This window comes from Homarus americanus, unplaced genomic scaffold (assembly GCF_018991925.1).
Source record: "Homarus americanus isolate GMGI-L3 unplaced genomic scaffold, GMGI_Hamer_2.0 scaffold39675, whole genome shotgun sequence".
Classification (NCBI taxonomy): domain Eukaryota; kingdom Metazoa; phylum Arthropoda; class Malacostraca; order Decapoda; family Nephropidae; genus Homarus; species Homarus americanus.
In genome coordinates, this window is record NW_024736071.1 from 1,892,753 (window position 1) to 1,964,841 (window position 72,089).

The 72,089-nt window shown below is 39.7% G+C and overlaps 1 protein-coding gene across 1 annotated transcript; it reads right to left on the minus strand.

Annotated features, from left to right (window-relative positions):
- Positions 1-10,317: 10,317 nt before the first annotated feature.
- On the minus strand, positions 10,318-58,356 carry LOC121871737 (tRNA (adenine(37)-N6)-methyltransferase-like; the record flags this gene model as incomplete). Its single annotated transcript, XM_042374151.1, is given in 4 exon segments — positions 10,318-10,676; positions 20,520-21,288; positions 58,229-58,281; positions 58,283-58,356. Coding segments are annotated over 4 exon segments (1,119 nt in total), but the record flags the coding sequence as incomplete, so codon positions are not given.
- Positions 58,357-72,089: the final 13,733 nt, after the last annotated feature.

The following is a 72,089-nucleotide window of genomic DNA, read 5'->3' on the forward strand; positions in this document are numbered from 1 at the left end:
TACCAAATTACGGTGAGGTCCTTTGCAATTCAGACATTTGGGGTTTTCTTTGCTGTTACACTTCCTGAATGTGTGCCCTTCAGCTCTACATTCCGAGCAGAATTTTGTGTCTTTATTAGGGCAATTGGCTGTTACGTGGTTATATTTGTAACATATCCAGCATGGTGTTATGGGGTAGATATCTTATTTTCAATTCGGTGTTTTCTATTGCCTTCTGAGCCATGGTGATTTCTGTGAATCTTACTTTCATTAACGTTGCAGCCCTAGGGAGCAGTACCACCTCTTCCAGTTTAGCCCATGTGTTTTTCTCTTCTATTTCTTGCGCTATTTCAGTTGGTGATTTGTTAATAATGGTCTTATCCAATCGTTTGATAACTATCGACTTCTTAGCTCTTAGCTGTAGTGGGATGGCTATTTCAAAGTTATCTCTTTTTAGTGTTTCTAAAGGACTGAGTGGTATACTGCCCCGATCAGGTCTTGACACTGAGAGTGGTTACACTTCCTGAACGCTGGCCGTACTGGTCGGACGTGCAGGTCGCTCTCCTACACCTCCCTGGCTGGACATGTACCGATCAGTGGACGCTTACCACCAACCCCCACTCTTGGACGTGGTCAGTTTCGGAGTGGCGCGCCCCCCGAACTGGGGTCCGCACTTGCTGGGAGAGGATACTTTCTAAGCTATCTGGGTGGTGGGTATCGTGTGATGACCCGGAGTACGTGGTGAATGTGGTCTGTGTGGGCCTTTCGGGTTAGAGTGGCCGCTGGTGTTGTGTGTGCTTCTTGGGAGATTTGAGTTCTGTTTCGGAGGCTTTGTGTGACTTCGCAGTCGAGGAGATAGTGTTCAAGTGGGTTGGCTGCTGGCTCCTAGCAGTAGGTGCATTCCATGACGTCATTTCCGATCATCTGCCAGGAGCACTTGTACCCTAGTCGTAGTCGATGAAGGCTGTCAATTTGCACTGAAAACTGTTGTTCTCCACTTCCTTCTGTTGAATCATGCATTGCGATAAAGGTGTTTTAAGGCGCTTGGTCTGGTCGTCAATCCACGTGCTCAACATCCGCTCCATACTCTCCATCTCAGCATCACGGAACCTCGTCACCTTCGTAACCGTCAGTGGTGTTGCAGACCTGGCCATCTCCTTGATCTTGTCGGCGATTTTAACTATAGAATGCACCGTAGAGGGAGCCAAGCCGTGCACGCGCCCAATCACTGACGTTCCTTCTCCTTGTTCATGTCTTTTTACGATATCCAATTCACGTCCAACGTAACTGCCACACATGATCTCTTAGCAACATTGCTGGGAGTTTTAGTAGCTGGTAGCTTAGGCATTGCGAGATCACACAATACACAACTGCGAGATCACACAAAACACATGCCAGCACGTGTGAGACCAAGGCAAACGGGAGCGTATGGCAGAGGAATACGCACCCACGTACACATGCTGTCCTACACTACGATTGAGGCGCGCGGTTCAAAATTTATGCTCGTAAAAATTTGCGAATAAACGGGTTAACCATTGCGAATAGTGGAAATGGGTAGGTAACAATACCAAGGCTATGAATAACAGGGTTTGCCTGTACTAACCCAGTAACACCCAACAACCTTCCTCATTCATGTCAGGCCAGCCACTGTATGCAGAACGTCTCCATTATTATGGTAAATTCAATGTCATAGATTTATTTAATTTACAGTGTAATTCATTTAATGTGAATTCCAACTATCTGAATCTTCCAGGTATCCCAACTTTGTCCCCTTTGGTAAAAATTAAAATTTAGTCTAGCAATCCGAAAGCAACTGAAGTAATTATTCGCGTGTCTGACACCTGTAGCACTATAACCGCTTTTTAAGCAAAAATTACTGTGATAAACAATAAAATTGATACATAGTTTATCATAAAATACAACAGCACATGTTTTATGTACAAAAATAACTTCTTCCACACACAAACCATCATCTAAGTGATCCCACTGAACTGCCCACGGTCGTATATGTTACTTGACATAAAATCAGACGATTCACGATACACTCAATAGCCCATTAAACATGTAGCTATAACTTCATTATTGACTACCCCACCTCAGACGTCTGTTTTCTCACTGCTTCATTACGCTGGAGACCTCCGTTTTTACTCGTGTACCTCAGAGACTCTAATATCTCTTAATATTTCATATGAGGTTTGGAGATTTGAAATTGAAAGTGAATGCATATGTTTTACATTAAGTTAGATATGTCTACCTTCAGATAAAACATTCAAGATCCCTTATGAATGATGTTCAAAGTTTCAACTGTACTGTATTTAATTTTAGTAAAGTTGTCAAATAAGTCCTTGTGTTAGAGTTTGCAATAGAGACATGATTTGTATCCCTGCCCTAGAGTACGTATTGAGTTTCCAACTGCTACTGAAGTTAGATCATCTTGATTCCCAATCATCAGAGAATCTGATGATTATGCTGAAATTATTGTCAGTTTTACATTTTAGTAAGTAATTAATCTCTTGAAAGAATATGTCATCTCTTGTCAACCTAAGATCTAACGACATAATCTCAGTTTCCTTTGTCCAAATTTTGATGAGGTTGTAGGAAAGACATTAACAGCTTGTGCGTTTGATGTCAATTTCACTATTGCCTGGCAAGCTCAAGCTCTGATTAGGTTGTAAACAATAGACTTAAGAAATTGATCTGACCCATGATGCTGATTTTCATAGCCAATTGTACAGCAACTGATTTAAATGAAATTTATGTAAATGCGTGAATTGCCTGCCTTCGACGTGCCTGAGTTGCCATTTACCTCATATATAATGGCATGCACAGGAGAGAGTCTCTTTTCTGACGTTCTCTTATCGTATCTCTGGCACGGTGTGTGTTTGGGCGGATACCCGCAGCTACCAGCAAGATGTCCAAAGCAGGGTGTTTTTAATTCAGCGATATTAAATTCAGGAGGAATGACGCGCTGGGAGCCAGTCATAGGAGGATGAGCTCTCTAGCCCCATGCCCCTGAGTTCACCTGATGTTAATAGCACACTTCACTTGTTGTTGTAGTAAACACCAGCGAATGAGCCTGGTGTACTAATCTCAATTATATGTGCAAAGTAGTGTTCTTGTATATGATTCTGGATAATTAGCAGAAAAATATAATTGTCCCAGTTGAGTATTGAAAGCATAAAATATTGCTATTATCAGTATTAGAGTTTGTTACTGTAGAACGTTGATATAAAGCGAGATATGTTCCAGGAGACGTCGCTTTAAATCGATTCCTCACTAAATCGAAGAGTTGTTTCAATGGAATAAATTAGTCTGAACTTAAGAGAAACACAAAATACTTAAAAGTCTTTAATTAACTACTAAATATGAGAAAAATATATGGTTTTATGTTATGTATATAGTATACAGCAAGCATTCCCTGTACAGTAGTGAAGTTGAGAGCTGGACGGTACTCTTACTGCGTGGTACTGCACTGTTTACTAGCGATCAACTGATGTGAGAGGGTGGTCGCACTGGAGCCGCACACCGCCCGTCTCTCGTCTGACTCACCATACACACCACTCAACACTCACCAAACACTTTCACTTTCCTCTCAACTTAGTTTTTCATTATTTTATGCTATCAAAAATAGATTTTCACCCACCTTTAGTTAGGAAATTCATCCTCTGAAGATGCAAAGCCCAACTTGGCCAGCACATCATCTACATCAGTGTCTGGTGGTGTGTCTGTGGCACCACTGCATGTCTTCTACCCATAACTTCAGTGCATCTTCCATCTTACCATACATAGCAGACTTCAGGTGGAATTTACCCTTGGCAACATCTGGTGAAGCATAGGCTGCATTAATTTTCTTCTCGTTGAGCTTGATAGTGTGGACAGAGCTCTCCGACAGTCCAAATTGGCACCCCACACTTGAAGCACCAATTCCTCGCTGCAGTTTTTCTAGCACCTTGTTTTTCTGCTCCAGTGTAATTGCTTGCCTTGATTTCTTGGTCTTTGGGGTAGTTAATGATGTAATGGCTGGCCTCTTGGACATAGTGGCGATAGTTGAAGCACGTGGTAAAAGGAGATAGTGTCACACAATATGTCCGTTCACTAAAGCGTCAGTGTGAGAACTGAGGATGCGGGAAGGTGGCTGACACCTGTGTAGCGTGCCCAGAGAGGCGTCTGGCGGGAAACTTAAGGCACGAAACTTAAAATATTGTTTATTTCCAAATGACACGCCAGATTTGACTCGCGTAAAATAGGAAAGATTTGCTTTAAATTGATATGGTGTCCTTAATTGTGGGTGTCGCTGTAAATTGATTATTTTAAATTGATTCGCTTTAAATCGACATTCTACTGTATATGCATTGTGAGTTAACCATCAATGTGTACTCCCAACTGAGATACAGGTACATGTTTCCATGTTGTTCATTCAGTAATAACATGATGTTATAAGTAATGTGTTAATATCACTGTTATTAGCAAGTGTGTAATGTGACCATCTTTATTGTCAAAGATATAATATAATACCCTTAAGGAGGTATAAATAATGAGTGTTAATTGAATACAGTACTGTATCTATTTTTGTTAATTATTGTTATGACCCTCCTCTTTTCACCGCTTACTCAGCTTCCACCACTGGTTACCAGCGGCTAGGGCCGTATGTACAGAGCAGTAGATATTTCACAAGAGTTGTCGAATTACCTCTGGCTGTCCCACCAGTCTCCGGTAATTTCCCGACGATTGGTATCAGTGTCCATACAAACAATAGGAAAGTATATTTCCACCAAGTCACAGAAACACACTTGTAGACTGTAGTCTTCTTCAATAAACAGTAATTCTTCACAACACTGTAACAGGGCAATGGCTTCACAGCTTGACTCCACACTTCGAATATACAGTTATCACACTGCCAGTGTACAATTCCTTAGTCTTCTCACTTTATATTAATCACAACAATTTCACAATACTTGCACAACAATTGTGTTCGGTTGTTCTGCTAGGCTTAGTCTTTACACTAGGAACTGAGATGAGTACCTATCTCCTAGACAGCCTGCGCCCGGTTATATATGCCTCGCCAGACACTTTTTGAACATCCTAGAATAACCCAGAGGCGCCTGGGAGATTCTAGAACGTTCTACTCTGATCAAGGCTTACCATAATAAGTAAATCATAACAGAAATGATGCAATACATTCTAGTATATTCTTACATAATTCATACAACAATATCATCAACATATACACAAAAATTTCATTAAATTTACCCAAAATAACTGCTGCATGGGACAGAAAACAATCAAAATACCTAGTTTACAAGATTATAATACAAAATTATGCCTCGGCATAACATTATGAAGTAAGACCTCATGGTCCGTTCTTGTTTAAGTGTTGCAGTATCTGTTCTTGTTTGAGTATTGCAGTAAGTAATAAGTGATTGAACCTAGTTTTGTTGTTGTGGATAAAGGTTCAAACGGTCATACCATTTACATTTGATTTTAATAAATACTGATTTAGTATATTGTGATTATCACCATTCCTTTCCCTCTAACAATTGGTTCTCAGAAAATAAACTATGTAGCCCACGTGCCTCAGCTCGTCTACCACGCTACCTAAAACTTTTAATGATTGAATGAAGCTATATTTTGAATAAAGGCCTGGGTGGTGGTAGACTACCATGTAGGTATAATGATTATAATAAGGTGTTGTTAAAGAATGATATGGTTTTCCCAGGTTAATCCATCGAACAGAATATAATTGAGCACAGATGAGAATAGACGTACAGTAAGAGGAACTATACCAACAATATAAATACAGTGATCCCTCAGTTAACGAAAGCCTCGGTTAATGAAATTTTGGTTAACGAATTACCTTCCATAAGAATCTTCATTTCGGTTAACGAAATTCTTACGAAATCATGTCAACATGTTTTCTCTTGCTCACCAGCTGGAATATTAGTCCGCCAATACTGTACAGTAATCGGTTCTAGGGCTTAAATTCGTTCCCATTTGAGTAAATATCAAGAAGGTTGTACTATTCAATAATTTTCCAAGTTTTATATTAAAATTGTTAGTTATTTTAACACCTATTTAACATAATTGGAGTACAGGAAACTAGTTTTTGGTGCGCCAATCAGCCACTTGACTCACCCACCAAAGCATCAGTTTGTATCTCTGGTCAGTGGAGGTAACATCTTGCTTGTGGCTCTCTTGAACATAAGCTATTTTTACGTTTTTACAGTACAATTAATTATTGGTCATTCCGAAATTTCTTTAACATATTGATAATATATAGCGCAGTGCACTGTTGATTTAAATAAAATAATCTTTATTTACAGCAATTAAACTTAAAATTTTAGTGTTGAAATTGTTATTGAATCCGGCATGGGTCCAAAGAAATCTAGAAAGGCAATTTCAATCCAGGTAAAACAGGAAATAATAAAGAAACATGAACAAGGCATTAGAACAAATATGCTTAGTAAAGACTATAGCATGTCGGCATTACCGGTAACTGTGTCGACAATTCTTGCACAGAAAGACAAGTTCACAGAAGTGAAAGAGAGAGACAAATCTACCAGTGTTTAAAGGTAGATCCTTAATTGCAGAAACAGAGAGGTTACTTCTCATTTGGATAAAGGAAAAACAAATGAGAGGAAATTCAATTTCGACAGAATTTATTTGTGAAAGAGCCAGGGAAATTTACGAACATTTGAAGGAAGAGCAACCTGGTTCTTCTGGCACAGAGTTTGAAGAGTTTAGGGCCAGCAAGGGCTGGTTCGAAAATTTAAGAAAAGAAGTGACATTTTCAGTGTTATTAGACATGGTGAGGCTGCCAGTGCAGATAAAGAAGGAGCAGCAAAATTTGTAGTGGACTTTAAGGAACTGGTGGAGGAAGAAAATTATCTTCCACAGCAAGTGTTCAATGTGGACGAAACTGGGCTGTTCTGGAAGAAAATGCCCAAAAGGACATTCATCACCAGAGATGAAGCCTCTTTACCTGGGCATAAACCCATGAAAGACCGTCTCACCCTATTGCTTGGTGCCAATGTTTCAGGGGATTTACGACTGAAGCCTATGCTTGTCTACCACTCTGAGACCCCCAGGGTGTTCAAGCAACAAAAGGTGGTAAGAGGACAGCTTGGAGTTTATTGGAAGTCCAACCGTAAGGCATGGGTGACAAGACAGCTCTTTAATAAATGGGCTGTTGAGGTGTTTTGCCCTTCTGTGAAGAGCTACCTAACCACCAATAAACCCCCTTTAAAGGCTCTTCTCCTAATGGATAATGCTCCTGGTCATGACCCTGAACTTGCCAGTACTTTGGAGTCTCGATTTGACTTTGTCAAAGTGTTGTTTTTGCCTCCCAACACTACATCAATTATACAGCCAATGGACCAGAATGTGATCAGCAACTTCAAGAAGCTGTACATGAAGAAAATGTTCAGGAGTTGTTATCAGGCAGCTTCCACTGATCCTGAACTAACACTGGCACAGTTTTGGAAGACATAATTCAACATCCTGGAGGCTGTAAAATTGATTGTGCCATCATGGCAAGAAGTCTCCATTAGATCCCTCAATTCTGCATGGAAAGCACTGTGGCCATCAGCAGTCCATGATTTTGAGGGATTTGAGGAAGAAGCGTAGTTGGACAAAAAGATTGTGTCCATTGGTCAGTCAATGGGCCTCGAAGAGGAGGAGGATGATGTGGAAGAGCTTGTGATGTCTCATGAGCAGGAACTTACTCCTGAAGACTTGCAACAACCGGATGAGATGTTAGAAGCTGACAGTGGTGAGGAGGAAAGGGAAAGTGATGACCATATGTCTTCTTCAGATTTGAAAGATGTTGTTCACTACTGGGAGAAGTTCAGGAAACTGGCTTCAAGGCACCCTGATGTGGAAACAACAGAACCTATTTTGTGTAATGTTGAGGACAGAGTGGTCTCCTTCAAAAATCAGTTAATGATGAGGAGGAGAAATGCCCCACAAACTAAAATTGACAGTTTCTTCTCTAAAAGGCAGCGGGAGAAAGATGCTACCCCTCAGCCTTCCACTTCAAAAAGGAGAGAGGATTTTCCTGCTGGAGAATCTGTCAGTCCAGAGGTTCCTGACATTTTTATGGAAGGTGACTTGCCTTCCAAGAAGCAGTAAAATGCTTCTCCTCCACCCCCACTTCCTTCTCATCCTCCACCTCCCACTTCAAATTCACATCAGCATCATCAACCAGGAGCCTTCTACATACACACCTCAAAGTAAATGTACTTTACTGCATTTTTTTTTTACTTCATGTAATTTTCGGTGAGCTGGAACCAATTACCCAAAATCCCATTGAAACAATGGTTTCGGTTAACGAAATTTTCGGTTAACGAACAACCTTCTGGAACGAATTGTGTTCGTTAACCGAGGGACCACTGTACTGAAATAATTAAGTGTAAAATATAATAAATAAATAAATAAAATTGAAAGATCAACTGCTTGGGTAATGCTGGATTTTTCTACTCTGGGTCTATTTATAATTACTGTGGAAACATAAACATTTCTTTAAATGCACATAAAATACTAAAAAGGTGAGGCATTCATCTTGCTGTACAGCATGTGGCCAAAAAGAACTCTTGAACATATTTAATAATCTGAAAAAAAGAGAAAAGTTAAGTACATTGACCCTTGGGTTTCAGGTGTCAACACCGCGTTTGTTTCAAGACACGAAGGAAAATTTCTTGTAGTTTCTTAATTCTGCAATGTCAGTCAATATCAGGTCATCCAGAAGACTGTGAGACATTGTTCTTGCCTTGTCTGAAAAAAACAAAAAACAATAACATTGCCCCTCCCCTCCCCCCCAAAAACAGAGTGACATCACCTAATTCACAAGCAACAGCCGTGATGCCTAACGCCCAGAGAAACTTGCTCTATTTTCATAAGTATACAGTGTAAGACAATATCCAGTTGTCCAGAGTACGCTCAGACATTCACCTTGCCAAGTCTGACAAAAGAAAATCTTTGCATTGTTAATAAACTAAAAAATCATTGCTTTGTCCATCTCATTCGAAACCACGAATAACAAGGGTGTACAGTTTAATGCAATATATACATCTCCAAAGCATTTGACAGGGTATGCTATCTAAACTTCCCTCTTTTGGTTTCTCTCCCCCACTTTGTTCTCTCATCTCTAGCTTCCTTGAGAACCGATCCATGGCAGTTGTTGTCGAGGGATCGATTTCTCGCTCTTTCTCTACCAATAGTGGCGTCCCACAGGGTTCTGTTCTTTCACCAACTCTCTTTCTTCTTTTTATCAATGATTTACTTCACACTACAACTAATTCTATCCATTCTTATGCCGATGATTCTACTCTTCACTCTTCCTCACATTTTCCCCTTCCTCCTAACTCTCAAACTAGATCTGTTTCTAGAACTGATATCATTACTTCTATCAATGCGGATCTGTGCAGCATCTCTGAATGGGGAGATACAAACTTGGTTAAGTTCAATAGTAACAAAACTCAATATTTACCAATTACACTTTGTAAAGTAGACGATCTCCCACCAATTACATTTCAGGACGCTATCATCCCCCCAAATTCTGAAATAAATATGTTAGGCCTCACCATTTCCTCCAATATGTCCTGGAAATCACACATCCTTAGTATAACTAAAGCTGCCTCCCGAAAGTTGGGAATGCTGTACAGATGCCGCAGCTACTTCACTCCTGAGCAGTTGCTCCAAGTATATAAGGGATTCATTCGTCCTAACTTGGAGTACTGCTCTCATATCTGGGGTGGCTCTTCTTCTGTCCAACTATTAGATAGGGTGGAATCAAAGGCATTTCGTCTTATTAACTCTCCTCCTTTAGTCGACAATCTCTCTCCCCTTTCTCTTCGCCGCAATGTTGCTTCACTCTCTCTCTTTTACAGGTACTTTAACGGGCAATGTTCAGGGGATTTGGCATCCTGTGTACCGCCGGTAAGGCCGTGGGTTCGTAACACACGTCTTGCCCGCGGTGCCCACCATTTCTCTGTGGATATCGGTTACACGAGAATAACCCGTTATAGTACCTCCTTCTTTCCTCACACAGCCAAACTGTGGAATGCTTTGCCTTCTTCTGTGTTTCCATGCTCTTACAATCTGTCTCACCTTAAAAAGCTGGTTTTCCGGCATCTTCGTGGTGTACAGTAGATTAATACAGTATAACCTTTTTTCTATATTTTCAATTTCTTTCCGTTCTTTTTTTTCGCCCCCCAGGCTCCGTTGTGGGCCGTTTGACCTGTGCCCGGGTTGGCTAATTCCCGTAAAAAAAAAAAACATTACACCCTGATTGAGAATCAAGCCAATGGGACTCATTTTCATATTCAATTATTAATACAGTAATAAGGTAAGTAAATATATTTGTAACCTTGTTGCATTAGATGACTCGCAAAGACATTAATACATGGATAAACAAGAGGTTGACTGTATATCTAAGCCGTGTTTGCACAGCATTCACTTTCTGCTTTATCTTCATACACTAAGTCTCCATAGAGGATGTATTCTTGTATGTCTGTAATGGATGTACTCGTAGAACTTCAGCTGTATCCCCCTCAAACCAAGCAGTAATATGGGCAGTATCCACAGTGAAGTAATAGAGAAGAGAGGAGCACTTTTGTCTGCGATATGCTGAACGTGGATCCTCACCAAGTACAGCACTTATTGTAGCTCTCAGTTCAGCACCATCTCCAAGGAATTCAAGTCTACAAAGGAAACAGTGAAAAATTATATAACGGAGAAGAATAAATGTTGATCTGCAAATGCAAAACTACATAGAAGGTGAACAATGGTCTAAAAATTAATAGCAATATTTACTGAATAATAATAAATGGATCACAAACACTGCCAAGTTATTTTACACTTGCTTTGCACCATAGGAGTCATGTTGCAAATTGTAAGGCAATACTGGTCATATCACCGACTGCCAGAGAATGTAATCTGGTTTTACTACTGGAGGCATTCTCTTGCTATGCTGCAGGCTGTTCAGGCTCATGAACAAACAAAATCTCTACAGTCATTTGTTGGAATTCATTCCTTAACTAATGTAATAAGAGGTGCAATCTACTTAAGTGTCTTCCAACTACAACAAGGCTCCCCCTAAGGAAGTCATATCAGGTTCAATATGAAAAAATATACTTTCACTGGGTATATAAACCCAGGGGGGACCACCTGTCCGAAAAAGCCGATTGTCCACACCTTCCGGCAAATGTTCTAAATGAAATATAATGACATTAAAAACATAAAAAATACAGTACCATATTTTATGGCATATAAAACACACACACCTCCATTATAGCAGGGAGTATTTAGAAGAAAAAAATCTGTGTATTTTGCTCCTGTAGCCATAGTTTTCTTAAAATACTATATACAGTACCAGGAAATGTGAGGAATAAATAAAAATACTACCAATAAATAAGTTACAACTAAAAATACTGTACAGTATTTGAAAATTAAAAATCTTTATGATATGGGCATGAATGAAGTTGTGTGTTACAACAAAGACTGGTATTTTCCACTCCCATGGAGCTGGGGGGGGGATTAGTGGGTCTCGTGCAGAGTTGCCGAATTGTAGTCTTCTAGTGACCTTTGGCAAGTAACGTGAATTTTTAGTTGCCAGTTAGTCACCATAAGGCCGCGTTCTAGACACATTCTACACCCAATCTTCATAAATTCTACAAATCAAAATAAGCTTTATTCTACATTGAAATTGTAATAACGATTATTGTAATACAGGTAGTTCTGCTATAACGCGATAATTGTGTTCTTGTAAAATATCGTGTTATAGAAAATCGCGTAATAGAAATAACAGGGCTTATGGAGAAAATAGGGTTAGGTGCAGATTACTCGAAATCGAAAAAATTTAGTAGTTAGCCTAACACAAAGGATAGCACAGTCTAAATAAATGTTACATTCATATCTAATAATGAAATCATACAGTAAATTTAACACTTTACCTTGAAAAAATATGAATGTAACTTGATGGGGGAGAAGGGTGATTTTGAGGTTGATAACATCGAGCTTCTCTTCAAGTGTTATATCCTTTCTTTTACGATAATCACCGGGAATTCTATCATCAGAACGCTTTTTGGAGATATTCTTCTTTACCATATTCACAGTTAATACCACAAAATTGGAGAAATAGTAAGCAAAAATCGCGTTATAGCAAACAAGCGTTCGTGTTATACAAATATTGTTCCGAATTCATAAATCGCGTTAGAGCAAATTCGCGTTATCAAAACACGCGTTATAGCAGAACTCACTGTATATTAATATGGCTGTTTTATTTAATACCTTCTATTATGTTACATATTCATACATATGCCACATCATCGAAGAACAAAATTTTATATATTAAAATAAATGTATATTTGTTATAGCATTCATTTATGTGCATCAGAATCAGTAAAATATCTACCACGACATTGTGAAGACATAATCAGAAATATTTATACACACTTCTCCCACAGTGACAAAAGGAAATATGAACTTAAACTTGCCCAAACTTTTCTGGACCTTAAGCGACACAAAATCTCCCATGCTTGTGCCACTCGATGGCTGTCGTTGCAGCAGTTGAGCGCATGCTTGAACAGTGGGAGGCTTTAAAATTATAAAGTAGTCCTACCGTCTCCTATGGGTGTTATTAAAAAGAAAGAAAGAAAACGTATCCCACTTCCTGTGCTCCCCACTTTCTGTGTATCATTCTCCGTGTTTGTTCCCGAAACGCTCATTCCACAGTCAGTGTGGTTTTGGCGGCATTGCTGGTCTCATGTATCTGACCTGACGAAATGTCAGGTCGAGGTAGGGTGGGGGATTAGTGGTCGCATATTACTGACCTTCTGATGGAATGTCAGGTCACCCTTTCTTGGCCGGGGATTAGTGGGTCTCATGCCTGAAGATATCTTGAATAAACACAAAACCAAAAGTATTTTTAGAGAGATTGTGATATAAGTATAAATGAGCAAAGTTGTATCCCTTCAACATTCCATTCCATAACATTTTAAAATATGGAATGAGAAAGCAGAAAGGTGTGGGTGATTAGAGAAATGAAGTGGAAATGAGTTTTGCCAAGCACTCCTCAACAGCGGATATTTAACTCGCAGTAACAAACATGCCAATTTGTCACACAATAAGGCCGTCACTCCTTATGTCTGCTGTCTTAATTCCCTTGTTAGGGGCATGAGTGGGAGTGTGGTGTGTGTGTGTGGGGAGATATATATATATGCTTGCGGCGCGGCGCGTCGTGTGTGTGTGTGTGTGTGTGTGTGTGTGTGTGTGTGTGTGTGTGTGTGGCTGGTTGTTGGAGGTGGTTGTTGGAGTGTGGGTGGTTGTTGGAGTGTGTGTGTGTGTGTGTGTGTGTGTGTGTGTGTGTGTGTGTGTGTGTGTGTGATGTATAGGTGTAATGTTGGTGTGTAATGCTGGCTGAAGAGTGTGGGAGTCAACTTTTTAGTGGGGGAGGGCTGCACGGTCAGCTTCCACCCTTCCCTTCTTCACTCAAGGGTGGCTAATTGTAATAGGGAGATGAATTTGATACCATAATGATCCTTCATAAATTATCTACAAAACTTTTCCAATAAGATATCCTTAAACGAAATATTTCTGTATGATATTGTGAGGGGAATTCCATTCTCTTATAAAAAAAACGTAAGAAATGTTGATACCAGAGTCAGTAAAATCAGTTCTAATTTCGTTACACTCCATTTTTTTATCAAATTAATCCTGTATACTTCATCTAAAAGAATTGGTTAAACAAATATATTTAAAACAAAAAAAGCTCGATATGATACATGTGTGAATACATGGTAGAGCAGTTACTTTTATCCTCTTCACCACTGATCGGCTCGTTAGTCGCTTGGGCGATCGTCAAGTCTCTGTTACACACTTCACTCAATTGACTGTAATACATAAATAATCATGTCTAACACTTGCGGTGAAGGTTGGGTGGGAGATTATTGGGTCAAGTACTAACCAGACCTAATGCAACGTCAAGTCACCCAGTGTTGGGTGGGGGGATTAATGGGTCTTATAATCTGAATATGTCTTGAATGACATTATTTTGTACCTATGAGGTATATACATACCTGTATTGTATATGAAGGGTGCATGTATTAATAAGCACAGATTATTACAGTAACATATCCGTACTATTTAATGAAAAACAAATAAAAATTATTGTACTGTACGTATCATGAATGAGTCAGTACTTTAGACCAGTGATTCTCAAACTGGGGTCCGCGGACCCCCAGGGGTCAGCGAAAAGTTTTTGAGAAATAGTGCGTTTAACGTTTGTAAGAGATTTGGCGATTCCAATTCGCAGAATATTTTGGATTTGGGTTGAAATGAACAAATGCTTTGGACTATAATTTATTCTTTGATTATTAACAATATTTGTATGTGTCATGGTATATAGGGGGTCCTTGGTTGAAAAAAGTTTGAGAACCTCTGCTTTAGACAAACAGTGAAGGTTGGGGATAGTGCGGTCACTTTTACCCCCCCAACGGATCCTTCAACCACTTACTAGTTATAAAATGTCATTGACTTGACTTACAAAAATATAATTTGTATTGCTGGAATTCTTGTAAGATAGCGATTAATTTGAGTATAAACATCCCTTATTTTGCACCACGCTTAATAATTTTAGTAATTAACTTAGTACATTTGCATACTTTTACTTACTTTTACTTTTATCCTCTTCACTACTGATCAGCTCGCTAGCCGCTTGGGCGATCGGTTACGTCTCTGTTACGCACTGTTGGCAAGTACTGGTTGTGATAACTTATGTGGTTGCAGTTTCAAAGCTTTGTGACATCATTAATGTAAATTGAGTCTCAATATGCCATGGTTTACTCATTGATCAGTTGTCTAAGTGCAAAAGTAGTTCCGTCGAGCTATCATGTATCAATTAATTTTAAATTAGAAATTATAATGTAAAATGTTATAAGACAATGGTTTAGTAGTGCTGTTAATGTGTGTGCTGTGTACCCAGTAAGTGTCTTGGCATGTCACCTCACCACCTGACTCCTGAACAAACTCTTCATCAACTTTTTCAAATCCTACAAGGTGCTTGGCAAGCTCAAAACACACACACACACACACACTGGAATTAAGACAACAAGCAACAAGTGAGGGTCTTGTTGTGGGACTGCATGGAGGTGAATTAAAAGATCAGCTGTTGAGAAACTTATCGCTTGGCAACACTGGTGAATGTTACCACTCCATCTCTCTAATTACCCACACCTTTCTGCTTTCTCACTTCATATTTTTAAATGTTATGTAATGTAATGTTGAAGGGATACAACTTTGATCATTTATACTGATACTTATCACAATCTCCCTAAAAATACTTAGGTTTTGTATTTATTCAAGGCATCTTCAGGTTATGAGACCCACTAATCCTCACCCAAGAAAGGGTGACCTGACATTCCGTCAGAAGGTCAGTAATATGAGACCACTAATCCCCCATCCTACCTCCACCTGACATTGAGTCAGGTCAGGTCCCCCCCCCCAAAAAAAATTTAACTTTCATCTTTATTCAAGACATTTTCAGAAAATTCTCTTGATTTTCAACCTCGGAAAATTTGTTCCTAAAGCCGGAAATTTTTGGAAAATTCCGGCTTTGGAAATGATTTTCCAAGCAAATTTCAATTCCAGCTATCGGAGATTTCCAGGTTTGAGGGATTCTGGCTAACTGAGATATTGCTGTACAGTATTCACAAAGGAGAGAAAAAAGACACAGGCAAGGTTGACTTTAGTATTGCAGAACCAATTGAAAAACCAGATGTAGAAATTGATGACACTGCAAATATGCAGTCGATTGATAAATCTGACATGATGATTGGTTCTATAGACTGTCTCAGAATATGCCTGAAGTGGGACAAGAAATTGTTTTAACAGCTAGCTGACATGAGTCTTTACAATAACTACTACATGTTCAGTGTAAACATGGGCAAGAAAGTATGATTCTGTGTGTTTTGCCGTGGTGTTATTGAACAATTATTAGAAAGATATGGTACACTGCAGTCACAACAACCAGGTCGACAAATACAAGCTACTCGTGGTCAAGGTCGGCTCGGCACATCAGCATGGATCACACATTACTACTTCACTCTTCTACCATCTATACAAACAAGGAGGGTAGGGCCTGCCAGGCAAAAGTTTGTATCAATCTGGTGCCAAGAATGCCAACTAGCATTGTGTGTTGGTGAATGCTACCATGATTATCACAGTTTGAAGAAATATTGAAGTGATGAGAACTACAAAAATATTATGTCTTTAGTTTATTTCTTTGGGAGAAGAGCTACCTTTATCTCTCATGTGTGTGTGTTTGGTGTGAGTGTGTTGTATATGTCACTATGTCTCCATGTCTGATGTGTGTTGTGTAGTGTGTGTATGTATTTGCATGTGTCTGTGTTTTGTGTGAATGTTTAATCAGTGCATGTGAGTAAGTCTGTGCTTAATGAACACAAGTTTCAACTCATTACCTGGAATGTTTAGTTGCAAAATGTGCTTGTGAATGTTACAGAGAAGAACATAGTATAAATAATGAAGAAAATAAAACAAAAATATTACTGAGAGGACATTCATTTCTTCTTTTCATAGGAAGTGCAACTCTCATGTTATAACATTTATTCTGTTTAGTTTGACCTGAAAATATATATATTATTTCAAAGTAAGTGTGGATTAGGCTTACTGAGGATACTACAATAAAAAAAATGTAATTGGTGTTCTACCTTCTGGGTGTTTGTGGAAAAGATTACAAAATGGGTGACATGTAGCAAGGCAGCCATTACTGTTAGATCTCGCAACATTGTTACATTTGATGACGTCATGGCCATTATTTTACTGTACAGTTAACCCTCACTTTACGCGGTTAATGTAACCCGCAGGGTCTCGCGTAAAGTGAGAAACGCGTAAAGTGAATAACATAACATATGGGATTAACTGAAATAGAGTCCGGGCCGACCCCCAAACTCCACTTTTTGACGACACACAACTATGTTGTAGTAAAAATTTTATCTTAACTTTATGATGGTATGAAAAAACAAGTAATATAGAAGAGGTTAGGTTAGGAAAAATAAAGGTTGACATAGGAAAAATAAAGGTTAGGTTAGAAAAACTAAAAGTTATGTGGAACACTTACGTTAGTAGAAGAGATGGGTCGGCATACGGGGATGGAGGCTGGTTCCGAGGCAGAGGGCAGATTACTGGCCCTCAGGTGAATCACCATCACTGTCACTTACAGTTGTCAGGGCTTCCCTGACAAATCCCTCAAAGTCATCTTCACTGTCACTATCACTGGCTTGGGCTGGCTGTGGTGGGTTGCGGGCGAAGAACTCGGTTATGCTTTTTTGACGGCTGGTGTTTATGTTGTCTTGATACACCGTGATGTACGGCTCCATAGCCTGCACCAGCCGGGTATGGAAGACTTCATAGCGGTCATCGTCATTGTCGCGGGAAAGGAAGGACTTCATTTTCTCTGCACACTCCATGGCACCCTTAATATCACTATGAGTTAAACTGTGTTCTTCGGAGAATGACGCACCTTCTTCCTCCTCTTCACTGACGTGATCTTCTTCCAACATCTCGTCGGCAGTCACTTCAGGATCTCTGATCACCTCCAGGATGTCGTCGTTGGTGGTCTCGGAGAAGCCTGGAACTGTAACAGTCTGCGCAGCTTCTCTGGCAAGGTCCACTGCTACTGCAACATTCTGAACCTCACCAGTCACAGATTGACTCCTCCTCTCACCTGGTATTCCATGCAACACATGTCTCCATGCGTGACGAATTGTAGCAATAGACAGCTGATCCCATGACTCCACCAAGAAGTCCACAGCTTTCTTGATGTTAAATACTCTCCAGAATTGTTTGAACAGTATTTTTTGCTGTGCCAACTGTTGATCCTCATCTTCTTCGCTCTTGCTATCGGTGGTGGTGTCACTCAGGTTACGCAACTCTTCCCTGGTGTTGGTGTAGTCGTTCAGGAGTTTGAATTTTTTTGTTGAGAATGCAGCTTTTACATTACAGATTAACTCTTGGTCCATGGGCTGTAATATAGACGTAGTGTTGGGAGGAAGGAAGACCACTTTTACGTTGGGGTGACGATCTAACAGTAGGGGCGAGTGTCCTGGTGCGTTGTCCAGCAGCAACAAAATATTGAATGGCACATTCTGTCGCTCACAGAATTTCTTTACATCGGGAACAAAACAGTCATCAAACCAGGAGAGGGACAGTGTAGAGAACATCCATGCCTTACGTGCGGTCAGCCAGTGGACATTTAGCTTGGTCATGTCCATGGTTTTGTAGGCGTGCGGCTTGCGTGCTGTGTGGATCACCGATAACTTGAGCTTACAGGTACCGGAGGCATTGGTGGTAAACAGGACGGTGATGCGTTCCTTCTGCATCTTCCGGCCCCGAATCCTGCTGGCATTCTTTACAACGAAGGACTTGGAAGGTAGCTTTTTCCAGAAAAGACCAGATTCGTCCATGTTAAACACCTGGTCGTCACTGTACTGTCCTTCCTCCATAATCTCACGTAAAAACGGAGGAAATTCCCTAGCCGCAGCACGGTCAGCACTCGCTTCTTCACCACCAATGTTTATATTGGTGATCTTGTTCCGGATCTTAAACCTCTGTAACCACCCAGAGGAAGCATTAAAGGGTTTGGGCTCTGTAATTCCCATCTTTCGTGCCACTGCCATGTACAGTTCACGTGCGTAGTCCTTAACAGAGCGCGTGTCGACCGCCATGTTCCGTCGCGCCTGACGCACCAAGTACCTCACAAGTAATTTTTCTGTCTTGAGAAGCACCTGGTTGTGAAAATACTTGATCATAGAAGCACCTGTAGACTTTGTGATCTTCATGTGCTCCTTTATCTTGGCTGCATCCATCTTTATTGTTCGAATCGTAGATTCATTCACACCATGCTGGCGCGCCAAATCAACCTGCCTCGTTCCTTTCTCCAACTCTTGGATGATGGTATACTTCACCTCGTAGCTTAAGGAACGTCGTGTCTTCTTTGGCTTAGTGCCGCTGGGTCCAGGTAAGGAAAGGTTTCTCTCTGGGGGTGGTGGTCCGGCGGAAGCCATTTTACTGAACAATGGATGCACGATTACACGGTGTGGCCTTGAGGGATGAAACTGCCGCGGCTAGGTCAAGCGTCGTCTTTCCTCCCTCCCTCCCTCCCCCGGGTGGACACGTCATAATACTTTAAGCCAATTACAGCTAGCAGCAGAGGGGGGTAGGGATGCATGGCCAATCACAGTCCGATACGTCATATGACGTCAGTGATAACGCAACAAAGACACACACTGCGCAACCTTACCGCGCGGCTTGCCCAAGCGGAGGGAGGAGGAGGGAGAGGCGAGGAGCACAGGCAGGCAGGCGGGCGGGTGGCGCGAATCTAAAAATAGCGTCGCGCCGGACACTCTCCGCGTAATGGGGTTCACGTACCGCGTAATGTGAGCACGTTAGGTTCTGGCAAGGCACCGCGTAAACGTGGAAACGCGGAATGTGGGACCGCGTAAAGTGAGGGTTAACTGTATTTTTATCCTCAAAGGAGAGTGAGAAGATTTTTATTACAATTTTGCAATCTAAATAACAAATCCAATTGAATGATATACAGTATATATCAATTTCATTAGAATCTTTTTAAAATTTCTAAATTAGCCCATCTGTGACGGGTAGTGAAAATTCTCCTAGCCCTACGTTTGAAGGTTAATACAGAATGTGGTAAAAATTTATAAAAATAATTAACATAAGGTCAAAAACATAAAAGAATTAATCATTATGTATGTACAGAGGCAAACAATGAATGAGGGAGGGGGAGAGCTGCGGCTGGGGTTCCCTCCATCACTGCTCCGCTGTTTCCTGCCAAATGGCAATGCAGTATTTTTATTTATTTATTATTATTTATTGTTATTTACTAGTACTGTTACATAACGGCCCACACCACTGTCTATGATTAGGTGATGCCCGAGAATGACCAATGTCATTGAGGGTGGTTCACGGCCTGTATGCTTATACTTTACTGTATAAGTTTTCTAATGTTTTGATTTATGATGTTTCTTTATATCAGTGTTATCTAGTTTTGGTTGTTAAAACATTATGTAAGAGCCATATTCTGTTTTATAGGGTATAAGGTGTAAAACTTTTGATGTATTGTATTAGGATTAGTTGGCAACCGAGTAATATTTGTGTGGTGGTGGTGGTGAAGGTCACGGCAGAGCAGCGTGAGCCACCGACTGAACCAGACACCACGGAGAACCAGGAACTCCAGGCCTGGTATACACACGCCGACATGGGGTACAAGATAGCCACTGAGTTGTGCGTGAAGTAATTGGAGATGTTTGGACACGAAAACTTGCTCTGTGAATGTAAATAGTGCAATATATGTCATTGATACACGACAAGTTTCCCTAAGCCCTAAGCCCTGTACCTTGATATAGAAATACTGTACACACACAAAAAAGTACAAAATAAAGACATGTTAATGATCATGTCATCTAATATGAAAACAAAATCTTATCTCACATCAGTTTTGCCATATTTACCTGTAAGAATCCTGTTCTTCTCTTTGGGAAAAAAGTTTGATCTGCATCTCGGCTACTGGGTTGAACAGTACTTGGAGAGGAGTGGCTGGAGGAGCTCTCAGCCAGGATGCTGTTGTCACTCCTGCCTCTTCTTCACTTTTTTCAAAGTCACTGACAGTATCTTGCTGCTCAGAGGATGTAGGAAGATCTTGAATTTCTGTATGTTTATTGCCTAGGCTGAGATGTGGCTTTATTTCTTTGCTCAACTGAGACAAAAGACATTTGTTCTTTCCACAGTTACTATTGGACATATCAACACTACCTGAATTACCATCTATATTAATGGTCCTTGATGATTCACCCAATTCCTTAGTTAGTTTTAAGACCTTTGTATCCTTTAGCTTTGGTGACTGATGGTTGACTATTCCTGAACCAGACACTATGGTATTAGTTTTATCATAACATGAAAATGGTTCACTTATAAACTCGTTATCACTACATCTTATCTTTTGTTCAGTTTGCACCACTTTAGATTTACTACTGTGTTGAGAACTATTTGCAACGGTTATATTAGAGAAGGAGTTTTCTTCCACATTAATTTCTGTCACACTTTTTGTTTTATTATATTCAAGTTTATCCCATTTTCTAAGATCTATTCTCTCCTGAGCAGGAGTGATGTCCAATGTAGATGAAATAATGTTAGGAGCATCATATTGAGGAATGTAGGGTTTAATATCTAGTACTGGTGTCCCATCCAAGATGTCCAGCCCTGACAAGTGCACACAATCATCTGCAATGATGATAGACATTATTTCTTATGCTTATTCTAATTTCTTGTTACTACTATTAGCCTAGAAAATGCAGCACACACCAATGAAGCAATTTTAAATTAGGTTTTACAGCTGGATGCCATTTCAGAGATAAAACTGTACTAGGCATTATATGTAGGGTATCCAAGAGCCCCATAGCAGGCAAGGCAGGTTCACGGTTCCCAGAGGTAGTCAAAGATTACCCACTTACCCTGTCAAGAGTCATTAAAACAATCAATTACCAAAATTAAATTAGATAGACCCCAGATAATAAGTATGTTAAGGGTACCTTTACACATTAATACCATATTTAGTGCTCAGGATATGTTCCTAGATTATAGTGCGCTATCCAAAACAGCATTTTAAAAGGTCATTATAACATTGCATGGAGAGGCGTTCCTGATGACGTTATTTTTTTTACCTATGAGATATACAGTACTGTTCTAATAAACACAGATTATTACAGTAACATATATTTATTAATTAATGAATAACAAATAAACAATAGTATATCATGAATGACAGTCATTCAATCCGCTCGAATTGGCAATGCAGATAGGATGCTGTCGAAGCAGACAAGCTCCTTGACATCCACCCTGCATTGAGTGCCTGGGGATATCAAGGACTGTCGCACCGCCGGGAGACTACTTAGGCCTGCCTCCGCATTGGCCACACACAGCTGACACATGGTTTTTAATGGAGAGAGGGGGCCCCCTCCCCATTGTGATGGCTACCTGGTCTCATTGACAATTCGACACCTCCTGGTGGAGTGCCCCAGTCTCAGAAATCTTCGTCGTAAGCACGTCTCCCAGCACCGGGGGAAGACAAGTCTTACCATCTCTTTTTGGTGCTGCTCAGGGGGTAATATGGGAGACAACATCCTCTCCTTCGCGGAGGAAGCTGGCCTTCTACACAAGCTTTCAGTTTTATCAATCAACATTTAAATATTTTTACAAAAGTTCTATATTATTTATTGCTCATGTTTTTCACCTAGCATTATTTGATTTTAGTCTTTTGAACCTTTATTTTAATTCGGTGATATATGATCTAAGCTGTTGTGTCACCAGGGATGTAATTACCACACTCAATCAATCAATCAATTGTTTGATGAACGAGCGTGAGATGCAGTGGGTGGGAGGGAGGGAGGCAGGCGGGAGGTAGTGAATAGCTCGCTCTGAAACCTCTGTCCTGCGTGGCAGTGAGAAGTGATACCATCCTCAGTGTCAAGACCTGACTGAATTACTCAGAATAGGCAAACTGTACTCCAAGCTTTGTAAATAAATTTGTTAAACTAAAAAAGCTCTGGTTGAGGCTAATCCATCTCTGCATCACTGAAAGTATGATTTAGGTGGTGCTAATACAGTAATTTCTCCATTAACCGGAATCCCTCTTAACCGGAGCTCTCCGATAGCAGGAATTGAAATTTTCTTGGAAAATCGTTACCATAGCATTAATTTTCCGGAGAATTCTGGTTTTGGGGATGATTTTCCAAGGGACACATTTTCTGGAAAATTCTGAGAAAATTTTCCCAGGACCCGGAAAATTTTGGGGATGGGGGGGGGGGGAGTTTCTTCCGGGTTTGAGAGATGAAAATCAGGCGCATTTTCAGAAATTTTGAGATAAATTTTCTGGTATCTGGAAAATTCTGAGGATGAGGAATATTTTTCCGGGTTCGAGAGATGATGTAATGTGCAATTTCTTAAACTTCTGAGAACATTTTTCCGTTACCTGGAAAATTCCGGGTAAGGACGTGTGTAGTTGGCGCTGCCCGCTCACGCGGCTGTGGTCTCTTGACCAAGGAGACAGCTGCCAGCCTGGTCTGTCAGGCCCTTCTCCTTCCCCATCTCCTCCTCCCCATCTGGATTTATCAACATCCTCCCGCCAACAGTACGGTGCAAAGATTGACGATCAACCCACAACTGATATACAAAAGTGACACTTTCAACTCGAAAGGAAGAAACAACTGTTAGAGCGACAATCAGTACTTAGAGGCTGCTGTTGACCTGATGCACCCAGCCCGCGATACACTCGCCACCCCCAAAACTGGATGAGAAGCCAAGAAACACTCCAAACTACACCAGGAGAGAAATGAGGACTCCCTACTCCACCCAGGTGAGGAATTATGAATTCCTAACTACATCATATGAGAAACAAGAACCATCTCCAACACCCTGTGTGAGCTGGAGGACCTACCCAGACCACGTGGTACATCTGCAGCTGTAGTGAGGTAGCGGCTTAGCAGTCAGGTACAACGGCCATCAAGACAGTGGGAAGGACTCTTGGTGCCGACAGCAGGTCAAAAGAATGTTTACAGAGCAGCTCCCACAGTACCAGATCTAAAGTTAATCTATATGTTGACTCTATGTTTCTTATGTATCTGTATTGAAAGCTTTTGTCAATCAAGTGACCCACTCCCCGATTTCACCATATGTAACTTGTCATCTCTGTTCGTTGTATATTTTCAGCCTTCGGGCTGCCATGTTTTTTTAATAAACCGTTAATTATTATTATTATTATTATTATTATAAATTACTTACCGTATATCTCGGCCTATAAGACGGAATTTGAACCATAAAAAAATCAGCCCAAAGTTAGGGGGTCGTCTTAAGCACCAAATATAAAATTCTTACCTCTTAAATATTGCGGTTTAGCGTGTCAAGAGTGGTGATGGAAACATGGTAAACCACTCACAATGTCCTACCACTCATTATTTTATACTGAAACTTACGTTTGGGAAGCTGGATTAAAATGAAGATTACCGGTATATAAAAATAATAAAAATGTATTATAAACCTGTCTAACATACCGTAAAAGAACAATATACCCAGGTAATAAACACAGCTGCTATCATCACCCCCCCCTCCATTTGCCAGTGACAAGAAAGGGAAAGTGACCTTGACTGTGACCGCCTGTGGCTATTTTTAGCCGTCTTTGTGTTCGGAGGTGGTCAGTAATGCATATCTGTATATTTACTGATCATAATACTTATCTCCTATAAATAATTCATTTAAAATTTATTTTTTTACAAAGAATATTCAGTAAATGACTGCATTAATTCTTGAAACTACTGACAGTGGTAAATTTAGGATATAAGTGATGAACAGAAGTCACGTCATGGATTCGGAGTTTGGTCCTTAATGATCACCATAAATGTCTGGTCAACTTCACCTACCAGGTATAATGGTAGCCTCCCTTTTTTGCAAAACAAGTATATAATTAAAGAAAATACTTGCAGTGCATTTAATATATTACAGTATATTATAAATAAATAAATAAACAAATAAATCAGCAAATCTATTTCAAGTAGGCTACAGTTGTACCCCACTTAACGCGGTCAATAGAACCCAGAGGGTCCCGTGTTAAGTGAAATCCGCGTTAAGTGAACAACAGAACATATGGGATTAATTCCAATAGAAACCAGCCCGACCCCCAAACTCCACTTTTTGAAGACACATAACTATGTTGTAGTAAAAATAACATCTTAATTTTATGATGGTACATGCACACAATTAATACTTAAGAGAAATAGAGAAATACAGTCGCCAAGTTAATGTCCATTCAAATAATGGACTCAACTCCCTCCCCCTCTTCTCACACTACACTGCTGGCTCTTCCCTCTCTGAGAAATTTTTGGGGGAAAACCACTAAATTTTAATAAATAATACCTCAAACTAAAGTTAGGATAATACAATTGACATTGCTGGATTCCTTGTAAGACCAGGAATATTTTGAATATAAATGTCATATATTTTGCACAAAAGATAACATATTTACTAGAGAAAACATTTTATCTAAAATTTGTATGTCTAATGCAAAATATATGATGTTTATATTCAAAATGATCACCAAATTATAAGAATTCCAGCAATGTAAATTATATTCTGGCCGGGTAATTTGTATGAATTTTATGAGCTAAAACAAATATCTTCAGTTAATAAAAAAAAAAATATTCTTCAGGACACTATCTGTCAATCAAAGTACCCCACCTTGCCTCCCCCCTCTTCCAACCGCGCGGTCAGTCCCAACCCTCCCCCCACCCCCACCAATCCTCCCTTCAAGAGAGAGTGGGTGAAAAAAATAAATTTTAACATTTTGTATTAAATAATACCTCAGATTAAAGTTAGGATAATATAATTGACATTGCTGGATTCCTTGTAAGACCAGGAATATTTTGAATATAAATGTCATATATTTTGCACAAAAGATAACATATTTACTCAGAAAACATTTTATCTAAAATTTGTATATCTAATGCAAAATATATGATGTTTATATTCAAAATGATCATCAAATTATAAGAATTCCAGCAATGTAAATTATATTCTGACCGGGTAATTTGTATGAATTTTATGAGCTAAAACAAATATCTTCAGTTAATAAAAAAAAATATATATTCTTCACAGGGTAACAGATGGTCGGTCGGTCCCTCCCTCCCCCCCACCCCCCACCAACCGTCCCAAGGAGATGTCTGGGAAAACCAGAATACTTAACTTTTTTGTAATAAATACCGTATATACTCGTCTATAACCCCCCTTCGTATATAGGTCGACCCCGATTTTATGACCAAGAAATCGTTAATTTATGATATTCCTCGTTTATAGGTCGACCCAAGATTTTGAGGGTAATGGAACAACAAAACCTTCAGAAAAACTCTACGTCCTATAAACTTGTTTACCATTTATTATTACGACACTTTACACTGAAACGCAGGTAGTTTCAACAAAAATATTGTATATTTCCATTCAAGTATTTATTCAAGTCAATTAGGAGGGAATATTATTGTAATACAACAGTTTTTTAACTAAACCATTCGAAAAGCGATTACGGTAACATCTTTTGAACGAAAGAAAGCGAGTCATTGTTTTCGTCACGATTTTATCCCACTTTCCACTGTAATACGTACGTAATTTCAGGAAAAAATATTACATTTCCGTGAATGTAGTATATCAAGCACAGTATGAATAGAATATCATTGTAATATAACAGAATTTTAACCGAAAACTATTAAAAAAACGAATAACATCTCAAGAACATCGGAAGCTTAGGTGAAGTCTTTTGTTTTCGTCATGTATTTTATCCTATTTTACATTGAAATACATCACGTTTCAGCAAAACTACTATTTATTTCCGAGAATATATTCATTCAGGCACAGTTTAGGTAAAATATACGTGTGATGTAATAGTTTTTTAACTGAAAACGATTCGAAAAACACGTACCCTCTAGCCCTGTTCAAGGAGAGGACTGGGAGAAGCTGTTTGGTGCTGCAGACGATGACAAGGAAAATGATTTTGATGGATTTTAATGAAAATATTCAGAAATATGGTATCGTAATATTTATTCAAGTCAATTAGGATATTATTGTAATACAATACAACAGTTTTTTAACTAAACCATTCGAAAAGTGATTACGGTAACATCTTTTGAACGAAACAAAGCGAAAGTCATTGTTTTCATCACAATTTTATCCCACTTTCCACTGTAATACGTATGTCATTTCAGCAAAAAATATTACATTTCCGTGAAGGTATTATATCAACCACAGTATGAATAGAATATCACTAATATAACAGTATTTTAACCGAAAACTATTAAAAATACGAGTAACATATCTTGAACATCGGAAGGTTAGGTAAAGTCTTTTGTTTTCTGCATGTAGTTTATCCTAATTTACATTGAAATACATCACGTTTCAGCAAAACTACTATTTATTTCTGAGAATATGGAAATGTAATATTTTTGCTGAAATGACGTACGTATTATAGTGGAAAGTGGGATAAAATCGTGACAAAAACAATGACTCGCTTTCTTTCGTTCACAAGATGTTACCGTAATCGCCTTTTGAATGGTTTTCAGTTAAAAACTGTTATATTACAATAATATTCTATCCTAATTCACTTGTGATGTAAAAGTTTTTTAACTGAAAACGATTCGAAAAACACGTGTACCGTCTAGCTGATACGGCAGAGCCCTGGTCGTGGAGGCTTTGTGTTTGCATCGGCCCTTCTTAAGCAGCTTTTAATTTTAGCGTACGTTGAAATTGTGTTTACCGGTGTATTCTTATTTTCCAGAAATATGACAAGTTTTTATATAATACAATGTTACGGTACTTTTAATTTACAAGTATTCATTTTTAAAAATACAGAAGACACCAAACAAATACTAGTACGGATATTTGCGTGACTCTCCCGCCAAAAAAGACCAAACAGCTGGTACTCTCTCCCTCAGCCCTACCAAAAATAGCCCAACATCTTTCTTGTTTATTCTCTTCCAATTTCTCACTTTAACTGGTATTTTTTACTTCATATTGCCTACATCAGATAAACTACAGTAATTGAGGTTAGATATTGTTATAAATTTGATTACCGGGTCCTGGCAGGTACCGTTAGAACCACCTGACCCTACCAACAGTGTTGCAAGTCAGACAGCATTTTTTTTTTTTACATTTTTGGTGTCTCCATTTGTTAATTTTTTTTCTGTGGGGTTTGCACAATAGTATACTGTTTTACCTACAGTATTGTAAAACGATTTGGGAAAAGAAATACTCGGTAACTTAAAATTTTAAAAGGAAAATTTTGAAACTGGCAACTGTGTGTAGATGACCTGACTCACATCATATTGATGTTTCAAATTTAATTAACAAAAATTTATGTATCTATAAATAAACTTTTAAAAATGAATACTTTATGTTTTACATACTCCTGTGCATACCATACCATGCATTTGGCTACTTTGGGCTTGCTATGATGACGCAAGAGATCTGCCCTGGCAACTGTACCGACACTCACAGCGGGTGGTGCGTTGGTGCATCGTTTCCATTGTTTACTGGTAGTTACTGGTAAATTTTTTTCAACCTAACGAAACTATTACCCGTATAGAGGTCGACCCCCAACTTTTTGCCCAAAAATTTGGTCTTAAGAACTCATGCTATACACGGGTATATACGGTACTTATCTCATATAAATAATTCATTTAAAATTTATTTTTTTAAAAAGAATATTCAGTAAATGACTGCGTTAATTCTTGAAACTACCGACAGTGGTAAATTTAGGATGAGCATGATGAACACGAAGTCACGTCATCGGATTCGGAGTTTGGTCCTTAATGTTCACCATAAATGTATCAGGTCAACTTCACTTGCCGGGTATAGCCTCCCTTTTTCGCGAAACAAGTTTATAAATTAAAGAAAATACTTGCAGTGTGTTTAATACATTACAGTATATTATGAATAAATAAATAAACAAATAAATCGGTAAATCTATTTCAAGTAAATGGAAAAATTTTACTCACACCGACATTATTTCCAGTTAAATAACAGACGCTTAAGTGAGTCACTAGTGTTTACACTACTGTGCACCAGCCGGTAAAATTTGATGCCAATACTTGAAGTGAATTGGCCTTATTTTAAATAACCAACCATAAATAAATGCAAAAATGAAAAAAGATCAAAGGTGAGAAACATTATATTGTATGTATGTTGCGTTGTCAAAGGAAGAGAAACAATTGAAACTCTGCAATTGTGTGTAAATGAGGCAGAAAGATAGATCAGCAACCTAAGACTTGGTCACACTTTTCGTGATGCCATATGGAAGTAGGGTCTACCATTAGACCATACTGTACATTATGCTTCCAATACTGTATCTTCCCAGGCAGTAGTATCTCCCTGTTTGGTAACTGCCTACTTTTAGTAATATTACTTTGATACAACATGATAAATTAGACAAACAATGAAAATAAACAAACAAAAGTTATTTACCAAGACTTTCTCTCTGAGAACAGAGGGTAAGAGATGGAGGGGGGACAAGAAGGCTATTTATAGCCCGTCTTTGTGTCGGAAGTGACCGCACTATAAATAATTCAATTAAAATTTACTTTTTTTACATGGAATATTCAGTACATAACTGCGATTATAAAATATTGTTAATTAGTATATATATATATATATATATATATATATATATATATATATATATATATATATATATATATATATATATATATATATATATATATATATATATATATATATATATATATATATAAATATATATATATATATATATATATATATAGACAGACCCCGACTTACGACTGCTACTTACTTACGCATCGGGACTTTACGTTGAGATTTTTTATTAAAAAAAAAAAAAAAAAAATTTTTTTCAAATGACACGCATTTTCTATACCGAAACGTTTCCAGTTAATGTAGTCTCCATGTATAATTAGAAAATTATGGGGGCCCCATGTGCATTCAGCTGACTACATTAAAGGTAAGTGCTCAGTCACACTGTAACCATTCCTTATTATTTATTACTTTCACTGTACTGTATCCATTCCTCATTATTCATTACTTTTACTGTACTGTATTTCATTGTAGATTATTTATATATATATATATATATATATATATATATATATATATATATATATATATATATATATATATATATATATATATATATATATATATATATATATATATATATATATATATATGCAAGTAAATCACTGTAGGTGCGCGTGATCTAGGTATATGTTGATAACCACAAGGAAAGAAGAAAACACGAAGTTCCCAAGCGCTTTCGTGTAATTCACATCTTCAGGGGTGAGTACAGACTAGAGAGAGAAATACAAATCAAGGTGTATATATACAGAGGAGGGTGAGACCAGGTCCACAATGGTCAGGTATTAGGTAATGACCCTACTAATCTTTAAATAGCACACAACGGTTGGTGGTCAGGCCGGGTCACCTGACCATCTGACCTGACCACCAACCGTTGTGTGCTATTTAAAGAGTAGTAGGGTCACTAATATATATATATATATATATATATATATATATATATATATATATATATATATATATATATATATATATATATATATATATATATATATATATATATATATATATATATATATATATATATATATATATATATATATATATATATATATATATATATATATATATATATATATATATATATATATATATATATATATATATATATATATATATATATATATATATATATATACAGCATGCAGATGACCTCACTCTTGTTGCTCACACTGAACGAGACCTACAGGAGAACCTGAACATCGATGCAGATGCGTATGCACACTTTGGCCTCGAGGTGAGTGTACATAAGAATCAGATTCTCTTTCAGCCTGCTCCTCATTCACCCACACCTCCACTATCCATCCAGCTTAATTGTAATATGCTCTCTAATGTTACACACTCAATATCTCGGCTCCCACCTGTCCACCACCTCGGACATCAATGAAGATATTCAACATCAGATCAGATGTGCATCTTAAGCCTTTGACAGATGCTGTAACCGTATCTTCAGCTGTATTGAGCTGAAAATATCTACAAAGTTACAAGTATATCAAGCAGTGGTCATCCACACCCTGCTATATGGCAGCGAGACACAGGTTGCATACATAAGGCACCTCAAGACACTTGAAAACTTTCACCAACATAATCTGCATTCCATCCTTCGAGTTCACTGGGAAGACAAGAGAACAAATGTCAGTAAAATTTTCTCACTGACACCAATTACAGGAGCATTGAGGCTACTATTATCCATGAACAACTATGTTGGATTGGCCATATTACCCACATGGACGACAGTAGACTGTGCCAAAGCAGCTACTTTACAGTCAACTTACAAATAGTATACATAACACTGGCCAGTAACAGAAAAGGTATAAGGATAGTTTTGAGACAAACCTGAAAAAGTGCTAAATCGACCCCCCTCACCTGGGAAACGATCACTCCACACTGCAACGCTTGGAGGAGCACCACAAGAGAAGGTGTTGATACTTTCGAGTTAACCCGACTGCATGCCGAGGCAGATAAGCGCCAGCGCTGGAAAGACACTGCCAGCACTAGATGTAGTCCTCCACATGTGCAACATCGGTGGGTGGACAACCCTGCCAGTCCCGTATCGGTCTCTAGAGTCACCTCAGAGCTGACCAACAAAGGTGACATCCTTAATAACTCATATCATTGTATCATAGCTGGATGAGCGTCATACTCTGTTCCGAGTGACAGCACAGTAGTAGTAGTGCTAATAGTATTGTAGGATTTATTTTCGGTGATACATATGGGTGTCCGACTGGCCAGGAACCTATCGCATTGAACGCCATGTTATAATGAGCCTGATTTATGATACAGAGATAACCCCATTAGCTGGAACAATTGGTGCAGAGCACTTCTGGGAATGAGAGATATCCGGGTAACGAGACGACTCTTTCCAACCTGGAAAATATTCCCCATTCCCGGAATATTTCTGGGTACAGGTGTACCCCAAAAACCAATATCCCAATAACAGCCAATTTGCATAACCGATGATTACATATTGGGAAAATACCCCCACAAGTTTCATTGAGTACCTCATGGAGGAGGAGCAGCAGAAGTGTTTTAAATTTGGCAGTTGGCGGCGCAATGAAAATTCTTGCTGCAAGAGGGCTTTGCGCACTAGCAGCCATTTTTCCGCCTCAGCAAGTATGTTCCACCCTACCTTGTACCCTGTTGTCTCTGACTTCATATTTCCGACTTCATGTGTTAGGCAAACATGCCCAAATGCTCCAGTGATAGTGCCTCTAGTTGCTGCCCCTAAGAGGATGCATAAGTCTGCGAGCCTTAGCATCAAGCTTGATGTGATAAGGCATAACAAAAGTGGTGATGGACTGGCAAAGATTGGTAAAGACTTGAACTTGCCACCCTCAACAGTCTCTACCATCCTTAAGGACAAAGTCATGTACGAGGCAGCTGCTGGTGAATGTGTCTCCCTCCTTGAGGACTGTGACCACAACGGGTGACCCCAGGATGGAAAAATATGAAGTGCTTGTTGACCATCTGGATCAAAGACAACAGACAGAGGAACTGTCCCTTAAGCCAGGCCTTGATCCAATAGAAGGCCAGGCCTCTGTGGCTTTCTGTGAAGGGGGAAGCCACCTCCTCTTTCAATACTCCTGACTTCACTAGCAACCGTGGATGGTTTGACAGGTTCAGGAAGCATGTTAACCTGCATAACATCTGGTTAGCTGGGAAAGCTGCAAAAGCCGACCAGATGGCTGTATGCACGATTCCTGCTGAGCTGAGGGAAAGGATACAGCAGCAAGGTTATACAGCCAAGCACATCTTTAATAATGATAAAACAGGCTTATACTGGAAGATTATTCCCACCAGGTAGGAGTTCAGAATAGTTCTGCATCTATTAATTAACCCCTACATGGTTGGGCCGTAGATTAACGTCCGCTAAGGTAAGGGTTTAGGGCGTATATCAACATCCTTGAAAATTAAAAAATTCCTGCTAATCTCTATGGGCCCTAGAGCTATAAATAAGCATTTTGGGTTGTCTGGCATACACCCCAGCAGGCAATCACGTGACTAGACCTCGTGTTTCTTGGCAACACACCAGTATCTTCCTTGTCCCACTCTGTAAGGTTGTCGTCATGTCATGCTGTCAGTGAAGGCAAAATAAACTCTATTCTCTTTGATGAGGATACTCCTTCTGATGGTGAGGAGCCATTAGGAACAGACAGTTATGTGAGTGATTCTGATGATGTCAATGACTCTTGATTACCCACATAATGCCAAGAATGCATCACTCCATCACTCACAGTGTCGACCCAAAGACCAGGATGAGGCTCTCCAAGCCACACTGTGTCCCAGACTACACCTCCAACATTCCTCTGGTTGACAAGTCTGACAGCATGATCTTCAGTATAGATTGTGCACGTAAGACTATGAAATAGTACAAAAACTATTCCTCCATCTTTTGGACATGTCCCTTCTGAACGTGCACATTCTTTATCTAGTGAAGACAGGAAAAAAAACCTACACTCCACAAGTTTTCATTGAATGTGGTAAGGCACAGCTGGTAGTGAACTCCCTTTGTGACTGACTGCTCGACACTTCCCTTCGATGATTCCTTCCACTGTGGCAAAGCAGTATTCCCAGAAAAAATGTCATGTGTGCCGTTCAAGTGAAATCCACACCAAAGTACACCTGCTATCAGTGTATTAAGTGTGACGTTGCTTTGTGCCTGATTCCATGATGCCAACAATACCACACCCTTCAAAAGTACTGAAGTACAGGAAAGACTTTTGTAAATAGTGTAAATATATATAATTTCTCATTATTTGAGGGTACCAACACAACATAATATGGTGGTGACATTGCGACAGAGTATTGGTGATAAAACTGTGCCTTACCCGAGAGCATGTGTCATGTGCTGACTCCTAAAAATTATCTCGGTGAATAATATCTACATATTTGAGTACAATAAATAGTAAAATTAGTGTAGAATTAAGTAAATGTAAGTTGTTTTATGTAAGTGCTGTCTGAAACTTACCACAGCATGTTTGCTGTGGAGCAGAGGCCTCTCTCTAAGTCACATTCCATTAAAAAAAAATTCTATTCACCTACCTATCCAGTATTATATAATTACAAGTTTAGTATAAAAAAGGGATGGATATAACAATATAAAGTGATATAAAATAAATTCAGTGATATGTCTCCCAGGTCAGGCAGAGATCGTGGCAAAGTTTGATTCAAAACTTGATTCAAAACGCCGGGGCTGGTTCCCATGGTAACGAAGACGCTACATAGCAATTCCTACGATTCTGGCTACATAAGACTTGAGTTGCCACTTTTTAATCATTTCACACGATTTTAGACATCATTATCTAGTTTTTTCAGCAAAAAAAACAGAAATTAACTTTTTGGTAACCAGAGGGAGGTATCTAGGTTTATTATATGGAAACCACATAGGTGTTAACCATTACTGTAAATACATATAATAATCAATATCAAATAATCATGTTCGTATTTATTATACAATTTATTTTTCAATGATAATGTCTGACAACAGCACTACCACCAGAAGTTGTTAGATTTTGTTAAATTTTTCCACTAGACCCTAACCAACAAAAGAAACCTACCTATCCTCACCTAACTTTATAGCCTTGGGCCAGACCCCCCACTATATTAACCAGAAAGTACTTATTTTGATATCTGGTACCAATGAGAGCAACTTTGTAAAAGCATTATGGTGTAATTCTATACTATTTGTGGACTTGAGCTGATCTGTCTTTCTGCTTCTTGTACAGTCATGTACGCTTGCTGGACCACCACTCCACGACCCCCTGATGGAGACACGATGATCCTCCCCATACTGGTCAGATATTATGTGTTAAAGGAATATGCTTCCTTCCTTAGGCTTTTTTTAAGCATTTGCCTCCAGGTGTAATGTTAACCTACATCTATTGAGGATAAAATCTTTCACCTACAAATTGACAATAACACATTTGCTGTAATCAGACATATCTAGTTGCCTCAACAATTGCAACCCCAGTTGCAATTGGGGTTGCAATTTCAAATTCTGTGGCATTACTAAGAATAACAAAGTCTCTGGTGCACTCTAAGATTAAGAGAGAAAACGGAGGACTCAGGCGTCCTGATGTGAGAGAAAACGGACTCGTATGATGGGGGACCAAATAAAAAAGCATAGCTACATGTTTTGTGGACTACAGTATTAAGCATACCCTTTTCATCACTTTGTAATAAACCTAGCCATGCCTATGTGTGTTTATGATATTTACCATAACATTATATATATATTTAGTAGGTCTAAATGGTCATCAAATGGGAGACTTGGGGTTGAGTCTTGGGTGCCTGGAACCAATTAGAATAAATTCCATTGGTTCTGTACTTTCGTTATCGGCAGCGTCCCAATTAGGCGCGATAACCAAGGGATGACTGAACTGTACTGAATATACTTGTGACACTGGCCAGTTGCTTCTGGTGTTATGGTACAGGGGTACCAAGTGACAGCACTAGGATCCTGCTTCCCCTATCAAGGAATAAACAATTAAAATTTAAATTGAAAAAAAAAAAATCAAATAATGGGACGTAGAGAACCTAAATGACCCTAGAGCGGGCACAGTCACGTATGCATCTCGTATTCTTATAGATTGTGCGGCCAGGCGTACGTTATCTAGTGAATTTAGTCAATATTGTACAGTAACAATGGACCTAAGTGCAAACCTGTATTGTACATGTACTAAATGATTATGGTACTAAAATTGTTATGTCTATTGCAAATATAGCTTGTTTATACAGGTATTCAAATAAATTACTATCTTACAAGAATCCCTCCAATGTAAGTTATATTCACCCAGGTCGTTTGGGTGGCAAATTATGAGAAGAGCTTAGTCACTCTTAAGTAATGATAAATAAACACACACACAGGCCTTCAGCGCCAACTGTCAAATCTTATCTCAAATAAATAAACAAACAAACGCCAGACATTCTGTCACCTCACCTCCCCCCCCTCTTCCCACACGCTCCTGGCTACTTCCGTCCTTGTGTTCCCAGACAAAAGATTGGTGATTTCTATATGTTTATTTTATATAATATCTCAGACTAAAGTTTGGATAATATAATTTGCATTGCTGAAATCCTTGCAAGACAGAGATTAATTTAAATATAAGCATCATATATTTTGCTCAAGATATAAACAGTGTAGTACATTAGTGTACAATACTGTAGTACATTTATAATATAAATTTTTCAACTGTATTTTTGGGTAGATTTACATAAATTTCTTCATTTATTTTCATCCATTTACATGCACACACCATACTAAAATAAACGTAAAAAAATAAATGACCTTAGTGCAAAGCTGGAGCGCACATGTACTAATTTGATTACGGTACTAAAATTGTTATGTCTAGTGCGAATTACTGCATGTTTATATTCAAATAAATCAGTATCTTACAAGAATCCCAGCAATGTTAATTATATTCACCCAGGTCATTCACTGGCTTTTTATAAGAGAGAAGCTTAGTCACTTAAGAATTGATAAATAAACACGCGTTAGACCTGGGGCCGGTGCCAAGTCAAACATACCGCCTCACCTCCCGCTCGCCTCCCCCCCCCCACGCACGCTCGCTCGCGTGGGTGGTTTTAGGCCTTAAGTTTTTCATATAATATCTCAGACTATAATATAATTTGCATTGCTGAAATCCTTGCAAGACAGAGATTAATTTAAATATAAACGTCATATATTTTGCTCAAGATAAAAATTGTGTAGTACATTAGTGTACAATACTGTAGTACATTTTATAATATAAAGTTTTTCAACTGTATTTTTGGGTAGATTTACATAAATTTCTTCATTTATTTTCATCCATTTACATGCACACACCATACTAAAAGAAACGTAAAAGAAATAAATGACCTTAGTGCAAAGCTGGAGCGCACATGTACTAATTTGATTACGGTACTAAAATTGTTATGTCTAGTGCGAATTACTGCATGTTTATATTCAAATAAATCAGTATCTTACAAGAATCCCAGCAATGTTAATTATATTCACCCAGGTCATGTCACTGGCTTTTTATAAGAGAAGCTTAGTCACTTAAGAACTGATAAATATACAGGTACACGCGTTAGACCTTGGGCCGGTGCCAACTGTCAAACGTACTACCTCCCCTCCCCCCAAGCCCCCTCGCTCGCTCGCTCCCTCCCTCCCTCCCTCCCTCTCCCCCCAACTGCCCAGCTGGAATCCTTGTAAAACAGTGAATAATTTTAATATAAACGTCATGTATTTTGCACAAGAGATAAAAATTAATCACCTGTATCACATTACAGTAGTGATTTAAGAGTAAAAGTGTATATGTACGTATATAGTATTCCACATACACGTACCGTATATACTCGTCTATAACCCCCCTCGTTAATAGGTCGACTCTGATTTTTTGACCAAGAAATCGTTAATTTATGATATTCCTCGTTTATAGATCGACCCACGTTTTTGAGGGTAATGGAACAACAAAACCTTCAGTAAAAACGCTCTACGTCCTATAAACTGAGGCTCGCCGTGCCTGAAACACCGAGTGCTGAAGGCAAATTGTTTACCATTTATTATTACGACACCTTACACTGAAACCCGGGTAGTTTCAACAAAAATATTGTATGCAAGTATTTCCATTCAAGTATTTATTCAAGTCAATTAAGAGGAAATATTATTGAAATACAACAGTTTTTTAACTAAACCATTCGAAAAGCAATTACGGTAACATCTTTTGAACGAAAGAAAGCGAAAGTCATTATTTTCGTCACGATTTTATCCCACTTTCCACTGTAATACATACGTAATTTCAGAAAAAATATTACATTTCCGTGAATGCATTATATCAAGCACAGTATGAATAGAATATCATTGTAATATAACAGAATTTTAACCGAAAACTATTAAAAAAACGAGTAACATCTCAAGAACATCGGAAGCTTAGGTAAAGTCTTTTGTTTTCGTCATGTATTTTATCTTATTTTACATTGAAATACATCACGTTTCAGCAAAACTACTATTTATTTCCGAGAATATATTCATTCAGGCGCAGTTTAGGTAAAATATACATGTGATGTAATAGTTTTTTAACTGAAAACGATTCGAAAAACACGTACCCTCTAGCCTTGTTCAAAGAGAGGACTGGGAGAAGCTGTTTGGTGCTGCAGACGATGACAAGGAAAATGATTTTGATGGATTTTAATGAAAATATTCAGAAATATGGTATCGTAGTATTTATTCAAGTCAATTAGGATAGAGTATTATTGTAATACAACAGTATTTTAACTGAAAACCATTCGAAAAGCAATTACGGTAACATCTTTTGAACGAAAGAAAGCGAAAGTCATTGTTTTCGTCACGATTTTATCCCACTTTCCACTGTAATATGTACGTCATTTCAGCAAAAATATTACATTTCTGTGAATGCATTATATCAAGCACAGTATGAATAGAATACCATTGTAATATAACACTTTAACCAAAACTATTAAAAAAACGAGTAACTTCTCTTGAACATCGGAAGGTTAGGTAAAATTTTTTGTTTTCGTCATGTATTTTATCCTATTTTACATTAAAATACATCATGTTTCAGCAAAACTACTATTTATTTCCGAGAACATATTCATTCAGGCACAGTTAAGGTAAAATATACATGTGATGTAACAGTTTTTTAACTGAAAACGATTCGAAAAACACGTGTACCATCTAGCTGATACACGCAACAGCTGGTGGTGTGTCATGCGTCGTTGTAAACAATAGGAGGTTGAAGTAGATTACCGGGTATTATAATAAGTGTGAAATATCGAAAAGGTTTTTATTACCGGTATTTTTTGTAGATCAATGAGAACTGTGATACCGTATATGATATAAGTTAGCCTGTGCTAAGAACTTCAACATAGACTATTGAAAGCACGTTGTAAGGTAATTTAGCCTATTGTAAGTTAGTGAGCTTCATTTGCTGAAGGAACTGCACAACTTTTCATTACTAATTGGTACATATTTTACGTTTCCATTGTTTACTGGCAGTAAATGGTAAATATTTTTCATGTCTGACGCTAAAAGTTGCTCCTCGCCCTTCCCATCATGCACGGGTTCAAGCTAACAAAACTATTACGCATGTATATGACGACCCCCAATTTTTGGCCTAAAAATTTGGTCTTAAAAACTCGAACTATACACGAGTATATACGGTAAGTATAAATACAAAGTTTATGTGATGATCGGACAACGTCCATTTCGGTTAACGTCACGTTTCCAAGAACGTATCTAGGACGTTAACCGGCGCATGACTGTACACACAATTGCAGGATCTCAATTGTCTCTTTTAATATTGCCAACACAATATAAATAACCGTACTCAATCTTGATTTGTTCTTTTCTTTTTATTGTTTTATTCTCCTATGATATTAGTAGACAATAATATTAAAGCGGGGCCTTCTCAAATAGGTCCCACTGGTCGGGAAGGTTCTGGACCCCAGGGCGGACCTGATCATCAACAAACTACTGGGGGATCGGCTTTTTTCACAGTTCATTTTTCCAACATTCGCGGCCTGAGATCCAAATTTTCTTCTGTGAAGCCCGACTAGCATACCCCAGGTGACGTACTAAGACGTGTGCTATTTCCCGCAGTGTTTAAATGCCCAGTGCGGGTTATCAGGTTCCAGTGTGACTATTGCCTGTCACGCCACATGCTCGGCCACAGGGAAGCTTCCTGAACATAATTACCTACTTTTGTTTGTTTCATTTTCATTGTTTGTCCATTTTAACATGTTGTATCAAAGTAATATTGCTAAAAGTACAGTTAACCCTCGTTAATTCGGACCCCTTTAATCCGGATTTCGGATAAATCGGACGAAATCTGAACTGTCCGTATCAAATTTTTGGTTCTGGGATTGTCCCAGTTGCAATTGGGGTTGCAATTTCAAATTCTGTGTCACTACTAAGGGATACCGAAGTCTCTGGTGCACTGCACTCTAAGATTAAGAGAAAACGGACAACTCAGGCGTCCTGAAGTGAGAGAAAACGGACTCCTATGACGGGGCACTCAAATAAAGAGATATGGTTACATGTTTTGTGGACTACCCACTGTAGAGTATCCTTTTCATCACCGTAATAAACCTAGTCATGCCTATGTGTGTTTCTCATAATTACCATAACATTATATATTTAGCAGTTGTACAAACACAAGGCCTCACATATGCCATTCAGACTGACAGACTTGACAAGTTTTACCAACCATAAAGACAGTTGAAGCTTTAAACATCACTCACAATGGATCTTGCAAATTCCAACTGTAATCAGACATACCTAAGTTGCCTCAACAATTGCAGCCCCAGTTGTGATATAAAATTCTGTGTCATTACTAAGGAATAACGAAGTCTCTGGTGCAGTGCACCCCAAGATTAAGAGAAAACGGAGGACTCAGGCGTCCTGAAATGAGAGAAAATGGACTCCTATGACGGGGCACTCAATTAAACATACACATAGCTGTATAATGCAATATTTTGCAATATTAACCCCTAAATCGGTTAATTCGGACAATCGGCTAAAATGGACACCCTTCCCCCTCTATTAGTCCGTTTTAACGAGGGTCGACTGTAGTGTACAGTAGTACACCGATTTACGCGGTCAATTGAACCCACAGGGTACCGCAGAAAGTAAAATCCGCGTAAAGTGAACAACAGAACATATGGGATTAATTCCAATAGAGACTGGCCCGACCCCCAAACTCCACTTTTTGATGACACACAACTATGTTGTAGTAAAAATATTATCTTAACTTTATGATGGTATGCACACACAATTAATATAGAAGAGGTTAGGTTAGGAAAAATAAAGGTTAAGTTAGGAAAAATAAACGTTAGGTTAGGAAAACTAAAGGTTGGGTGTAACACTTACGTCAGTAGAAGAGATGGGTCGGCATACGGGGATGGAGGCTGGTTCCGAGGCAGAGGGCAGATTACTGGCCCTCAGGTGAATCACCATTACTAGGTGAATCACCATCACTATCAGTCATAGTTGTCAGGGCCTCCCTGACAAATCCCTCAAAGTCACTTTCACTGTCACTATCACTGGCTCTGGCTGGCTGTGGTGGGTTGCGGGCGAAGAACTCGGTAATGCTTTTTTGACGGCTAGTGTTGATGTTGTCTTGATACACCTTGATGTACGGCTCCATAGCCTGCACCAGCCGGGTATGGAAGACTTCATAGCGGTCATCATCAGGGTCATTGGAAAGGAAGAGCTTTAATTTCTCTGCACACTCGATGGCACCCTTAATATTACTATGCGTTAATTTGTGTTCTTCTGGGATTGATGCACCACCTTCCTCTTCACTGACGTTATCATCTTCCAACATCTCGTCGGCAGTCATTTCAGGATCTCTGTGACGCACCACCTTCCTCTTCACTGACGTTATCATCTTCCAACATCTCGTCGGCAGTCATTCCAGGATCTCTGATCACCTCCAGGATGTCTTCGTTGGTGGTCTCGGAGAAGCCTTCAGCTGTAATACTGTAAGCAGCTTCTCTTGCAAGGTCCAATGCCACTGTTACAGACTGAACCTCACCAGTCACAGGTTGACTCCGCCTCTCACCTGGTATACCATGCAACACATGCCTCCATGCGTGACGAATCGTAGCTATAGACAGCTGATCCCATGCCTCCACCAAGAAGTCTACAGCTTGTTTGACGTTAAATTTTTTCCAAAACTGTTTGACAAGAACTTCTTGAGTCACCACCTCTTGTTCCTTGTCCTCGTCGCTTTTGCTCTCGCTATCGGTGTCACCCAGCTTACGCAACTCATCCTTGGTGTTGGTACAGTCGTTCAGGAGCTTGAATTTCTTTGCCGAGTATGCAGCTTTCACATTGCAGATCAACTCCTGGTCCATGGGCTGGATTAATGAAGTAGTGTTGGGAGGAAGGAAGACCACTTTTACGTTGGGGTGACGATCCATAAGTAGGGGCAAGTGTCCTGGTGCGTTGTCAAGGAGCAACAAAATCTTGAATGGAACATTTTGTTGCTCGCAGAATTTCTTCACGTCGGGAATGAAACAGTCATCAAACCAGGAGAGTGACAGAGCAGAGAACATCCACGCCTTGCGTGCGGTCAGCCAGTGGACATTAATATTGCTCATGTCCACGTTCTTGTAGGCGTGCGGCTTGCGGGCTGTGTGAATCACCGATAACTTTGGTTTACAGGTACCGGAGGCATTGGTGGTAAAGAGGACGGTGATGCGCTCCTTCTGCAGCTTCTGACCCCGAATCTTGCTGGCAGACTGGACAACAAAAGTCTTGGTAGGCAACTTTTTCCAAAATAGGCCGGATTCGTCTATGTTGAACACCTGGTCGTCAGTGTACTGCCCTTCCTCCATAACCTCACGTAAGAACGGAGGAAAATCTCTAGCCGCCACACGGTCAGCACTCGCTTCTTCACCACCAATGTTGATGTTGGTGATATTGTTCCTCTTCTTAAACCTATGCAGCCAACCAGAGGAAGCATTGAATGGTTTGGGCTCTGCAATTCCCATCTTACGTGACACTGCTGCGTACAGTTCACGTGCGTACTCTTGAACGGATCGCGTGTCCACCGCCATGTTGCGTCGCGCCTGACGAATCAAGTAACTCACCAGCAAATTTTCCACCTTTAACAGCACCTTGTTCTGGCAATACTTGATCATTGAAGCACCTGCAGACTTTGTGATTCTCATGTGCTCTTTGATCTTGGCTGCATCCTTCTTAATAGTACGAATCGTAGATTCATTGACTCCATGCTGGCGTGCGAGATCAGCTTGACATGTTCCTTTCTCCAAATCTTGAATTATCTGGTATTTCACTTCGTAGCTTAGGGACGTCGTATCTTCTTTGGCTTAGGGCGGCTGGGTCCAGGTAAGGAAAGGTTTCTCTCTGGTGGCAGTGGTCCGGCGGAAGCCATTTCACAGAACAATGGATGCACGTATACACGGTGTGGCCTGGAGGGATGAAACTGCCGCGGTTAGGTCAAGCGTCGTCTTTCCTCCCTCCCTCCCGCGGGTGGACACGTCATATTACTTTAAACCAATCACAGCTAGCAGCGGAGGGAGGTAAGGATGCCTGGCCAATCACAGTCCGATAAGTCATATGACATCACTGATAACGCAACAGAGACATGCACTGCGCAACCTTACCGCGCGGCTTGCCCAGGCGGGAGGGTCGAATCTAAAAATAGCGTCGAGCCAGACACTCTGCGCGTATATGGGTAGATGCACCGCGGAAAGTGAAAGTTCGGTTCTGGCGAGGCACCGCGTAAATGAGAAATCGCGGAAAGTGAAACCGCGTAAAGCGGGGTAATACTGTAGTTGTATTGTAGTGTAGCATTACTGGAAAATAATGCTATGATTATGTTATAAATGTATTTATTTGTGGAATTCTTATTATTTTATGCATTACTTGCTCTATCAAACACAAAGACAGCCAGACAGCCTGGCGACAGACTGCGTGTGTGTTGCCGAGCACTTTTTATGAAAAATAATGCAAATAAAATATTCTAAATTAATTATTTATAGCAAATAAGTATTATGATCAGTAAATACATGAATTACTGGCCATCCCGGACACAAAGGCAAGCTAAAAATAGCTTGTAAGCGAGTTGGTCCATGAGCACAGCTATCAAAACAGAACTGTCCCCTTATATCCCTCCCCCCTCCCTCCCTCAGTGCTGCCAGGGAAGTTTCTGGAGGGTCAATATATAGTTTTTCTAAGTATTTTTTATTGTTTTATCATTTAGAAAGGTTAAAAAAAATTTTGGGAAAAGTTTAGATTTTTCTTGATTTACCCCCGCATGAGGAGTACTGCCAGCGGCACCCTAACCCAGGGCTGAAGGGTTAACATCTTCCCCTGACCTCTTACTACTATCTGAACTTCAACTGACCAAAGCAGTTTCACCCAAACCTTTTCAAGTCTCCAACTACAACCTTTATACCTCTTTCCGTTCTAAGGGAGATGTATGCGCCTACTGTAACACACGTACACCTATAGCTCGACTCACGGATCTTGAATCTACTCTTTAAGATGTCATCTGGCTTAAAATATCTCTACAGAGTATGAATATTTTTCTTTGTTTCCTATGTGGTTCTCCCAACTCTACCAACTATTTAGAACTCTTTGACTATCTCACTTCCTGCCATGAGTCGTTGCTATCCACACCCCCCAACACCAAGATCCTCTACCTAGAGGATTCTATGTACATCACAGAGAGTCGCTTGGCTTTGCAAGCGATGACCCAGGTGGAGCTGAGGCACTCTCTTTTTCCCTACTTAATGATTTGGAACAAATAATCAAACACCCTTCACGCATTCCTGATCGTCACGATCAACTTGCTAACATTCTTGATCTTTGTTTTACCTCTAACCCCTCACACTATTCATACTCAATTTCTGCCCCCTTAGGGTCTTCTGATCACAATCTTATTTCTATTAAATCAAACTGGGCATGATCACCTCCTCCTCCTCCCCCCTCTAAACTCCAACTATGGCACTATCGGAGGGCAAACTGGCAATCCTTGCAAGAATTCTTCTCCGACTTTCCTTGGGATGAATGATGCATTTTCACTCGGGTTGCCTCGGTATGTGCTGACAGCATTGCTGGGGAAATACAGGGTGGAATGAGTGCATTTATCCCATCTTCTACCAAAACTTTCACTTTACAATCATGGTTTGATCGCTCTTATTTTCTTGCATGCAGGGAGAGAGATAGGGCGTAATAAGTTATGAACCTCTCTCCTGCTATTACTCACACCTCTTACATTACTTCTAAGAATCATTGTAAGGCCATGCTTCGTAGGGCATAAGTGGAATTTTATAAAAAGAAAGACCGCTGTCCTGACTAATACCTCTTCTAGTAAATCCTTCTGGGTCTTTAACCAAAAACATCTGTAATAACTTCTGCACTCCCTCTTTGCCTCCTCTCTTCCACCCTGATAACTCTACAGCCAACTTCTCCCCCTGATAAAGCGAATCTCTTTGGCACCTTATTCTCCTCTAACTCCACCTTAGACGATTCCAACTCTAACACCCCTCCTACTCCTGCTCCTCCTACTGAACCTATGCACTTTCCAGTATGGCTTTTGCCAGGCAAGATCTACTGGTGATCTACTCTCCTACTGCACACATCTTTGATCATCCTTTCTTAGGGATTATGGGGAAACTTTAGTCGTGGCCCTCGACTAGCTTCCTTGAGAACCGATCCATGGCAGTTGTTGTCGAGGGATCGATCTCTTGCTCTTTCTTTACCAACAATGGTGTCCCACAGGGTTCTGTTCTTTCACCTACTCTCTTCCTTATTTTCATCAATGATTTACTTCACACAAAGACTAATTCTATCCATTCTTACGCTAATGATTTTACTCTTCACTCTTCTTCACATTTTCCTCTTCCCCCTAATTCTCAAACTAGATATGTTTCTTGAGCTGATATTATTAGATCTATCAATGCGAATCTGTGCAGCATCTCTGAATGGGAAAGTAGAAACTTGGTTAAATTCAATAAAAATAAAACTCACCATTTCCTCTAATAAGTCATGGAAGCCCCACATCCTCAACATTGCTAAAGCTGCCTCCCGAAATCTGGGAATGCTGTACAGATGCCGTAGCTACTTCACTCTTGAGCAGTTGCTTCAAGTATATAAGGTATCCTTTCATCCTAACTTGGAGTACTGCTCTCATATCTGGGGTGGCTCTTCTTCTGTCCAACTGTTAGATAGGGTGGAATCAAAGGCATGTCATCTTATTAACTCTCCTCCTTTAGTTGATAATCTCTCTTCCGCTTCTCTTCGCTGCAATGTTGCTTCACACTCTCTCTTTCTAAAGGTACTTTAACGGGCAATGTTGGGTGGGTTTGGCATCCTGTGTACCGCCGACAAGGCCATGGACTCGTAACACTCGTTTTGCTCGCAGTGCCCACAGTTTCTCTGTGGATGTCGGTCACACTAGAATAACCTATTATAGTACATCCTTCTTTTCTCACACAGCCAATCTGTGGAATGCTCTGCCTTCTTCTGTGTTTCCATACACATACAATCAACCTCACTTCAAAATGCTGGTTTTACGGCATCTTCGTGGTGTAGATTAATGCATAATATTTTTCTTTTCTATTATTAATTTCTTTTTACTCTTATTTTTTCATTCCCTAGACCCCATTGTGGGTCGATGACCTGTGCCCAGGTGGACTATTTCCTGTAAAAAATACACGTTGGTTTTAAACAAACTGAGTAGCCGAGAATATGCGCGGGCTAAGAAGATTTATGTTAAATACAGTACAGGTACACCACAGATTTTCAGGGAACTGATGGTCCGGCACCTCCTTTAGTCCGAACAAAATTATAAGAGGGCACTTAACTAAACTTAGTAGAATGTAAATTGCATTGCCGGAATCCTTGTAAGATAGTGATTAATTTGAGTATAAATATCACATAGTTTTCACAAGAGATAAAAATTTTTGTTCTTTAGCGAGGTACATTTGAGTACAAAGTGTGTACTGTAATACAGTAGAAGTCCAAAAATCCGGACTGCTTGGGGATTGGGTCGGTCCGGATTTTCGGATTTTCCGGATTCTCAGGCAGTACTTTTAAAATTCAAATTTAATGAAGAATAAAGAAGAAATGAACAGGTACATTTTGATAGTTTATTCATTTGCAAATATAGCATGCTTCATTTATCAAAACGAGCAGTTTTAATGAAAAAGCTGTGAATTCTAAATTTTATTCTTTGCCTTTTATATATCATAAATTGTAGATTTCCAATGTCGTATGTTTCCATTAGAACAGTATTGCTCACACCACGATCTAGTTTCTTAATTATTTCAAGTTTGTCACTCAATTTCAATGTGTTCTTCTTTCTCTTCACACAACGAAGTTTATCTACTTTCGGAGCCATTATTATGGGCTTGTACAGTACTCTGTAAATGGAAAGAGTAGGACTCAAAATATTGTTATATTACAATGGTATTCTATTCATACTGTGCTTGATATAATGCATTCACGGAAATGTAATATTTTTGCTGAACGTACGTATTACAGTGGAAAGTGGGATAAAATCGTGATGAAAACAATGACTTTCGCTTTCTTTCGTTCAAAAGATGTTACCGTAATCGCTTTTCGAATGGTTTTCAGTTCAAAAACTGTTGTATTACAATAATATTCTATCCTAATTGACTTGAATAAATACTACGATACCATATTTCTGAATATTTTCATTAAAATCCATCAAAATCATTTTCCTTGTCATCGTCTGCAGCACCAAACAGCTTCTCCCAGTCCTCTCTTTGAACAAGGCTAGAGGGTACGTGTTTTTCGAATCGTTTTCAGTTAAAAAACTATTACATCACTCGTCTATTTTACCTAAACTGCGCCTGAATGAATATATTCTTGGAGATAAATAGTAGTTTTGTGGAAACGTGACGTATTTCAATGTAAAATAGGATAAAATACATGACGAAAACAAAAGACTTTACCTAAGCTTCCGATGTTCTTGAGATGTTACTCGTTTTTTTAATAGTTTTCGGTTAAAATTCTGATATATTACAATGATATTCTATTCATACTGTGCTTGATATAATACATTCACGGAAATGTAATATTTTTCCTGAAATTACATACGTATTACAGTGGTAAGTGGGATAAAATCATGACGAAAACAATGACTTTCGTTTTCTTTCGTTCAAAAGATGTTACCGTAATCGCTTTTCGAATGGTTTAGTTTAAAAACTGTTGTATTTCAATAATATTCCCTCCTAATTGACTTGAACAAATACTTGAATGGAAATATACAATATTTTTGTTGAAACTACCCGGGTTTCAGTGTAAAGTGTCGTAATAATAAATGGTAAACAATTTGCATTCAGCACTTGTGTTTCATGCACGGCGAGCCTCAGTTTATAGGACGTAGAGCGTTTTTAGTGGTTTTGTTGTTCCATCACCCTCAAAAACGTGGGTGGAACTATAAACGAGGAATATCATAAATTAACGATTTCTTGGTTAAAAATCAGGGTCGACTGATAACGAGGGGGGGGGGTTATAGACTAGTATATACGGTATGTTGTCACAGTTTGATTGCCCATTTTAAAGTGGCGACCACGTGGTCGCTTGTTGTCGCTGTGCAGCTGTGGCGCTCACGCATGCGCACATGCACACAAATATTTGTTTAATTTAAGTTTCTAGCTTTGGAACCAAGGGTGCTGGAAAATCGGTAGTGTACCTGTATAATCTATTTAATTTCTTAATGTACAAAGCATGTTGAGCTATCATTTTTGTGTCTTATTATCAGTTTTTATTATGTATGACACCGCAATAACCCACATCATACGTGTACTACCCACTATTTTGGTTTAAAGCAAATGGAGACGAGAACAGTGGCGGCTGTGTGGTAGATTTTTCCAAGATTATTTCCAGTAAATAAATAATTTCTTCACTTTCTCGCATTTTTATAAATAATTACTATAATGATAAGAATTTGTCGAGAAATTATATGAAAGTGAACAACTCATTTGTGTTATGTTTAGTTAGCTACCTTAGAAATTCTGTAAATTTTATCTACGTGCCAGCCCAGCTGGAACTCAGATGCCATTCGTTCTAAAGACAGTAATTTTTACGAGGTAAAAATGGCCATATGGCAACCTAACCAGCCCAACTTTCAGAAAGCACAGAGTTAATTTGAGGCTAGACTCTCATATATTTTCTGCATTTTGACTGTTTCGGATTATTTGTGAGAAGATTTTCCCATTATTATTTATCTGTGTGTGAGTGAGTCGAGCATGAGCATGCGTGTGTGTGTTGTGTCTGTGTTTGGCTACACATATTTACGTATTTTTGGGGGTTGTTGCTCTAGAACCTATTTGTCCCAAGAGGAGAAATCAGCTCTGGGATTTAAGGCCCCTAAGGACAGACTTACTCTGGCTCTAGGGGGCAATGATGAGTGGGACACTGAGTTTAAGTTGCTCCCCATGTACTCGTATCACTCCGAGAATCCCAGGGCTTTAGAAAGCATCCACAAGTCCACCCTTCCAGTTCATTTTTAAGTCAACACCGAAGACCTGTGTGACTACCACCATCTTCTATGACTAAATATACAATTACTTGCCACCATTCATATGCTACACAGCAGCAAACAACTTTTACAACAAGTGCCTCCTTGTGTTGGACAGTGCCCCTTGCCACCCACAAGCTATGGTTGACTGATGTGACAATATTGAGCTGAACTCATGCTTTTGCCACTAAATACAGTTATGTTCCCGTTAGCCGGAACAGTTGGTGCAGAGCACTTCCGGGAATGAGAGATTTCTGGGTAACAAGACGACTCTCTCAAAGCCGGAAAAATATTCCTCATACCCGGAATTTTCCGGGTAACGGAAAAATTTTCTCGGAATTTCCAGAAAGTGCGCCTGATTTTCATCTCTCAAACCAGGAAAAACTCCCCCGTCCCCGAAATTTTCCGGATATCAGGAAAATTTTCTCACATTTCTCCGGAAAATGTGCCCCTTGGAAAATGGTTCCCAAAGCCGGAATTTTCCAGAAAATTCAGCAAAGTAGTAGTGTGTGTGTGCTGCTTTAATGCATGTGTGTGTGGGGGGAAGGTGAATATATGTGGAGGCAGTGAGCAGTACTGAGTAGCGCGCACGCATGCGCACACGCACACACACACGTCTCAGTCAGCTGATTGACTGCCTGGCTGAGCTGTGTGGTGTTGCTTAGATGATGGTTTGAGTGTGGAAGGGTTTTTTATGTTTGTATAAAACATGTGCTATTGTGTTTTATGATATGCTATGTATCAAGTTTTGTTAAAAAAGTAGTTATATCGCGACTGGTGTTAAACACACAAATAAATGACTTCAGTTGCGTTCGGATTGTTGGACTAAATTATAATTTTTACCAAAGGGGAAAAAGTTGGGATACTTGCACTGTACATTAAAAAAAGTATATGGCATTGGATTTACCGTAACAGTGGCGACGTTCTGCATACAGTGGCCTGACATGAATGGGGGAGGTTGTTGGGTGTTATTGGCTCAGTACAGCAAGAACCATATTTTACCAGGGAGTGCTAAATATTAATTCTGGTGCCCTAGATACTCTGTGGTGCAATGTATAGTACTTTATACTAGGGATGCACCGGAACTTAGTCCCGGCCGGTTACTCCCGGCCAGAACCTCAATTTTTATGAAGTTCTGGTGGCCAGAACCTCAATTTTTATGAAGTTCCCGGGTTCCGACCGAAACTTTAGAAAAATAACAAGCCGGAACCGGAACGTTTTATTGTGATATTGGTTACTGTTTCATGAATTTTACCTTCAGTTACTTTAGTACTCAACAGTCTACACCTCTGGTTGTAACTACTTATTTTACTGACTGTATAGTACACATACCTCCTTACGTCCACCTCAGCTGCTGTTCAGGGAGACACTGAGTCACGTATGAGGCAGCTGGGTGAGCTGACACAATTAATACTTAAGAGAAATAGAGAAATACAGTTGTTAGGAATATTTTGAATATAAATGTCATATATTTTGCACAAAAGATAACATATTTACTCAGAGTAAACATTATATCTAAAATTTGTATGTCTAATGCAAAATCTATGATGTTTATATTCAAAATGATCACCAAATTGTAAGAATTCCAGCAATATAAATTATATTTTGGCCGGGTAATTTGTATGAATTTTATGAGCTAAAACAAATATCTTCAGTTAATAAAAAAAAAAATATTCTTCACGACACTATCTGTCAATCAAAGTACCCCACCTTGCCTCCCCCCTCTTCCAACCGCCAGATGGTCGGTCCGTCCCAACCCTCCCCCCCACCCCCACCAATCCTCCCTTCAAGAGATGTTGGGTGAAAAAACTAAATTTTAACATTTAGTATTAAATAATACCTCAGATTAAAGTTAGGATAATATAATTGACATTGCTGGATTCCTTGTAAGACCAGGAATATTTTGAATATAAATGTCATATATTTTGCACAAAAGATAACATATTTACTCAGAGTAAACATTATATCTAAAATTTGTATGTCTAATGCAAAATCTATGATGTTTATATTCAAAATGATCATCAAATTATAAGAATTCCAGCAATGTAAATTATATTCTGACCGGGTAATTTGTATGAATTTTATGAGCTAAAACAAATATCTTCAGTTAATAAAAAAAAAAAATATTCTTCACATGGTAACAGATGGTCGGTCTGTCCCTCCCTCCCCCCCACCCCCCACCAACCCTCCCTACCAGATGTGTGGGAAAACCAGAATATTTACCTTTTTAGTAATAAATAATACCTCAAACTAAAGTTAGGATAATATAATTGACATTGCTGGATTCCTTGTAAGACCAGGAATATTTTGAATACAAACGTTATATATTTTGCACAAAAAATAACATATTTACTCAGAGTAAACATTATATCTAAAATTTGTATGTCTTCCGTATATCTCGGCTTATAAGACGGAATTTGAACATTAAAAAAATCTGCCAAAAGTTAGGGGGTCGTCTAAACCACCAAGTATAAAATTCTTACCTCTTAAATATTGTGGTTTAGTGTGTCAAGAGTGGTGATGGAAACATCGTAAGCTACTCACAAGGTCTTACCACTAATTATTTTATACTGAAACTTACGTTTGGCAAGCTGGATTCAAATTAAGATTACCGGTATATTAAAATAATAAAAATGTATTATAAACCTGTCTAACATACCGTAAAAGAGAATTATACCCCTGTAATAAACACAGCTATCATCACACACCCCTCCCCACGCCCCCCCCATTTGCCAGTGAGGAGACAAGAAAGGGAAAGTGACCGCGAGATTGGGCTATTTTTAGCAGTGGAGGTGGTCAGTAATGCATATCGGTATATTTACTGATAATAATACTTATCTCCTATAAATAATTAATTTAAAATTTATTTTTTTACAAGGAATATTCAGTAAATGACTGCATTAATTCTTGAAACTACTGACAGTTAAATACAGACGCTTAAGTGACGTCACTAGTGTTTACACTACACCAGCTGGTAACATTTGATGCCATTACTTGAAGTGAATTGGCCTTATTTTAAGTAACTAACCATAAATAAATACAAAAAGTAAAAAAAAGATCAAAAGTGAGAAATAATATACTGTATGTATGTTGTGTTGTCAAAGTAAGAGGAACAATTGAAACTGCAATTGTGTGTAAATGAGGCAGAAAGTCAGGTCAGCGCTGAACCTGGGACTTGGTCACAATTTCGTGATGCCATATGGCAGCAGGGCTACCATTAGACAACACATTATGCTTCCAATATCTTCCCAGGCGGTAGTATCTACCTGTTTGGTAGCTGCCTACTACCTAGGTAGCGGAAAGTTTGGGCGCAAAATTACAGGCGCCCAAACTTTCCGCTATTATCAAAACATACGATAAATACCAATTTCCGCCCAAACTTTTTGCTATATTTCAATGCTAGGGTTTGTACCGCTATTTAGGCGAGACAATACGCACTACTTGGCAACTCTGATTAGTCGCTTCAGTGAGCACGTGGGTGCAGTGTGTAAACTTCTCTCACGCGGACTAGTCGTTTTTTTGCGTTTTTTCTGTGTTTGTGCCTCAATATCTCTGTAATGGGAAGTGGTAAAGAGCTGGGAAGAGACACAATTGTTGCTATTATAACCCTCTATAAGGAGGGTTATAAGTGTAAAGATATAGCCACTCGTGTGGGAATAGGAGTGCGCCAAGTTCAAAAGTGGATCAAGAAATTTAGAGACGGCGGAGGTGAGGATATTCCTACCCCCAAGCCTCGCTCTGGTAGGCCAAGGAAAATACAAAATCGTACTTCCAAGGTTATAAAGAGGCAGTTGGATAAAAATCCAACACTCACAGCTCGAAAACTGAAGGAAAATAACCCTGCACTGCTCCAGGACGTGTCTGTAAGATGTATTTCTGATCATTTACTCAAAGATTTACAATATCGCAGTTGTTGTGCTAAAGTTCTTCCCCTCTTAAGTGCAAAAAATGTACGGGATCGCATTGCTTTTAGCAAGAAATATAAGGATTGGACCCTAGAAGACTGGGAACAAGTCTTGTGGAGTGATGAGTCAACGTTTGTGGTGTCGTCTGGCTGCAGGTCCAAGCGTGTCAGGCGTCCCAAAGGATCGGACCCAAATGACCCCCGCTACACAGCTAAAGTTGTAAAGCATGCTCCAAGTGTTATGGTGTGGGGATGCTTTGCATTTGGTGGAGTTGGCAATTTAGTATTTTTTGAAAAAAATGAGAGTGTAAATCAGCACAGTTATTTCGAGTTATTGTGTGATAACCTGCCTGAAAGCTTTGAAAAGTGTAACGCTAGCTGGTTTATGCAAGATGGAGCTCCTGCTCACACAGCTCGATCTATTATCCAGTGGTTAGAGGACTGTGGTGTAGATTACTTCAAAAAGTGGCCTGGGAATTCACCAGACCTAAATCCCATAGAGCACGTGTGGCATATCATTAAAAAAGAGCTTCAGGATCGTGACGCTTCGACAGTAGCGAAGCTAAAAATAGAAATACAGGATATTTGGGATAATATCATTCCCCAACACGTAGAAAAACTGGCAAGATGCATCCCACAACGTTTGGAGAAGGTTATCAAGCTTATAGAGGAAAATCGCTTGGCAAATAAGGTACGTCATGAGCCCTTTAAATATCTATTTAAATGTCACAATTGTTTACATTCGTCTTGCGCCCAAACTTTCCGCTACCACTGTATATATATCTCATGTAGATCCACAATGAAAATAAACATCAAATTTAATTACCAAGAGCGCTTCCCATTGGCAGCTGTAAGAAAAGAGGGAGATAGGCTATTTTATCCACGTCTTTGTGTCAAGTGGCCAGTACCCTAATACCATAAATAATTCATTTAACATTTATTTTTTTACATATATTTTATTTGTATATATATATATATATATATATATACATATATATATATATATATATATATATATATATATATATATATATATATATATATATATATATATATATATATATATATATATATATATATATATATATATATATATATATATATATATATATACACACAATATATATACAGTTAACCCTCACTTTACGCGGTTAATGTAACCCGGAAGGTACCGCGGTAAGTGAGGAAGTTAATGTAACCCGGAGGGTACCGCGGAAAGTGAGGAACGCGTAAAGTGAACAACATAACATATGGGATTAATTGAAATGGAGTCCAGGCCGATCCCCAAACTCCACTTTTTGACGACACATAACTATGTTGCAGTAAAAATTTTATCTTAACTTTATGATGGTATGAAAAAACAAGTAATATAGAAGAGGTTAGGTTAGGAAAGATAAAGGTTAACATAGGAAAAATAAAGGTAAGGTTAGAAAACTAAAAATTATGTGGAACACTTACGGTAGTAGAAGAGATGGGTCGGCATACGGGGATGGAGGCTGGTTCCGAGGCAGAGGGCAGATTACTGGCCCTCAGGTGAATCACCATTACTAGGTGAATCATCATCACTGTCACTTACAGTTGTCAGGGCTTCCCTGACAAATCCCTCAAAGTCAACTTCACTGTCACTATCACTGGCTTGGGCTGGCTGTGGTGGGTTGCGGGTGAAGAAATCTGTTATGCTTTGCTGACGGCTGGCGTTGATGTTGTCGTGATACACCTTGATGTACGGCTCCATAGCCTGCACCAGCCGGTTATGGAAGACTTCATAGCGGTCATCGTCATTGTCGCGGGAAAGGAAGGACTTCATCTTCTCTGCACACTCCATGGCACCCTTAATATCACTATGACTTAAATTGTGTTCTTCGGAGACTGCCGCACCTTCTTCCTCCTCTTCACTGACGTGTTCTTCTTCCAACATCTCGTCGGCAGTCACTTCAGGATTTCTGATCACCTCCAGGATGTCGTCGTTGGTGGTCTCGGAGAAGCCTGGAACTGTAACAGTCTGCGCAGCTTCTCTGGCAAGGTCCACTGCTACTGCAACATTCTGAACCTCACCAGTCACAGATTGACTCCTCCTCTCACCTGGTATTCCATGCAACACATGTCTCCATGCGTGACGAATTGTAGCAATAGACAGCTGATCCCATGACTCCACCAAGATGTCCACAGCTTTCTTGATGTTAAATACTCTCCAGAATTGTTTGAAGAGTATTTTTTGCTGTTCTAACTGTTGTTCCTCATCTTCGTCGCTCTTGCTATCGGTGGTGGTGTCACTCAGGTTACGCAACTCTTCCCTGGTGTTGGTGTAGTCGTTCAGGAGCTGGAATTTTTTGTTGAGAATGCAGCTTTCACATTGCAAATCAACTCCTGGTCCATGGGCTGTAATATAGACGTAGTGTTGGGAGGAAGGAAGACCACTTTTACGTTGGGGTGACGATCTAACAGTAGGGGCGAGTGTCCTGGTGCGTTGTCCAGCAGCAACAAAATATTAAATGGGACATTCTGTTGCTCACAGAATTTCTTTACATCGGGAACAAAACAGTCATCAAACCAGGAGAGGGACAGTGTAGAGAACATCCATGCCTTACGTGCGGTCAGCCAGTGGACATTTAGCTTGGAGGGTGAGGTGAGGATTAGGACAGGGAGGAGGATGTAGGTTAAAAGACATGTTAAGTTATAACAGTTAGTACAGACACCGCTTTCATCACTGAAACACAATTTCTACGTTCAACACTGACCAACAATCAAACTGCACTTGGGCTACTGAGAATGTCACAGATCGCGGGGGACACTGAGAAATCACGTTAAGCACTGAACATATTTCTAGAAAAAATTCGCGCATACCACGACGAGAGACATTTACTTGAGCTGTAACGGTGACACACTAGGACACTTTTCACGCTACTATGCAGGAACTCCTTATCACGCACTTTCGAACAATACTCAAACAACGAGCCAGGTGTTATGGCTAAATGAGGGAGGGCATGGGTTTACGTTAAGTACACTGTTACCAATAACAAGGGACGAGGAGGGCGTGAGTTAACGTTATAGTACGCTGCCACCAATATAATGAGGCACTCTGATAAGAAGAAGATTACATATAGGTAGAATATTGATAGTATAAGAGTATAAAAGAGAGGAAGATTTTGGTAGCGTGGCCGTGATAGTTATTTACTCTCTGGACTTACACTTATCGTATCTTATACGTCAATACACATCTATTACGTCTTAAGGGCGACTTCTCAAACACCGCTTCGTTACAACTCTTTATTAATTACGAACATGACATGGACACATTAATAACACCTTCTATTGAAGTTACTAGGACATTATATTTACGTTACTAGGACATCATATTACGTTACTAGACACTGATTCTCGGACACGAACATGAAATGAATACACTTCCCACGTAAGTAACTCATCCCATGGAAAGCTCTGACAAAAACTCACGTGACCTAGGGGAGGCCTAGCAGGTGGTCCTGGGTTGTCTCTATGGGAGACTGCTTAGCTGGGCACCGGTGTGTCGAGGGCAACTCGCTCCCGACCGGAGGCGACCGGAGGCGGCTTGCCTCCGGCCCCTGACTTCTCTCGAGCAGGACTGGGGACGTGGTAGCTGGCCCTTCTTGGTTACAAGACACACTCTCTCTCTGTCTCTCTCTGGGCAGAGGGAGGACTAGGACGTCCTATATATTGGGAGGCGAGCCGTCAGGTTGAGCTGATCGGGGGGGCGGCGAAGGGTCTCCTTACATTTGCCCTCGCTAATGTAGGGTCAGGTCTGGACTTTTTCAGAGACTATAAGTTGTATATTCTGGAGAAATCTTCAGATGGGGCCGTGTGACATGAGAGGCCCTGGTTGATTTGTGGCCCCTTGACTTGGGCTCGAGGGTTACATTTGACCTGGCTAATGTGAGGTTAGGTCTGGACTTCTTCTGCGGTGTAGGTTATTGTGTATATTGGGAGAGAGTCGGCCGGTGCCTTCTTACATGTTTGTTGGGGCCGTGTGACATGGGAGGGGAGCCAGTTGATTTGTAACTCCTTGAGTGGTTGCGAGGGGTACCCTTACATTTGATCCCCCTAATGTCGGGTCAAGTCTGGACTGTTTCTGAGATGTAAGCTGTGGTCTGACAACCCATCACTACATATATATATATATATATACATATATATATATATATATATATATATATATATATATATATATATATATATATATATATATATATATATATATATATATATATATATATATATATATATATATATATATATATATATATATATATATATATATATATATATATATATATATATATATATATATATATATTTCAAGTAAATGGAAAAATTTTACTCGACACAGACATTAGTTCCAGTTACCGGTAAATAGCAGACGCTTCAGTGACGTCACTAGTGTTTACACTACACCAGCGGGTAACATTTGATGACATTACTTGAAGTGAATTGGCCTTATTTTAAAAAACCAAGGATGGTTGGTAAAGGACTACTGAGTCAGTGGGTAAGTGTCACATTTGGGGTACTGGTCTTATACAGCAAATAGAGCTCAAAAGCTACTTCTTAAATGGAAATTTGGGGGGGCCGTCTTATGCACCCCGACGCCTTATAGGCCGAGATATACGGTAATGCAAAATCTATGATGTTTATATTCAAAATGATCATCATGTTGTAAGAATTCCAGCAATGTAAATTATATTCTGGCCGGGTAATTTGTATGAATTTTATGAGCTAAAACAAGCAGGCAGGCAGTCAGGCGGGTGGGGCGAATCTAAAAATAGCTCTCGAGCCGGATATCGTGGAAAAAAACCTCGTTAAGTGAAAAGTTACGGCTCTAATGATATCGTGAGAAATATTTCATGAAAACCGTGTTAAGCGATTATTACTAATATATAAAACAACTTAAATGCTAAACTTAATATATTTTAGGTGATATGACATACAGTTGGGGAAAAATACTATACAAGGTGAATCTTTTTGCATTGTTGTATGCCTGTATAAAAAGCACTGTAAGTATTAAAAAGCAGTATAGTAAAGCATATAAAACAAAGTGGCTTACTTGATCTTCATTTCACAGCTTTAGTTTTAGAACTTAGTTTAAAAGCCAGAAATACCAATAACATTATATTAGCATTTCTGGGTGTCATGAAACTGGTTTCTCGTTTTTAAGCAACACTTAAAGTTCCGGTTCCCGGTTTTTTAAGTTCGGTTAAGGCAGACACTTCTATTCTGGTTTGATTTATCCGCTTTATACCCAAAATATTGGGTACCACAGCATCCTCCTTCTCGTCCATGTACTGGATGGGTGGGGGAGGGGCAGTGCAATTAACTAACCACAGAGTGTGTTAGAGTTATCCAATGGTCAGTCAAAAAATTTCTAACTATCTCACAGATATGTGAATTTTGATTGTAAATCTTGAATGAAGAGTCACTAATAATTTTTTATGAATAAGTGAATTCGTAAATACAGAGATTTTTCAAAATTATCTTATAACTCTTCCCCAGTTTTTTTAAATAAATGCCGAGTTATCCAGGGTTTACTGTAATGCACCAACTATGACTTTGAATAATACTGTACCTTGGACTTTTTCCAATCGAGCTAATGTCAAGCCCAGGGGATTAGGTCTGTGGAGACCGGGTAGCAAACACTCCTACTCGCCTTCCATCGAGTCTCGGAGGTGCTACTTTAGTCTTGTGCCCCTTCCCTTATCTTCGTTTTGATTAAAAATAAAGAATATCCTGAAATATTTTAAATTAATTACTAAAGCACCTCACTGATTGATTGGGTAAAATATCTGGCGTCACAGCCTTAGCCATTTGATGCCGAAAATGAAAATTATACTACTAATTTAAAACTATGATATAAATAAAATAAAATCCTACTGTATTATGTTTAAATATAAACATTGAAATAACATAAAATTCTGTATTTACTTAAAATTACATGCAGTTACCGTATTTTCACTCATACAAGATGCAGCCCACGTAAGACGCAGCCCCCCATTTTAGCAGGGAGTATCTAGGAAAAAAATTTTGTGTGGATTTTCCTCCTGTAGTCAGTTTTCGTAAAATAATATATACAGTACCAGTAAATGTGGGGAATAAATAAAAGTAATACCAATAAATAAGGTATAACACAAAATACTGGATTGACAAACCAGTAAATAAAAGCCAAATGAAAGTTTAGCACAGTCACCATTTGCATAAGTCCTTGGCTCACCATAGCAATGCAGATGCCACCTCCACCTATTCCTAACAACTCCCCCCATTACCTCCATCCACTCCCTCACTGAGCTAGCCAGCTAACTAGTGTGTAAAGAAATGTATATTTCTTTTACATGTTTCTCCTTAGGACAATTACTTCTTTTACTATTTCACTATGTGTATGTTGGATGGTGTGTGCATGTAACAGAGTAAAAATAAATGAAAATTCGTATAATATTACCCAAAAATACGAGATGAAAAACAACCATAACACCTCACAACTTGACCCAGTAGCCTGGTGGTTATGGTAACTTAGTCTAACCTGGCTACATTGCTGCCAGTGATGTTAACAGATGCAAATATGAAAAGAAAGTTATCTGTAAATCTTCATTTGTGTCAGATAATATTTGTAGATTTAAAAGTAAATGTTGCAGTTATGGTATTAATAGATTGTAATGCTTGTAAGAGTTCAGAAATGGTTGCTGCTTAGCTACCTCTGAAGAGTTGGGTGTCTGCTGTACAGACATTAATCATCATCAGTACAGTAGTTATAAATTGGGCTTTATTTTTTACAACAATTATTTTTCAATTAATTAAAAATAATAATAATGTATTAAAGTAAGCAATATCATAGTTTTAGTTCTGGAGTTGGGTTAGGTAGAATTTAGCTTACTGGACACAGTAATCTGGGGATTCATTAGCTTACAGGAGACCTCAACTTAACATATAGGATGCAGGTTGATTTTTTTAGCCTTTATTCAGACAAAAAAGTACGTCTTATATGCCGTATAATATGATAAGTACCTTTATTGTAATTAAAAATCTTAAAAGGCCTCCATCAGGTGCTGAACTTCTCTTGCTGAGCACCATTGAGATGGAGAAGGATCCATCCTCCTGCCAGCACTCATCCAGAAAATGACTCCTCAAGTCCCCATGACTGGGACTCTTTATCAGCAAGTGTTTCACAGTCAGTGGCACCCAGCAATCATCACAATAAGGCTGTGGTCCTTTGGCCATAAGGAAACTGTGGATGAGGTGTCCAACACGTACTGTAGATGGATAAGGGCTGTCTCATGTGAAGGGTCATCCAACATATTCCTACGGATAGATCATTTTTGTAACCTCTTGCAACTTGTTGGGAACGGATACATTGTCCCATTTTAGCTGCCAGGTGGTCCAGATGGCTGACCTGACTGCAGGGAAGAAATCTCTGTAAGAGGGAGCATAAAGGGGCATGACGAGAGGCAGCAGACCTGCCCACCTAGTCAGCCCTCTTCTTACCTCGTATAGACACATGGGCAGGAGCCCAACCAAAATCCACATAATGGCTCTGCCGACAGAGGACCAATAGCCAGCAAAAATATCTATAACAAGAGGGTGGCTGAGATTAAAAGATTCCAGAGAAGACAGGGCTGCTCTGGAATTACTAAAAAAATAGTAAAACTCCTAGCCTTATACATGCTGATTTCTTTAAGGGCTAGGTGTGCAAGAGAGGTCTGCAGTAAAAATAGATGCAAAGATGGAAAGTACCCCACTGCAGCTAAAATCAGGGAAGATGGCTCCAAACCCTACACCGTCGTCAGATTTGGAGCCATCTGGCGAACATGTACTGAGCCATTATGCCGAGTTGCATGCTCCTGGAAATACTGTACATCCTGGCCATCACTTTATTAGCATCAGCCTTGCCCCCAGTGAAGTACAGTGGTCCTCTACAATACCGGGTTAACGAGATTTCAGTGAAGAAGTTACTCCATAAGAGTCTTAACTCGTTAACAAGCAATCCCTCGAATAACGAGCCTTCTTGAGCCAACCTCATCAGTGTTTTACATTTGGCGGTCCACCAGCTGTAGTATTAGTCCGCCAATACAGTAATCGGTTCTAGGGTATATATTCCTTACCATTTTAGTAAATATCAAGAAGTTTATACTATTCAATAATTTTAAAAGTTTAATATTAAATTTTTTAGTCATTTTAACAATTATTGAACATATTGAAGGTAAGGAAACTAGTTTTATGCGCGCCATCCAGCCTGTCAACACACCAAACAGGCACCAGTCTCTCTTCTTTTCAGAGGAAGTAACATCTTGCTTGAGACTCTCTTCAACTAAATGCTTTATTTCTGTGTTTGCAAACAAATTATAGGTCATTTTGAAATTTATTTTACATATTGACAATATATAATGCAGTGCAGTGTTGATTTAAAGAAAATAATCTTGAATTACACCAAGAGAACTAAAATTTTACGGGTAAAATGGTGCCATGGGGTGACTTCTCTTCCACCCCAATGCCTTCTCTTCTCCCCTTCTCCTCCACCCATTCTAATTCCCATCATCATCATCATCATCCAGGAGCCTTCTACATACACACCTCAAAGTAAGTGTACTTTTTTCCATTTTTTGTTGAATTTAGGCAATTTCGGTGAGCTGGAACCATTACCCAAAAACCCATTGAAACAATGGTTTTGGTTAACAAGTTTTTCGTTAACGAGTAACCTACTACAGGTTGTATCTCTAGTCCGGCAACCTTGGGACCTGACTGCCGACCATGGAAATTCACTTTTCCTGGATAGATAGTGACTTGTGCTATGCCTGGAAGCACTAGCACCAACTTTCTCTCGTCATGGTCTCTTTGAAGACATATTGAAGGGTTAAATGTCGATAGTAGCTTCAAATTTCAGGTTTTTAATTCTTACGTATTTTATTGAACACACAAAAAATAAATAAATAAAAATTTTGAAGGCGGAAACTTGAATTTGACCGGTTTGAACGGCCCGCCAACGGCAGACGATGTGCATAATCGTAAACAGGGTCATTTCTCTTATGTACAAAAGATTCATTATTGTTTATTACTGAATGTCTTTTTATTGAATTAATGTTATGTGCAAAATGAGCAATACAATTCATTAATAATACGTAGAATATTAAAACACGAGAAATGACACAGCATTGTTGCTTGATTACAAAACCAGTGACTGACTGGTTCTACATATAAAACTGAAGAAAATAAGACCTTGGTTGTAGCTGTAGTAAAATTAATATATGTTTTTGTAATGTTATTTAATGTTAATAAATGGAACAATAAAGTAGCTAACGATAATGGTAAAGAAAAGAGAGATCAGATATGTAAGCGCGTGACAAGTGAAAAAATATATCATTATACTTTACATAGAATATGAAAGCAAATACTTTTTACTGTTCATATATATTTTAATTAATGTTTCTGAATTTGTTTATTGAATCAATGTAATGCGGTGCAAAATTAACAATACAATTTATTAATAATACGTGGAATATTAGAGGAGACGAGACGGCTGCCGGCATTGTTTATGTTAAAGCTATCAAACCAGTGACTGATTGGTTCTACATAAAACTGAAGAAAATAAGACCCTGAGTTTAGCTGTAGTAAAATTAATGTAAAAAATGAATATGGTTGCTTGAAGTACCTGCAATGTTATTTAATGTTAATAAATGGAACAATATAAGTAGCTAACCATTAATGGTAAAAAAAAAGGGAGACTGCTCGTATGTAAGTGCGCACATGTGAAAATATATCGTCATTACTCTACATGAGAATATGAAAGCAACACTTATTTACTGCTCATATATATTGAAGGGTTAAATGTTGTACTCTGTATAGACAAGGAGAGAGAGAGAGAGAGAGCAGCCGAACTGCCGGATGCAAACAAACCTTAATTTCCCGCGGCTTTTTTTTTTAAGTGGATTAGCCCACCCGGGCATAGGTCACTGACCCACATTGGGGCCTGAGGGGCAAAAATTTAATACTCCTGTAATAATAATAATAATTCAGATAAGTAAAAAATAAAAAAATAAAAAAACTGCCTATCTACCTATTGGACAAACTAAAATCGTTCCGGACCACGGGAGTTTCCGGACCACAGAATGCCGGACTAGAGAGGTACAACCTGTACAACGGATTGTGCTCGTTAACCGAGGGACCACTGTATAGACAGAAGTGCACCTGTGGTAGGTCCCATGGGGCCACGGTCGACACTTTCACTGGGGTGACCAGAAGTTGAGGAAGTGATATTCATTTAACCAGCTCCCAGACACGAAAGCCAAAGGATAGGGGAATGTGTGGGTGAAGAGTAAATCTATGGTCCATGGACCTATCAGATATGGCTTCCCGAGTTGGAGATCTAGGGAGACACTGTACTCGGTACCAGCAGCGAGCCATTAGGGACTGCTGATGCATATTCAGTGGTGGCACTCCAGTATCCACCAGACGACTGGTTATTGGGGGGATCTAAACTTTAGATCCCCCTTTAGGCCTGGCTGATGTAGCTGAAGAGTACAGCTTACATCCATATGCCAGCTTTGACCCCACGATGGCATGGCACATTCTTAAGAGGGTCCTACAGTCAGCACCCCAGGACATGTGAGATAAAGACTCTCAGAAGGTTTACAGCTTTTAAACATGACATCCCAAGTGACCTAAGGTGGGAAATCCAGGTCAATCTCCTATCTACCATCAAGCCTAAGATCCGCAGAAATGCATGGCTACGGTCTTTGAAGTTGAGAACCTGAAGCCACACTACTCTACCCAACAGGACACTCGATTCACTGCCAAAAGAATTTGTCACTCAGCAACACATACTTGTAAATGGGATGATGAAAAACTAATTGCTAAATCATCTACTGTACATATAGTGTGCTAAAGATTCCTGGTGAAAGACATTGGGTGACACCGTTAATTGCCATGGCAAAAAGGGCCATGCTTAAAACTGTGTCCAGTGGTATCCCCTCCATCTGGTGAACTGATCTAGATAGTGAGGCACCCACTTTCACCAGGAAGGTCTGGTTCGCCATGAAAGATTTAAGGAAACGAGGCATCCATTCTTGACCACCGTAGGGTCAAGACCTATTCAGGCACTGCTCCCGCTATGCACCTGCCCCCCTTGGCTAATGTCAGCCCATTCCCCAAGTCCCTCTCCCCGACCCATCCTCACCACCGGGATATCTACATAATCAAAAGTAACAATTTCGTTTCGGAAAGAAGTGGGATCAGTGTTAAACAGTGATGAACAGTGTTTAAGCCAGTGAATTCAGCACCAGACAGTACCATTGACAGCCGCGACCCACCAGTGAGATAGGCACCCCTGGGAACTGACCGCCGACTTCTGACAAGGAGGTGCTAATCCGTCCACCCTGGGAACAACAGAGGGCCGGCCAGCTATGCACCTGACTATGGGATAACAAAACATCACTGAGCAGTGAGGTACTGTGACACCACCCCACACCACAAGGTGTCCCCATGACCACGTGAGGTCCTTCATATCAACACCCAAGGACGAGTTGCCACACCACGTGAACACCACGCCACCCGGTGTCTCTATGACCACGTGAGGTCCCTCATATCAACATCCGAGGACGAGTTATCACACCACGTGAACATCGCACCACCCGATGTCTCCATGACCACGCGAGGTCCCTCATATCAACACCCGAGGACGAGTTACTACACCACGTGAACACCACACCACCCGGTGACCCCATGACCACGTGAGGTCCCTCATATCAACACCCGAGGACGAGTTACTACAGTACACCACGTGAACACCTCACCACCTGGTGTCTCCATGACCAGCCCAGGCCCTGGCCATCAACCGTAAACTATAATAATTTGTATGTTCAATCAGTGTTCCTTCTTCTTTCAGTAATGAAAGCTTTTGTTAAACGACCCACCCACCCCATGTCTTTGTTTGTAATATGTCATTTTTGTCTAATGTATATTTTCAGCCTTCGGGCTGCCGACTTTTTCAATAAACTGTTAATTATTATTATTATTATTATTATTATTATTATTATTAATGATGTTGCTCTTTTAAAGTCCAAAACCTCCAGGCTGTATCGAATACCTTTTCTATATTAAAAAATACTGTCAGATGATGTTGTCCCATGACATATGCTCAATACACCTCTGATTCAAATCTTAGCAGTGCAACGGTTGTGGAGTGCATTTTGCGGAACCCACATTGGGATGGTGACATGTGGTTCCCACGATTCAAATAATATACAAGTCTCACATTGACCATTCGTTTTAAAACTTTACAGATGCACGAAGTCAAGAAAATTTGTCTAAAATTCAGCGGAAGATAATGGTCTTTTCAGGGGTAAGAGAATGGGAGAACCATAGCATATTTCCATGTACGAGGCAGTCTCTCCTGCTACACACAGGAAACAGTTCCAGCAGAAATTGCTTGGACTGCATAGCATAAGGGATGTCATCCGAACATAGGGATGTATCCCCACTGGAAGAAAAAGCAGACACCATCTCCTTGAGGCTAAATATTGTATTATAGGCATCGCCTCCCCGTGATCAGAAGTCAAGACCTTGCCGCTCTAATACTTCTTGTATTCAGTATTATTTTGGTAAAAAATGGTGTCTTACCAAATTAGAACTGATTTTATTGACTCCGGTATCACCATTTTTTCTTTAATTTTTTTTTTTGTATAAATGAATGGAATCCCCATTACATCATGTCAAAATATTTTGTTTAAGGATATCATATTGAAAATGTCTCATAGAGAATTTATTCAGGATCATTATGGCATCAAATTCATCTCTCTAACACAATAAGAAGTTTATAACGAATGCTGTAGGGCAGGGGTTCTCAACCAGGGGTGAATTTTCCCCCTCAGGTTTTCGGGGGAACTGATACTAATATGGAAAAAAATAAAGGATTTTCAGTATTATATGCATATTATTTGGAATGCACTTTTTGAGGCAGACAATCTTGGAAAGGAGGGGGGAATGACATTCTGACATATGGTGAAAGGGGTGCATGGGGCAAACAAGGTTGAGAACCACTGCTGTAGGGTAAGGAAGGTGAGGGGGTATTGTCAAATGGTCCATTGGAAGATGACCGTGCCGCAAATACTGCCTCATTCATGATGCAATATTGTTTATTTGTTTTCATTAATTACAGTGTAGTAAACATACATTAATGTAATAATCTGTGCTTATTAATACCTGTACCCTTCATATACAATACGGTACAGTACTATGTATATACAGTACCTCAGAGGTAAAAAATAATGTCATTCAAGATATCTTCAGGTCATAAGACCCATTTATCCCCAACCCAACAATGGGTGACTTAACCTTGCATCAAGATATCATTTTAGATCAGTGTTTATCTTCTATTGCCCACAAATTTGATGTACTTGGATTCTGTGAGACCAAACTCACTAACGATATTGACCATTTGTATAACATTCCTAATTATAATAGACACTGCGTCAACACGTCACGACACAGTGGTGGTGTGCACTATATGTTGATACCAAGTATAACACTTCTGTAAGAGATGATTTAAAGGTTTTCATTGAATTGCATAACGACACACGAAATATCCTAGTAGGAATAATCTACAGAAGACCCCACACTAATGTAAGGAGTTTTCTTGATAAATTTTCGGAGCTTATCTCTATCATAAGCTCAGAGAGGAAAGACTGCTACATTACAGGAGATTTCAACCTTGATCTATTAAAATCAGAAACCGACACCTCAGTATTAGACCTTCATTCTAACTCTTCTTCAACACTATAACCAAACCCACTAGAGTAACTGCCACCTCTGCCACTGTGATAGATCATATCTGGACTAACAACACTACTAACAACCTAGCAAGTGGAATGATTTATAACAATATCTCAGATCACTTCCCAGTTTTTGCCATGTATAAAACAGCCACAAGACCTGAAAGGTCTAGTAAAGTCTCAATTCAATACAGAGACTACTGTCCCAACAACATGCTCCTTTTTGAAAACAACCTAATGAATGCTAACTGGGATCTTGTCTATGCCTCCAACAACCCTAACGTGAACAGCTGTAACTTCTCTTGCATCTTCAATGCTTGCTTTGATAAATGCTTCCCGCTCAAGACTAAGTCAGTGAAAACTGTATCCATTTCCAAACCCTATATCACAAGCGAAATTAAGATAATGATAAAGGAAAAACACAAACTCCAAAGGAAATTTGCAAAAAGACCCATAACTTTCGGTGATGCTTACCGAACTATCAGAAATAGAGTAACTCAAACAGTTAGAAATGCCAGACGTAACTAATATACAAATAAGCTCAAGTCAGCATCAGGCGACACTAGAGAACCTGGTATGTCATAAATTCTATTCAGAACAGGAACACTCAGCCTTCGGCCCCCCAATCAGCTTTTATGATGAAAGATTCAGTTATAACGGAACCCTCCCTCATTGCCAACCACTTCAATGAATATTTTATTAATGTTGGCAAAAGTCTTGCATGAGGAATTTACAGCCTACTTGCAAAACAGACAGCAAAATGAACTATTCTTATCCCCTGTCACAGGAGATGAATTACTTGCCATCATAAAAATGTCCAAAGATGCAGCAGCAGGCGAAGACAATATTATTATTTTATTTATTTTTTTTTTTACGGGAATTAGCCCACACGGGCACAGGTCAAACGACCCACTACGGAGCCTGGGGGGCGAAAAAAAAGAACGGAAAGAAATTGTAAATATAGAAAAAAGAGGTTATACTGTACTGTATTAATCTACACCACGAAGATGCCGGAAAACCAGCTTTTTAAACTGAGACAGATTGTATGAGCATAGAAACACAGAAGAAGGCAGATCATTCCACAGTTTGGCTGTGTGAGGAAAGAAGGAGATACTATAACGGGTTATTCTCGTGTGACCGACATCCACAGAGAAACGGTGGGTACCGCGGACAAGACGTGTGTTACGAACCCACGGCCTTGCCGGTGGTACACAGGAAGCCAAATCCACCGAACATTGCCCGTTAAAGTACCTGTAAAGGGGAGAGAGTGAAGCAACATTGCGGCGAAGTGAAAGGGAAGACAGATTGTCGACTAAAGGAGGAGAGTTAATAAGACGCAATGCCTTTAATTCCACCCTATCTAATAGTTGGACAGAAGAAGAGCCACCCCAGATATAAGAGCAGTACTCCAAGTTAGGAAGAATGAATCCCTTATATACTTGGAGCAACTGCTCAGGAGTGAAGTAGCTGCGGCATTTGTACAGCATTCCCAACTTTCGGGAGGCAGCTTTAGTTATCTTAAGGATGTGTGATTTCCAGGACATATTGGAGGAAATGGTGAGGCCTAACATATTTATTTCAGAATTTGGGAGGATGATAGCGTCCTGAAATGTAATTGGTGGGAGATCGTCTAATTTACAAAATGTAATTGGTAATTATTGAGTTTTATTACTATTGAACATAACCAAGTTTGTACCTCCCCATTCAGAGATGCTGCACAGATCCGCATTGATAGAAGTAATGATATCAGCTCTAGAAACAGATCCAGTCTGAGAGTTAGGAGGAAGGGGAAAATGTGAGGAAGAGTGAAGAGTGGAATCATCAGCATAAGAATGGATAGAATTAGTTGTAGTGTGAAGTAAATCATTGATAAAAAGAAGGAAGAGAGATGGTGAAAGAACAGAACCCTGTGGGACACCACTACTGGTAGAGAAAGAGCGAGAAATCGATCCCTCAACAACAACTACCATGGATCGGTTCTCAAGGAAGCTAGAGATGAGAAAACAAAGTGGGGAGAGAAACCAAAAGAGGGAAGTTTAAATAGCAACGACTTGTGCCATACCCTGTCAAATGCTTTGGAGATGTCGAGAGCCACGACAAAAGGTTCCCCATAATCCCTAAGAGAGGATGACCAAAGATGGGTGCAATAGGAGAGCAGATCACCAGTAGATCTCGCCTGGCGAAAGCCATACTGGTGATCCGACAAAAGAGAAAGGCGTTCAAGGTGACGGAGAAAATGGGAGTTCAAGATAGTTTCGAAAATCTTAGGGAGGGATGAAGTTAGGGCAATGGGGCGATAGTTAGAGGATTAGAATGGACACCCTTCTTCAGGAGGGGCTGAACCAAGGCATGCTTCCAAGAAGAAGGAAAAGTTGGGGTTTTGAGGCAAAGGCAAAAGAGGCGAGAAGCACAGGGGCCACGGCTTCAGCACACTCCCTCAGAACACGAGGGGGTATTCCGTCCGGTCCATGCGCCTTACTCACATCCAACCTGGATAACACACCGGCAACCCTGCAGGGGTAGGAGAGATAGAGTGGGAATCGTCTAAGGTGGAATTAGAGGAGAATAAGGTGCCAAAGAGGTTGGCTTTGTCAGGGGGAGAGTTGGCTATAGAGTTATTGGAACGGAAGAAGGGAGGAAAAGAAGACGTGCAGAAGTTGTTACAGATGTTTTTAATTATGGACCAGAAAGATTTACTAGAAGAAGAATTAGTCAGGACAGCGGTCTTTCTTTTAATAAAATTCCACTTGGCCCTACGAAGAATAGCCTTACAACGATTCCTAGAAGTAATGAAAGAGGTGTGGGTAATAGGAGGAGATAGTTTCATAGCTAGATATGCCCTATCTCTCACCCTGCAAGCAAGAGAGCAGGAGCGATCAAACCATGATTGTAATGTGAAAGTTTTGGTAGAAGATGGGATAAATGCACTCATACCACCCTGTATAACCCCAGCAATGCTGTCAGCACATACCGAGGCATCCCGAGTGGAAAAGCAACAGTCATCCCAAGGAAAGTTGGTGAAGAATTCTCGCAAGGATTGCCAGCTTGCCCTCCGATAGTGCCATAGTTGATGTTTAGAGGGGGGTGGGGGAGGTGGTCGTGCCCAGTTTGATTTAATAGAAATAAGGTTGTGATCAGAAGACCCTAAGGGGGCAAAAATTGAGTATGAATCACAGCCAGAATTTGACGAACAGCGGGGTAGCTAGATAGTGACTGTATGGCGGCTGGGGTGAATCTCATCATAGGTCCTGGACTCGTGGGCTGTTTTCCCAGACCTTTACAATTCATCTGTTAATCTCTGGACACCTGCCCCAAACCACTACCACAGCCGCCAGCTCCTCTCCACCGTCTCTGCCCCGGTGTTTCGTCTCCTGTATCAAGACATCGGCCGCTGACGTTCGAGTGAGGAAGCCTGTCTGGACCGTCCCCAGGGCCACTGCCGTAGGAAATATCTGTTCATTGTTTGATTCTTTTGTTGTTTGATTCCTTTAATTGCTGACCCACTTTTATTGTTTGATTCTATCAGTTGTTGACTCCCATTAATTGTTTGACTCCCATTAATTGTTTGATTCTATTAATTGCTGACTCCCATTAATTGTTTGCTCCCTTTAATTGTTTGCTTCCATTATTTGTTTGACTGCATTAACTGTGGACTGCCTTAATTGTTTGACTCCCGTAATTGTTACTTGATGTTCTTTATGTGGTGTCAGAGTTTTGTTATATTTTTTATAGTAAAGAGATGTCAATCTCAAACGGTTGTTTGTTATTCCTCAGAAAACCATGGTCCTAGACATTCCTTTATTAAGATCCTGATAAGTCTGGTAAGGGATTTATATCCCTAAGTCCCATGCCTTTACAAGTGGTGACCTTGCCAGGATTTGTCTCTGACCTTTGGTTTCTGAGGGCTAATATTTGTTCCGGTTTTGTTGTAAGTCGCCGTGAGCGCGCCACTTACTGTCTGTGGCCCGGAAGTAAGTGTTGTTCAGGGGTTATCCCTTCCTTCTGTTGTGCTAATTTTGTTGCTCTCCCTTGTACTTGGGGAAGTTAATTAGTGTTGGTTGGGGTGCAATGTGGATGCTGTCATAGCATTTTTGTTGTTGTTTCACCTGGTGCAGTTTCTTTACCCTGAGTGTGATTCAGCTGGGCTGGGTGAGGAACGAGGTTCCCTCCAGTCTGATCAAATCATTTATTGGTCTGATTGAGCCACTAGGTAGGTTACCTTTGGCTATTTGCGGGGTAAGTTGTGTATTTTTTTCTTTTGCTCTTGGCCTTTCGTATCATTTTGTATAAATTTGCGGAGTTGAAAAGTCAAGCGGGGGCCCTGGGTCTGACAGGTACTGAGGTTGGCCAGTATGTGGTCAACCAACAGAATGCCGAGAGAGAGGAACGTCAGAAAGTGAGAGAGGAGCTTCAGAAAAAGAGAGTTGGAGGAACGTCAGAGAAAGAGAGCTGGAGGAACGTCAGAGAGAATGAGAGTTGGAGGAACGTCAGAGAGAAAGAGAGTTGGAGGAACGTCAGAGAGATAGAGAAAGAGAGTTCGAATTAGCTAAGTTGCAGATAGAAAAGGACCTAGAACTAGCTAGGATTAATGCTTCAAGTAGACCAGAATCCTCTGGCCATATACAAGACAATGTGGTAAAACCCAGCTTGCCTGTGAACCGTGAAGGAGAAGACATCGCCTCCTACCTTGTTAGGTTTGAACGGGTAGCCGAGCTGCTTGGTGTAGACCCAGATAGCTATGCTGTAAGGTTGGGTAACTTACTGAGTGGTAAGCCGGTAGAGATTTACACGTCCCTGTCTGCCGACATCACCAGAGATTACTTCTTGTTGAAGCAAGCTCTCTTGCGATGATTTAACAAGACTTCTGACAGTTATCGTGTTGATTTCCGCAGAACGAAGATTAGAGCAGGAGAAACGTACCAGCAGTTTTCGATTCACCTGGGTCGTTTGTTTCAACAATGGCTGGAGACATCAGGGGTTGAAGAAACCTTTGAGTCTCTCTCTAACTTCATGATATTAGATCAGTTTTTGTCTTCTCTACTTCCAGACTTGAGAATTTTCATCAAAGAACACCAGCCAGCGACGCTTGGAGAAGCTGTGCATCTTGCCGACAACTGGGCGTCTGCTCGCAACGCCTACCCTAAGTCTTCCCCTCCTGTAGTAAAGATTGCGAACCTCCGTCCTCCGAGGAACCATCCCCAGGAGTACACAGGAGTAGTTCACCAGCTGTGCGGTGTCACAGCTGCGGAGAAGAAGGGCACATTCGTTCTCGCTGTCCCAGGAATCCCCTCGCCTTCAAGACTGCTGACACTCATCAGCCCAGCAACAAGGTCGGATTCTGTTTGGAAGACAGGAGCTGCCCCCGTTATTGTGTTAGTGGAACAATAAATGGGTTTAGGGCATCTACTTTCATCAGGGACACTGGTTGCTCGTGCATTATTGTCTCTGAGGAAGACCTGCCTGACACTGACATCTCCAGCTGCCCGAAGGTTAGTGTCGCCGATTATTTGGGTCGTGTTCACCAGTTCCCTGTTGTTAGGTGCTACCTGCGTTGCCCCTATTTCACTGGTTGGTCTAATGTGGTAAGAGCTCCCATTAAATTTACTAGTGTCCCCATTGGTAATGTTCCCGGTGTTCGTGACCCTAACGACCCGGAACCTTTAAAACTCTCCTCGC